This window comes from Pempheris klunzingeri, chromosome 6, assembly GCF_042242105.1.
Source record: "Pempheris klunzingeri isolate RE-2024b chromosome 6, fPemKlu1.hap1, whole genome shotgun sequence".
Taxonomy (NCBI): domain Eukaryota; kingdom Metazoa; phylum Chordata; class Actinopteri; order Acropomatiformes; family Pempheridae; genus Pempheris; species Pempheris klunzingeri.
Genome location: NC_092017.1, coordinates 23,122,853 through 23,194,941, shown reverse-complemented (window position 1 = coordinate 23,194,941; position 72,089 = coordinate 23,122,853). Strand labels below are relative to the sequence as shown.

General features: G+C 42.7%; 2 protein-coding genes across 2 annotated transcripts in view; one reads left to right on the top strand and one right to left on the bottom strand.

Moving 5' to 3' along the window:
• The window catches only part of dnai3 (dynein axonemal intermediate chain 3), an 18,315-nt gene extending 7,464 nt beyond the window's left edge, over positions 1-10,851 (top strand). Inside the window, exons 11-22 of the mRNA XM_070832242.1 lie at positions 3-92; positions 1,676-1,795; positions 3,026-3,099; positions 4,673-4,826; positions 5,034-5,133; positions 7,078-7,202; positions 7,415-7,475; positions 7,832-7,962; positions 8,231-8,438; positions 8,956-9,047; positions 9,404-9,520; positions 10,673-10,851. Of these exons, the coding sequence (XP_070688343.1) occupies positions 3-92; positions 1,676-1,795; positions 3,026-3,099; positions 4,673-4,826; positions 5,034-5,133; positions 7,078-7,202; positions 7,415-7,475; positions 7,832-7,962; positions 8,231-8,438; positions 8,956-9,047; positions 9,404-9,520; positions 10,673-10,813 (1,413 nt within the window). The 3' untranslated portion in view covers positions 10,814-10,851. The remainder of the gene's footprint in view (positions 1-2; positions 93-1,675; positions 1,796-3,025; positions 3,100-4,672; positions 4,827-5,033; positions 5,134-7,077; positions 7,203-7,414; positions 7,476-7,831; positions 7,963-8,230; positions 8,439-8,955; positions 9,048-9,403; positions 9,521-10,672) is intronic.
• A 12,411-nt stretch (positions 10,852-23,262) lies between these two features.
• On the bottom strand, positions 23,263-68,219 carry syde2 (synapse defective 1, Rho GTPase, homolog 2 (C. elegans)). Its single transcript, XM_070832123.1, has 8 exons — positions 65,942-68,219; positions 57,708-58,009; positions 57,023-57,416; positions 46,411-47,552; positions 40,602-40,728; positions 32,003-32,184; positions 30,762-30,993; positions 23,263-27,103 (listed from the first exon to the last, which is right to left on the bottom strand). Exons 1-8 carry the CDS (start codon positions 68,067-68,069, stop codon positions 26,394-26,396), a joined length of 5,217 nt encoding a protein of 1,738 aa, XP_070688224.1. The 5' UTR covers positions 68,070-68,219; the 3' UTR covers positions 23,263-26,393.
• Between the last annotated feature and the right edge of the window lie 3,870 nt (positions 68,220-72,089).

Genomic DNA, 72,089 nt, shown 5'->3' with positions numbered 1-72,089 from the left:
AGGTTGTGTTGTGGGATATTTCTGCTCACGTCACACACCTACAGGGAACACAGCCTAGTGGTAAAAAGGTCTCTGTCAACACTGACATATTCGTAAGTATCCATATCCTGTCTGTGTGCGCATTGTTGATACAATAATACACAGTGTTCTGTATCTGTTTTGGGCTATTACATGTGGTATCAGTTATCTTGAGTCTTTGGCTGGTGATGATGTCAGCTCGGTTTATTCAAATATGGGCCCTCAGTTTATCAAAGCATGCAGCACATTTGCTGTAAAAGACAGGCTGTACTCTTCAGTGGTGCTGTATGACCGAGGCAGATGATGATACGTTGACTCCTGCGTTCTCTCCTCATCCTCACCCTTTCATTAGATGGGAATGCAGTGGCCTAATGGTTCTTTTCAAGCCAGCCACAGCTATCAAAACTAGCTCCACAAACGTACTAATGCCAGGAGTAAAGCTCAAAGCAGGTTTATATCATTACAAGACCCCACTGCTAAACGAAAGAAGCCTATTAGGCCTCATACAAACACCTCACTCAGGTTGAAGTGATCTAACAGAGGAAAAAAAACTCTTGACTAAAGATGGAAACTTCAAAGAGGGTTTGTCTTTTGGCTTAACATCACAGTAAACTAATATTTTCATGGCATATCTGCCTGGTTTAAATGGTCTTATGTTCTGTAGAGCAATAGAGAAGAGGTGGGGGAAGACAGGTAGTGATACGTGATGAAAACCAGGGCTCACATTTAAACCCACAACATAGCAGGTATATGAAATCCACCATAGACGTCCAGACACCAAATATTAAACCAGTTCTGTCCCTTAGAGCCTGACCTCCACTGACATCTTCCACTTGGCTGCTGAATATAAATAGACACATATGCCCCCATCATCCAGCCCCCATTTGCTTTGTGTGTGTTTATTGCCTCTACAGTAAAAGAGCTGTCTCCATCCCTGTCCCAGCTACTTCCGTCTCTTTTGCTTTCCCCTCTCCCACCTTATGTACCTCCCTCTATTCTTTTTGTCCTTGTTTGCTCTTCATTCTCCCGAGTCAACAGCATCAGCTCACACAGCACAGCTGTTACACAAGCCTTCCATCCTCCACCATAGTTTATCCACATAGAAGATAACACACAAGCAAATCAGATCACTGCCCTCCCTTGTGTGTTTGCAGTGTAAACAATGGCAGTTGTATCTACTAAAAGGCTTTAATTCAATGTTGAGTGCTGTGAAAGCTGCTCTGCACCAACACCTGTTGCTAACATATCAGATAAACGCAGAATTAAAATCCTACTGTATACACTGTAAATCTGTGTTCCGTTCACACCATTTAAATCCAACTGCATGTGCACTACAAAACCAAACTAGCAGATGTGTGTCTGCAGTATGAGCGGACGTCTCAAACCGCCAGTGAGTTGAGAAAGATAAAATGGTCGTTGATGTACAAACTTCTGCTAAAATCCACCCCAAGGAAGTTTTGAGTTTAGTACATTTTGAACTGTTACATGCAATTCTATTCATTCTGTGCAATGCACATTTGTTATGCATACTATATTTTAATATCCTGCTATACCATTTTAGGATGGCTGTTCACCACAGTATAAAGTCTTTGTATTTAGATTGAATTGTCAGAGCTCACTGTACATGCTGTGCCTTTTGTGTCTGACCTCCCACCAGGACCTTGATGACAACAAAGAGAATAAGACTCCTGTCGTGCACTACTGTGCATTGTCCGCCCTAGAGAGCAGCCACAAAGCACCAGTTACTGATGTCCAGTGGCTGCCACCAACGTTTGAGGTACACAGAGCTGAAGAGCAGAGGGGCTGGAAAGAGTAACAAGTGCAAATGTGCCATCAAATAGGCAGAACACTGATCACGCAGAGAGTTATTCCCCGACATTTTCACTCAGGAGTGCATTTGGTTGGTGCTGGAACCTTCCAAAGGGTTGATAAGTAATTGATTTGGCCTATCTTGATTAATAAAAGGTGTTTTGTGTGAGTACACAGTAGAGCTTTCAGTAAAACATTCTTTAATGCTTTCTTGATCTCAAGCTTTTTTCATCATATCTGATGCAAACACTGTGGCAAAGTTTCCAACATACCAAATGCAACGTGAGTACATTTTCAAGCCTTCACACCTAAGTCTCAAATTGCTAACAAAACATTAAACAGTCAGGTCTTTTATTGTGCTAATGATTGCTATATCTAGTTTTGGAGTTTTATCTGACTAAGGTTGAAAGCTACTTGAATGTAAACAAGTCTAACAGGAGGTAAGGCAATAGTGAGCACAAGGAAGTTGTCAGAGCAGAGAAACCTTGTGAAGGTTAGAATGCAATGTATTGAGGATATAATGATAGGAATAACAAGATTCAACAGAAAGGTATAAAGGAATGATGCAGTTGGTCATAACTAACTGCAGAACATTAACGCCACAGTGCCACTGCCAAAAAAGACTGCATATTCATCATAGCCTAAAGATGTTTTTTTGCCCTGACAAACATTCCTGTTCTAACACCTGCAGAGAATAATGTCTGTGGTTTCGTGTCATTGAATGTTTTGTAAAGTACCTCTAAAATTTTATTGACCTGAAGTGATACTCAGGTGACACAGTGAGACAGTGTTGAGCTTGGCCTGTAATCCAGCACAAAGTGCAATAACAAATGTGCAAGCTAATGCTATAAAAATATTTATATAGTAATTATGAACTATGGTCTCACGAATATTCAATAAACTCTTACAGTCCACAGAATCTAAGCATGTGGTTTAGTGATTCTAAAATATTTTTCATGAAACAATGAATACATAATAACTAGAGCGACAACATCTGTCTTTCTTATGTCTTTATAGCCAGCTGTAATAAATCATGACAACCACTGGCACTTATCTGGATAAGTAAAATAAGGCAATCATCAAAGTGCCCCTGGGGTCATGTTAACCTCTCATATATCTCCAGTAACCTTGTTCACTTGACTGCTCTTTACAATACTAAGCCTGACAGTTAATTTTGTGACTCTCTCTCTCTGATTAGGTGACCAGAACGGGCTTACCAGTGGAGAACAAGCATAAGATTTCTGTTCAGGTTGTCACCTGCTCTCCTGACTGGTAGGTCCCATACAGAAAAATGCTCAATTTGTAGCCAAGATAACCAGGTCATGTATGACAGATTTTGACTTGACAAGTATGCCTGCTTGTTTATACTTGTGCCTCTCCACTGATCCAAACCATTATGGTTGGCAGCCACTGCCAGTTAAAGAACATCACTGTTCCCCCTGATTGTTCGCATGTTGTCTATCTGTGAAACTGAGTATGATCAGCAACTGCTCTTACTTGTATGGGCTGTTGGCACTATAGATACCAGTATACGTTTTTTTACTGGCATTGCTGGCAGTTATGTAGGTGTGTCACACTGGCCCGTCACTTGTGTTTCTTTGAACAGGCACATTTTATGATCTACCATGCACCTTTATCACTGCCAGCGCTGCTTTTAATTTTTTTTTAATAATTTAATGTTAATAGAAGTAAGTAATGTTTGGAAATTATAATAATAATTTCTGAGGTTATTATGACTGCCCCTCTGTCCTCCATGAGGCCAGTGATGGAAGAAGTACTCAAATGTTTTACTTGACTTTACCACAGTGTCTTAGTCTGACATTCAAAATGAATGGTACAAAAGTATTTGCATAAAAATATACTTAAAGTACCAAAAGAAAACCTGCTAACAATGCGGAATGGCCCATTTCAGAATAATGTATGTTATATTATTGGATTCTAATAACGATTATGAATGTCTACATCACTATAATGTTTTAGCTGGTTAACAGGAGGCTAATTTTAACTGGTTTCCATACAGCTGAGTAGCTTCAATAAAGTCTCATTTTATCCTATTTTAACCTGTAATATTACAAGATAATTCATTTGTTGATTGTGTTCTGTGTTATTAATCTGAATCTGCAAAATAACTAATTGCTAAAGTTATAGATTGAATGCAGTGGAGTAAAAAAGTGCAAGTACCCCCAATGTGTACTTAAGTAAATGTACTTAGTCACTGTGACACTCAACAACCAACATCTACCAGCACACAAAAGGTTCTCCAAGGACTTAAAGCTACAAAAACAATAAAAACACTGGGCTTAAACCCACAGGGCAGTCCAGCTTGTCCTCCCCCCGCTGAACATACTGTACTGTGCTAGTTAGATATTTAAGAGCTGTGCAGTCAATGAGGGTATTGTCTTTTGTAGCCAGATTACAGGTCCCACTACACTCAGTGCTTCTCTCTGGTTTACAAGGAATCATTATTGTTTGTGTTTCTCACACACACACATGTTGGTCTTGTCATCTACTGAGAGCCTGATATGTGTGACTTTGTCCAGCAGGACATGCTTTAATATAAATACAGAATGCTTGTTACACTGAATATTTGGAAGTCTAAGTAGGCTGGCCAAAGTACTGCTCACACTCTGCAGTTAGTGGCAGTCACCACATTTCAACAATATTGTGATCTTTTATCTATAATTTAAAACTGACAAAGCCCACAGGTCTTCCACAGAGTCTGTTTCAGTCACTATTGATGGTGTGTGCAACAACATTAAGTATCAACATAAGGATTCATATTTATGTAAATTATCAAGTTAATGTTACTTTTTGATTTCTCTTTACTTTGTGTCTCCCTCTAAAGCACTGTAATGTTCTGGGACGTGCGACTGCCAAAACTGTTGAGCCATTCAGCGTCAGACAGGAAGCAGAAAGGCGAACAGAAGACCCAGCTGACACCTTACAGTGTCCCTGACACTTTCAAACACCTGGACCGGACATGGAAACCTCTGTTCAGGGTACTGCAGGGTTCAGGGGGGCTATTCAAATTTAATAATTTATATGAAGTTAGATGTTTTGACAAATATGAGTTATAGATTATTTGAAATAAATACTGAGATTTGTTTTCTGCAGTTTCTAAATCTAAAAGTGAAGCTTTTTGCAGATTGTGAAGATGATGTTTTAGATAACGTTTAGCCACTTCTAGTCTACTTTTCATGTGTCAGGTTTCCCTGCCAAAGATCGATACCAGTGGAGAATACGCTCCTTTGAAGTTCAGCCTGGAACAATATACCTGTAACAGTGATGATACGAGTAGGACCACAGGTGAGGGATTTTACCCTTTAAGCTGCCTGGCTTTATTCATTTATTCTGTCTGTTGCACCATCTCTCTTCCTCTTCCTACAATCAGTCACATTAATGAGCAGTACTCAGTTACAGTCATTTGAATAATAAGTCTGTTTTTATTGTTGGATGCAAAGCAACCTGGAAAAATAATGTGATAAAGCAAAGCTCAGTTTGCGAGCTCAAAATATAAAATCACATATTGTCTGGCTTTGCATGAAGATTCATAGTTTTCTTTTTACTCTTCAGAGCAACACAGGGGAGAGGAAGGCTTATTTTGTAAAGGTGAACAATTGCTACATTTCTAGATTCTGAATCAGGATGCGTTAAAAACAAGCGAGGAGACCAAAACAAAGTGTGTGTTTGACTGTGAGTCTATTTTGGGGATCTTAGATCTTGGATTCTTTAATTCAGCTTTGGATGGCTGAGCACAGCGATCAGTGGGGCAGGGTTCACTCTGCCCTCAGGTACTCTCCTTCTCCGTCTGTCTCCCTTTTCTCTCCTCCAGTTTCATAGCACTTTATTAAGTGATACTTCCAAAACAAGGCTCTCATAGTTGCAGAGCATTAGACTCGCTGACTGTCAGCTCTTTGCAATATGCTGCTCAGGCTCCTTGTGTGCCAGAAGATGATCGTGTGTGTCCTGGCTGGTCAAGAAGAGACCTGTCTTTGTCTGGCTGAAGGTCTGCCTCCATAAACACAGCTTTGGTGGCTGGCGGTTATAGAATTAATATGCTCACTAACTGAGGCAATAAATCTGCTGGGGTTTTTTTCAGCAGCCCTCAGGCAGTCTGTTATTAAGGTTTTAATGAATCCCTTTGTTATTAATACTCCGGTGATGCTTAAGATGTCTGAAAATGATTGGGGCAACGCTGTCTGCCTGTGTGCTCTATATTCAGTATTTTCTTCTGCACCTTTTGCCTTTTCTGATCCTGTAGTCACTTACATTTCCAGCAGGCGCCGGCGTAGAAAAGCCCCACTCTGTCCTGCAGCAACACAAATGATTTTCCACACCACAGTTTTTGCGAGCAACCCCTCCTGGGGATTAAGCAACAGTTGAGCAGCGCTGCAGTGTGGTAAAAGTGACACAATGGCTACATATGAAGCCGTGCTGTATCATCTGTCTCATATCTCTACACACATCTTAACTGGGGGAAAGTGGATTTAGAAGATGTGTGATTGGGTAATCTGATCTGATCTTCAAGAGCTAGTCTAACAGAGGGGGCTGAGACTTGATTGGGAGCGGCCCGCTGATAAGGGGGTGTGGACGGATAGTCCAGCACTGTCTCTGACAGACAGTCGGGCTTTTGTGATGGTAAAGGCTTCTACCATCACTACAAGTCCTGCCTATCTCAACCCTCCCACCCTTCTCCCTTACTGTCCCCCTTCTCACCACAATCCTCACTCCCACCTCCACCTCTTTTATTTCCCACTCCCCTCATATCCCCTTTAACCAACCCATTCACCTCAGCTGCACCCCTCCCCACCTCCCTCTCTTTTGTCCTTCTGTCGTCTTGTTCATGGTCAAATTACAGAGCAGGCTGCACCAATGCCGCTGTTCGATCTCTCTTATTCACTTACTACTAAATAGTAGATGTTTGTCTTTCTTTCATGATAAGTCACTGGTGTTTTTCAAATTCTTTCCTGTTGTTCTGTCCTTATTGTTGTGATTTGCTTTGGTCTAAATGCATGTTTGGGATTCTTTTTCTTTGTAAGACCCAAAAAGTGTAAAAACAAAAAACAAGTGCTCTGTGATTTTGTGTAATGTTGTATCACGCCTATAGGTAACTGTTCTAACATGTTGTCTACATCTCTGTTGACTGGCTGAAAAAGGCCCATGAATGTCACACAACAAAAAGTACGAGTTGAAAGTTTCACCTTACCTTCCTCTCTGTCCTACATGCTCCTTTGCTGTTTCCCCTGACAGAAAAAGCTGATGAAAATGATGAGAGTTCAGCAGTCGTGCCAGACTACAGCCAGCTCAGGGTGCCCTCAGCTAAAACACTCATGACTCTGGAAGATGTCAACACCAAGCTCTATATTGGAACCGAGGTAGACTTTTCTGCAAACACACATTAATAATGGAATAAAGACAAAGGCAGATCCTGGTAAATATTGGAAGTAACAAAAATGATCTGTTAATGTTATATGTGACTAGTACATCCCTAACAACTTTATTAATAAAACTGAAAAATACATATGAACTGTGTGCAGGTTTAGTCCATGTTTCCTTGTATCCATAATGTGTATATTTGTATAACCAGGACGGGGAGATTCTTTACACTGACTGGAAACTGGAGAAGGACGACTCTGGACGTCTGTACAGTGAGTATTCTGTTGTTCTTCTCATTATCAAAGTGAGTTTAATTCAACATAAACCCAATAAATCATGTCTTCTTGACTGTAAAGCGTTGTATGTGGTTTATTTTAGCAGGTTGGTCCACAATAGTAATAATATCCTCAAAGTCCAGAGGCAAAACAAGCCATTGACTAATAGATTGAAAATAAAAAATCGTTGTAAGTCAACTCTTTGGTTTGGCAGCCACCCTGAATGTAATCGCCATTATAAATCAACCAATACACTTACAGTTTTGTTGTACAATTTTCCTTGTTCTGCATTGTCCTGTTGCTTCCATAGAGGTGGATGTGCAGCTTCTCTTCCTGTCTCTCCTCTCCCCCAGGTGCCAAGCCGCTCCACTGTTATAGCATCCATCACTGGTTGGTGAACACGATACAGCGGTCGCCCTTCTTCAAAGACATTATTTTGACGACGGGAGGCTACAACTTCGCCATCTGGAAGGAGGGAGTCATGGTAACAACATCTGATGCTTTAAACTACAGAAGCAAAAAATCATTGCAACCACTTAAAATTGTTAGAATTGTACCCATGTACTTGATTGAATTACAATAAAAATGAATACACACAGATTATCAGGGTTATCTTTTAACATTATCAATCCATCAATGCATAACGATGTACACAAGATATAATATAATAATATTTAACTCATGACACACTGGATTTATTGCATTTTGAACCCACTGACTCCGTCTAACCTCTCGTGAACTACTACATCCAGGATGGCCCCCTCATCCTGTCACCAAGCTCTGAGCAGGTGTGCACTGTGGGATGCTGGTCCCTGTCCCGACCAGCCGTTTTCTTTATTGGGAAAGAGGATGGCAACATTGAGGTGTGGAATCTGCTAGAAAAGACCAGTGAACCTGCGCAGGTTCACTCACACATCACCAACGCCAGAGTTACCTGCATCAAACCCTGGACCGCCTCCTGTGAGTTCTTGGCCTCCTTGGTGCACAACACAGCACTAAGCATATGTTTCATTGATAAGGCATTACTTGTCTTAGTATGTTTTGTTTCTCACACCCAAATCACATTTTAATAATATGTTTACCCAAATGACAATAGATGGGTGTAAGCTTGTGATCTAATTTAGGAAGAAAACTTGAGTTGCACTGCTAAAAACAGATAGATCAATATCATTATATCAATTAAGCTTTATTTGTATAGCACCGTTTATACAAGCAAGGGCGATTCAACGCGCTTTACAGATAACTGACAAGCTGATAATGAGCCGATAGAAATGTAAAACAGTAAAACAATTTGAGACTAATGCAGATGAGCGTTACAAATTTCAAAACCAGAATACAATAAAACAGATAATGGCCATAAAACCTGCTGCGGTCCCCTGTTACCTGTGCCTGCCTCTTTTCACAGCCTCAGTTTTAAGTTTCTTGCTGTAATTTTTGAGACATGAAACTCATTTACTGGATTGTTTTGTACGTACAGCCAAGCAGCACTTCCTCATTGTGACCGACGAGCTAGGAGTGGTCCGTGTGTTTGAAATCCCAAAGACTCTCTATGTTCCTTCCAGAAGTGAGGTGAGAGGCCAATCACTCATATCTATTCTCTTTAAATTAGATTAGGAGTTGCCTGTTTACTTTGTATTTTGCAAAAAGGAATAGTAATGTACCCATGTTCAAGGTTGTAAAATAAATACTGCAGCAGAACAACACTAGTTTGATTTTAGGGCTAGTTCTCTTTTTGCTGTATTATTAAGATGATCCACATAGAAGTAATTCTATCAATAGAGATGGTGGTTCAGAGGTCACCAAACCTCCAGCGTTGTCAGAGAAACTGAGATTACAGCTCATTAGTTGCTTTAACGGCTGCCTGCTCTGAACTGTATACATGACAGAACTGCTAACCAGTGCCTTTCTCTGGTGTCTGCATGCAGAGGTTAAGTATGAAGAAATACTTTGAGCTGGAGGAAGAAAGGTTGACGGATCTCTTGAAGAGGAAGGAACTGTGGGCAAAACAGAAGAAGGAGGCTGAAGAACTGAAGAAGAGGACGGTGAGCTGTGATTCTGACTGTAGAAAGAATAAACAGGCTTTGGTTGGACGTTACAGCACGAGTAGAGAAAAGAAAAGAAGTTGTTGCTGTTTTGGATCCTCGTGCAGGCTGTGATAATCTAAACACACTAAACACTAAATAATGATGATCGCTCTCACAACCATCAATATTTGCCTTTTAACGTTTGATAGAATAAGACCTCGTGTCCTCGGCGACACTCTGACCTCACAGGTATCGGTGACACTCAAATGTTTTTTATTGAGCCAGGTAAAAGAGCACACCAGTCCAAAGTTGGCACTTGAAAAGCTTGAGAAGGCCATCCCTCTTTCTCTGTCTCCTCTTTTTCTCTTTCCATCTCTCTCCCCTCATGTTTAATTCATTCAGATCATTATTCGATCCCTAAGCACTGGGGAGAGTAAAGTTATTGATCGCCAGTGCCTGGCAGTCTGTGTGCTAACTATAGAAGCTAAGCTTTCTGAGGCTAAATGTTTCAATCGTAGACTGGACAGCAGGTATGAATGCAGATGGAGGTTGCAGTAATCTTGTTTGTTTATGTGTTTGTGGGTTTTCTCTTCTTGCTCCTCCCATCAGCCTTAGATTTCCACAACATTCACTGACATTCGCCTGCAGCTTTTATCATCACATGAAAGGGACAAGATGCCTCAGGAATTTAACACAAACAAAACTGTGATTACCGCTTTTCTGCACTGTGAGTGGGAATGTGTGCGTAAAAGCTTGTTGATGCTTGTGCTTGGATTGTCTGTGTATTTGACTTATGTGGTCATGATTAGAATGGAATTAAAACAGAGTACAGAGAACCTTGCTCCTCTGTTGAAACTAAATGATGCAGCAGTATCTCTGCAATTTACATGTGATTAATAAAAGTATGAGACGACTACACCACCACAAAGTTTTTTATAAAGCCACAAAAGTGTTCCACTTCAGGAAAAAACTCCAATTTACGACTGCTGGAAGATGTTGTCCTCTTATTTGCATTAATTCATGAAAAATCAAGGCACTAAAATTCAGAGGCAAGAAATATGAACTAATATGTAACATTAACATAACTTTTCCGCTTCAGAGAGGGAAAAATGTCCCATCACATTCTGCATATTGTGTATTGACTTATTCTTCTCTGGTTTGTGTCCCCAGGAGCTTGACAAGCCAGTCAGATCCCTGGAAGTGAAAGAAGACATGAACATGAAGGAGTACAGTGATTACCTGACCATGGAGGAAAGCATCCTGAAGGCCATCGGTCTGTGGCCGGCTGCTGCCGACACACCAGATACCTGATATCACACACATTCACACACACACACACACGCCCAGATTGTTTTTAGATGACACATATAAGGTATGTTTTATCTTCTTTAATAAATGTGTATGTTTTTATAAAAACAGAAGGGTTTGTTTGTTTTCACTGAGATGGGAATGAGATGCTTAGATGGAAAATATGAGAACAGTGATCATGTTTGTAAATTCATCCATAAACATTAAGACTGCTTGTGGGTTGGGGCTTCAGGGTCACAGATGGATTTTTTTTTTCATCCAGCTATCTGGGATCTAATTACTGGGTAATGCCATCCATCAGGGCCCTCGTCACCTCCACTCCCCAAGGATACAATTTGAATACCTCGAGGATCTGACCTTGGCACAATGTAATTTCATGGCTATTTGATTTCATGAGATTTATCTGTTGTTGTTAAAAGCTACTCTAATATATACATCAGTATTGTTTGGCTCATCTTCTGTGCTGCTGATAAAGAAATGTTTTGTTCAGAAGGAATTTAAAAGTCACAGACCGCAGACAGGAGATCCTTTATGCCCAAACCATTAGTCTCCAGATATGTCCCACAAATGATCCTCTTCCATTTTAGTAGGGCAAGGTGAGAAAAATATTGTTGTGTACAACTTTCTACGATCACATTCTGAAAGCGGCACTAATCAATATGCGTGTAACGTGAAAAGACTCATTTGTGGTGACATAACCACAGAAAATTATCGTCTGACTCTACAGCTCCCTTCACATCTTTTAGCATCACTGTTCAGCCTATGAATCAACTGTCTTCGTTCAGCCTTCAGCCACAGTCGGACGCTGTTTTCAGGGAGAAAAAAGCTGTAAAAACCATGTACGTGAGCTGCCCAGCACCAAACGGCTGCCAGGCAAAGTTGGCAACTAGCTGGTGAACAGTGTGGAAAGTATTTAGCAACTAATGAGACGGATATTTTTCTCAGGCACTGATGAAGACCGAAACAGAAATAGAAGATGAGTGAATATTGGCCAGATGGTCAGAATCACGTCACTGACCCTAATTACAACAAATGAACGATCATAAAGATGATGATGCTGTATGTCAATTTACAGCCAAGTAAATGACTTAAAGGGATAGTTTGGATGTTTTAAGTGGGGTTGTATGAGTACATATCCATAGTCAGTGTATTACTTACAGTAGATTGTGGTTGGCACGCCCCCGTTTTGCAGTCCCAGCCCAGATGCTGAGTAATCGACTGCTGTGGACGGGGGCAGCAGAAAAACGCATTTTCACCACCATAAAAAAATCAATATCAGTTTAAACGTAGACTATATTTAGAATATTTTCACCACTTGTATCAGACTGCCCTTTCTGCAGGGGAACTGAAGCTGTTCTCTTGTTCTCTTCGCTTGTTGGAAAGGCTGTCTGACATCAATCTAAGACGGCTAAAATAACCTAAATATAGCAACACTTATAATGTCATAGATTTTTTTAGGTGGCTAAAATATGCTTTTCTGCTGCGCCTGTCCAGCACTACATTGCTTAGCATCTGCAGGAACAAGAACTGATGCGTGCTGACCTTCTGCTGGCCACCATCTACTGTAAGTAATATGCTGATTATGAATAAGTACCTCAAAAAACCCCACTTAAACATCCGAACTATCCCTTTGATGCTGCTGTAACTTCATGATCTAGACAGTGGTCACATATTATGGCTAGATTTAAAGCTACACTGACAGTTTTCTGATGTGAATCCGGTCGTCTTAATGAGGATTTTCAGTTTGTTTTTCAGGAGCATCACCTGCCAAATGCCACATAGTGCTGGCTAGTTGCTGTCCACTCACTTGCGACTGGACAGCTGGCTGTTTTGACATTTCACGAGACTGCACCTGGATGAGTGGCCTTGAAACTTTGCCAACAGGAACAAGTGGGCAGTGGAGTACTGCACACACTGACAAGGAGCTAAAAAGTGTGCTTTCCTCATTAATTTCAGTTAGAGTCTTTAAACACAAAGGGAAAGGTGAAAGTGAGACTTTTACTTTCCTTCCACATTGTTTGCAACATTTACGAGACGGCTGTTTCCCTTGCAGTGTTTTGCAGCGAGCACCTCTCCAGCTCTCTGGACTCCATTAGTTTCGCTCCTTCATGGGGATAAAATAAGGACGCTTCAGAGTGCTGGGTCCACCTCAGGTCAAGAGCAGCCCAGCAAACCTATAGTCGCAACTGACAGCCGGTATCCTGCCAGAAAAGAGGCTGGAGGGACAGAGGGAGGGGGGTGGCTGCATAATACAGGGGCAGCTGTCTATTGCCAGGTTTTCACACTGTGTTTGAGATGCCTCAAAAGGGAAGAGAGAGTAGAGAGAGGATTGAGAGAACAGACGGACAAACAGCAATACAAATGGTTGAATGTTGGGTGAGAGGGGGATGGAGAGAGAGAGAGAGAAAAAAAAAGAGGATGGCAAGAGATGGAAAACAAAGTTGGTTCCCCCTAAACAGACGTGCCCTGGTGTCGACTTCACTCTGGCCATGACTCATTCACGTGGACGGTGCTGTCACGGAGCGGAGGGGGTGGAGGAGGATGAAGAATGGGCTGATGTGAGGGTGCACAGAGGCAGGCGTCCATATGGCCCCTGAGGCACCAACAAGGCCCGGGTGACAAAAGGGGCCTCCGCTCTCCAGTCATCCCCTCCTCAAACCTCTCTGGGAATTCTGTTTTGCAGTCCCTCTCTCTCCTCTCCGGAGCCTCTCACTTTCTCCCAGGCCAGCTCAGGAATGTGCCTTCTGCAAACCAACACACACACACACACACACACACACACACGGGGAATGCCTTCCCCCTCGCTGGTTAGTTATTATTGTAATGGCTGATGCAAAGAATGTTGTGCAATTGCGTATGCTTGCATGCAACATAAACACTTGTGGCATTTGAAGTTCCACAGACATCTGCAGGTTGAACTCCGCTGCTTAGCCCTCACACTTCTTTAATGTTTTGGACAATGGACAACAGCACAGCCATAAACCCAGTGACCCCCCCCACCCCACCACCACCCCCACCTCCAGCATGATGGGTATTCATGATGTCAGATTTTCCTCAGTTGATTTCTTCATCTAAGTCCAAGAGATTTCCCAACATAAATAGAAATCTTTAACTAAGGGGGGTGTCTACATAGGATGGATTGCCTGCAGTCCAGGTTTTATCACCGGTGCTTGGAAGTTTTTAAGCCAAATCCTGGGAAACAATGAGAGCAGGTGCTGGGCAGGAGGGGCTGTAAATCTGGCCTGGCGAATTAAGCCATTCCCTTGGCATTGTTCTGGCTGGCCTCTTAGCTGCTCCTGCTGGGGAGGGTGTTAGGTGGGGTGAGGTGGAGCGAGGGTCTGCTGCCTAAATCTCCCAACATGGGGGCACGCTGCACATTTCACACATAGTCATCTAAGTTGAACCCCTGCTGCAGGCGGAGGGATACACAAACACACTACGTCACAGGACGTACAGAAGAGGGAAAGAACATTAAAAGAGGAAAATAGAGTCAAGCGGTGAGCTATGTGGAAAAAGATTATTCAGACATCTTTCTTGTCCGTCAGAGCATCACATTTGCATGTAGTTAAAAAGAAAAGAACTACAGGAAGTTGTCTGAAAAATTATTTTTTCTCAAGAAAGAATTCAATCAGCATTTTCCTTCTCCCTCGAAGCAGCCACTGAGTTGCTAAAATGATCTCCAGTTAAATCATCAGTCTACGTTTCATCATTGTAAACCGTAAAGCTGTTTCTGTTTAAAACCTCTCAGAGGCTGGTGGTAGGTTTCATTAGTTGACCCTTGACCTCATAAGAGATCAGGTGACCAGGGCACTGCTGAGGAATGTTCCCTCTTGACTCCTTTTCATTTTCTAATTTCAAAGCTCTCAACAGTTTGGATTCTTGTCATTTTACCGGCCCCTCCCAACATACCGTCCATGTGTGTGTGTGTGTGCGGTGGGGGGGGGGCATTCGTATGTCCTGTGTGCAGTCAAGAGCGGAAAACAGGCCACAAAATTAATTTTTCCTTGGGGTTGTGATTGACAGACATTTCTTTTAAAAAGTCCATGAACAAAAGTCTTATTGGGCCCAATGCCGTCACATGATGGACGCCACTTCAAAGTCTGGTGCACTTCCTGGGGGCTTCTGTTACGCAGGTATAATGTTTACCATTTATACCATCTTACTGTAGCTTGTTAGCATGTATTTGGTCAAACTGACATCTAAAGGATACAGATCAACCACAGTTAATATAGATCATCCAGAGGGGGACATGAGTGTTTGTACCAAATGGCATTTCCACCTAATACTTGTCAAGACAATCTTTTTAAAAAAAAACAAAAATGTCAACCTCACGGTGGCCCTAGATGAGAAGTCACCAAAATCAGAGAGATTCATCCACTGGTGACCATGACTGTGTACAAGCCTCTCAGGACAAAGTGGTGGATTGACTGAAAAACTGCACAGTAAAATTTGGCAAAATAAACACGACTCAAGGTCAATTCCATTTACTGATGAAAACCATGACATGTGGTTGAAAGCTCAGAAAAAGTAAACCTTAAATCAAGATTATTTTGTCAAACTACGGTTGTGTAATTTGACAAAACAGCCTCAACTCCAGTGCATGCCGTAATATCATTCTTTTAAATGTTTTCACTTTAAATCATTACTTTATATAAATAAATAAAGTAATATACCATCCATGTTTGCATCCTCTCATGAAGTACTTCTTAAACTCTTCCACAAAAATATCATTTGTTATTATTCTTAGAGTACTTTCCCTCTTGACCCTGCTGTGCCTTCCAGCATAATGCTGCACCGCCTGATCCACATTTAAAAAGGCTCTTCAGAGTGGAAATATTCACAATATTTAAACTAGAGGAACTCAGGTTCAAGTGCTGTAATTTCAGTCCATCAGCAGCAGCTGGGGGATGACTGACGATGAACATCAAGAACATTTTCGTACGAGATCTTGTCATAAACGTAGGCCAGGATTCTGTCCCTTCAGAGTGGGATCTGTCATCTAAACTGTCAGTCTATTAGAGCAGACATATGGAAAACCCTTAAGGCTTTTTTAAGACCACGAAAGTGACGAAAACAACAGACAGATAGTGAAGTGAAGTGAAAATTTGTGGAAACCAAAGCAAAATGTGTATCTAGCATTAACTCCATTAAATAAAGTTAGAGTTTACTCATTCAGCAGTCAGTTAGTGGAGCTTATTACATGGCTCTGTTGAATACTCGATTCTGATTGGTCAATAATCAAAGAAGCCGTGTAATATGCAGGATGATGTACAGCGAGTGACGGCCATTATTGCAAACTGAACCCCCTCAGAATGATTAAAGGTCCTTTCCTTTCTCGTCGGGTCCTGCATCATCCTATCTGGATTTGTTTTGCAACAATGCCCAGCTTGATGTATACTCAGCTCTGACATTTATAGTTATTTCTACACAGCACGCTCTTGCTATGTATAACAGACCCTTACTATGGACGCAGTCCTGATGTCTGAAGCATTAAATCATTTTTGAATAACTAAAACAAATTTTAAATGTGTATTTTATGTCAAATCTTTTGTAGGAGACAATAAGATAAGATAAGAACAAGATAATAAGTGTGATCATCTACAGCAAGCGCTGGTGATTCTTGCAAAACAAACACTTTCAGGATGATTTCCTCCTGCATCACACTGTTGGGACTTGTTTTGCAATAAGGACGAGCTCGCTGTGTGTTATCCCTGACTTAGAAGTCCTACAAGGCGAATTTTGCTCGCTTTGGATACCTGTTTCCAACCTTTGTGCTAAGCTACGCTAAGCAGCTGCCAGCTGTAGCTTCATATTCGACCTACATGCATGAGAGTGGTGTCCATCTTCTCATCTAACTCTCTGCAAGAAAGCCAAAAAACTTATTTCCCAAAATGTGTAAGTATTCCTTTAAGAGAGGGGCTATCATAGCTGTTAGGCAGCATTAAGGAGACTCCTGAAGCACCAGGCGAACTAAGTTTTACTGCTGACAGCTGGAGAGTGCTCTGCTGACAGGAGGCAGGCGATAGCATACACTAAAATACCAACTGTGTCAGTCCACTTCCTCTGTGAAGAACAAAGTTATCACCGCGCCTCATATCAGCATGATGTTACAGGCTGGTTGGAGGATGAATCGCTACAAAAGGTGTGCCACCTGCAAGTTTATCAAACCACGGAGGCCCAAATCTTCTCATTGAGCTCGACCACAGCTGCTGTCAAGGCCTCTTTTCAGTCTCACCTTTCACATTTTTCTCTCCTATCAAGCGGAGCAAACCCTCACCCTCATCCTGTCCTCATGCTGAAAGGAGATTGCTCTCGTCTGGAGGAGCGGGAGGGGGAGAGGTGATGAGCAGCTTACCTCTAGGAGGGATTAGCCTTATTAAAATGAAATAGTCTAGTCCTGAGTGACAGAGCAATGGAGGTGGAGGAGGGAAGAGCCAGGGCGGACAGAGGAGAGGGCCTACGTTGTGTGAGGCCCGGCCCCTGAGGATCTGAGGCACCGCTCCTCTGTGTTCTCCTTCCCTCCATTCTTCACTTTCACCTCTCGCTCTCTCCTCATCTTCTCCCCCCCTTTCCTCCACTCTGCTCTCTCATCATCACCGCGGTCCAGAACAGGCGGATCTGTCAGCGGTGCGTCAAGAGATCTGCCCCGAGGCCTTCAGATGAGCTGCCAAGTACAGGGCCCGGATCGTAAGGGAACAAAAGACCCCCAAAAAACACATCAGAAAGGCCCGGGACCTCGGCAAAATGTGTTTAATAGCCCTCCTATTGAAGGGCACTGCATGTATGGAATGTATGGCCAGGGTCACTGCGTAAAGGTTCCCAGCAATTACCCAGGCTTAGCTCGCCCATGTTTATAGGGAGTGAATGGGTAGAATGCATTGGAGAACATTAACCAACCTGAGCCTCTCAGAACACGTCCAATGAAAGACGTACAAAAGGACTGAACATGCTGAATATGACTTTGTAATTTGTACCTAATGACATGTACACTATGGTAATCCCTCTTATGAGCATAAAGCCATGATTTAGTCAGAAGACCAGACTGCACACCATGTTTCTGACATGTGATGAGCCTGAGCCGACTCTAATGTTGGCCTGAGCACAGGATACATTTCTTGTTGTTCTTCTTCTTCCTCCTCTTGGAGACAACAAACAAAATATTAAAAAGTGTTAAAATAGAAATAAAAAAGCAACATAAAATATCGATGACTGAATAAGTGATTAAAATAAACATTAAGATTAACAATTTGTTTTATTCAGACTGTGTGGGTGTTGTTCTATCACATTTGATTAACTGTGGCCGATCAGCATTAGAAAACAACCAACTGTCATCAAATGTTGATTCAAACGTTGTCAACTTCTGATTGGTGCTCAGAAATATGTGATAATGTCGTTTTTCAACCGAGACTCGCCTTCTTCAAACCAGTGAGGAGAGCACGGACAAAAACTCGAGCGGTAAAAACTCATGAAATAACAAAAGCCTGAATGTAAAAAGTGGACACAGCATCCGCAATCAGCCATCGGTTTGTGGACTGCCATTTTGAAGCCTTTATGGGCGTCGCCATCTTGGTTTTTGGGCCCTCAATGACTGCCTCTGAGAGGTTAGTCGTAAGGTAGCTCATTCTAAAGCATACAGTGCATCCGGAAAGTATTCACACCCCTTTATTTTTTCCACATTTTGTTATGTTACAGCCTTATACCAAAATGGATTAAATTCTTTTTTTTCCTCATTAATCTACACACAATACCCCATAATGACAAAGTGAAAAAAGTTTTTTAGAAATTTTTGCAAATGTATTAAAAATAAAAAACTGAAATATCACATGTACGTAAGTATTCACACCCTTTGCTATGACACTCAAAACTGAGCTCAGGTGCATCCTGTTTCCACTGATCGTCCTTGAGATGTTTCTATAACTTGACTGGAGTCCACCTGTGGTAAATTCAATTGATTGGACTTGATTTGGAAAGGCACACACCTGTCTATATAAGGTCCCACAGCTGACGGTGCATGTCAGAGCAGAAACCAAGCCATGAAGTCAAAGGAATTGTCTGTAGACCTAAAATTTCTGCAGCATTGAAGGTCCTGAAGAGCACAGTGGCCTCCATCATTCGTAAATGGAAGAAGTTCAGAACCACCAGGACTCTTCCTAGAGCTGGCCGCCCGTCCAAACTGAGCAATCGGGGGAGAAGGGCCTTGGTCAGGGAGGTGACCAAGAACCCGATGGTCACTCTGACAGAGCTCCAGCGTTACTCTGAGGAAATGGGAGAACCTTCCAGAAGGACAACCATCTCTGCAGCACTCCACCAATCAGGCCTTTATGGCAGAGTGGCCAGGCGGAAGCCTCTCCTCAGTAAAAGGCATATGACAGCCTGCTTGGAGTTTGCCAAAAGGCACCTAAACGACTCTCAGACCATGAGAAACAAGATTCTCTGGTCTGATGAAACCAAGATAGAACTATTTGGCCTGAATGCCAAGCGTCACGTCTGGAGGAAACCAGGCACCGCTCATCACCTGGCAAATACCATCCCTACGGTGAAGCATGGTGGTGGCAGCATCATGCTGTGGGGATGTTTCAGGAACTGGGAGACTAGTCAGGATAGAGGGAAAGATGAATGCAGCAAAGTACAGAGACATCCTGGATGAAAACCTGCTCCAGAGCGCTCAGGATCTCAGACTGGGGCGACGGTTCACCTTCCAACAAGACAACGACCCGAAGCACACAGCCAAGATAACGAAGGAGTGGCTTCGGCACAAGTCTGTGAATGTCCTTGAGTGGCCCAGCCAGAGCCCAGACTTGAACCCCATTGAACATCTCTGGAAAGGCCTGAAAATAGCTGTGCAGCGACGCTCCCCATCTAACCTGACAGAGCTTGAGAGGATCTGCAGAGAAGAATGGGGAAAAACACCCCAAATGCAGGTGTGCCAAGCTTGTAGCATCATACCCAAGAAGACTTGAGGCTGTAATCGCTGCCAAAGGTGCCTCAACAAAGTACTGAATAAAGGGTGTGAATACTTATGTACATATGATATTTTAGTTTTTTATTTTTAATACATTTGCAAAAATTTCTAAAAACCTTTTTTCACTTTGTCATTATGGGGTGTTGTGTGTAGATTGATGAGGGAAAAAAAGAATTTAATTCATTTTGGAATAAGGCTGTAACATAACAAAATGTGGAAAAAGTGAAGGGGTGTGAATACTTTCCGGATGCACTGTACATGGTCGACTTTAAATGGGACCATAACTTACAAAATGAACATCATGCTGCAGTGAAGATTTGAAACTAGCGATCGAGTCCATAAACTCATTTTGGAGCCAGTAGAGTCGCCCCCTGCTGTTCATGCAGGTTTAAGTTCTACCGTTTTACATTGTTGAGGCTAGTTGAGAAAACATGTTTTCAGGGCCTTTAATGTTTATGGCCCGATCACAAATGTTGACAGGAATCTTTTATCCTCACTGTCAAAATGTCCCTTATGTTGGTCCCATTTTTGAGGGCACTCATTTTTACTGAAATTTCTTTTGTGATCGTCGGTTTGTAATTTGTTGATTTAGTCTTTCTCAGGATACCGAGCTAGAAACACTACTCGCTGTTACAAATGCAAAACTCTAAGTTAACTGTTAATTCACTGATGGACTAACTGTGATAACTCTTTCAGATTTGTTACTGCGTTCCACGTCTTATTTGAACTTTTAAATTCTTACTTAGCTTCTTGCTGATATGAAGAACAATACTAATCTGACAGCCAGAATGTACTTTAGTGAATACAACGTTCTTGTTACTCTCTGCATAAGCCTGCAGGGAGCTACACATCAGGGCAATAGAAGAGGTTAGAGGCTATTTGCCCTGACCAATGTTAGCAATTGGGTATATTAGAAGTCTTATAGGCAGATATCAGATATGAATTTCCCTGTTTGAAGTATCCCCATTGACATACAACCATCAGTAGCACAACTTACACACTGTCTAACTCTGGGGAACTTAAATAGGCTATCAGCAAAAGGCAAAGGCCAATCAGGGCGGAGGTGGTCAGAGGCACAAGGTGTTTTCAATGGACTCATCAACTAATTGCTGTCAGAAGGCCTTCAGGAGTATCTGAATAAATATAGAGACAATACATGTATATCTACATACATTTTTTTTTACCTTTAATTAACTTTAAGATGCGAAATAAATTGATCCTTTATGTGTTTGTCAGTATTTTGGTGTTATTTTGAGACTGCACGCCTCGCTACACACACCTGATACCACTTCTGGGTAAACCTGGAGCTGAGACAGCAAATATTTTTACATCCCTTACTGAAAATCTTCATGTAAGGTTTATATAAAGCCCATTATAAAAAGAACATGCTGTTTGGATTGTCCACAGATGAACCTGCTGTCTTTGCTGCCTCAGGATGTGATTACTGCAGCCGACTCCACGTTTCTTGCCTCAAATGCTGTGATTCAACAAAATAAATCACGATTCATTGGCTGTTTTAGTTTGCTATCATCAACAGCTTCACTTCGACGTCACATGGATGATTTTGAATGTCTGCTATGACGTCTCAACACTCAGCAGGTAAGCTGACCGAAGGTCCACCTGTCTCAGACCTTTTGTCTTTATTGTCGTGGTTAACACTATACTGGAGAAAAAAAAAGTCTGAAACAAAGAGCGTGTGTTTGTGTGGTTGGCTGGTTGACTTGCAGCAATGATACCGACTCAAAGGTCAGCAGAGATTAAGGGAACAGAGGAGAGAAGACGAAGGGAAGAAAAGGTCTGGTTTCACATGCAGGTGGCTGTCAAGGATGTTTACCCAAAGAGACCCATATCTTCTCCATCCCAAATTAGAAACGAACAAAAGTTTAGTTCAGTTCACTCCGGCAGACGGCTTGATATCAAGTGGCGACCCTGGCTGTCCAAACAGGCTCTGTGTTATTATGTCTACCTCCGTCTTCATATGGGATTTCACTCTTGCTTTTATTGGAGCTGAGAGAGCAGCTTTGCAAGTCAAACATGGATGAAGCACTTTTAAAACAGGCACTTACGTTTAGAGTCTAAATATATAACCTTTTTTCCAGATGTACAACAATGGAATTTAAAATGTTAGCAGTGACTATCAGCTGAGAGAAACATTTTCCATCTTGAAATATGAGAGCCGACAGGAACGTTTTTCTCTTTTAAAATTTTATAGATTTTAAAACTGTCAGTGAAATTATTGGCCCAATCTCAACAAAATTCCAGTCTGAATGTTAATGAGGATTTATCGCAGGTGGGTGTTTTTTTTCTTGACTTCAGTGGGGATATATAAAAAAAAAGGGCTGCAGGGTTCAGGCAGGTATGTGTACATTCTGTACCCTAGAGCTCTCTCATACCTGTTCAGGGCAGCCATAAAAAACATGATATGAACCTACAGTAGTGACATCAAACAAGGCTTAAAACCATTTAGTGCTGAAAGGCCTGCGGCTGCTCTGACTTCTCATGCTAACTGCCAGAGATATGTATCACCTCAGCTGGAGCCGCTTTGAGGCCATTTTCACGCTCCTGATTTTAGATCTCATTTTGGAGACATACTTCACGTTAAAATTTCATTTAACTGTTTCAGCACACTGCTTTGGGCTCCACTTGTGGTACACGTTGTTCCAAGTTTGGTTTACATGTACGTAGCTCACAAATGCTCCTGTTAATGTTGTTTTTTTTTGGAGCCACAGTGAGCGTGCAGCCCTCCAGCAGTGGATTTTACTGGACAGCTAAATGCAGCTGCGTCCTGGGAATGTCCCTGAAGCTAGAAGCCATTCTGGGAGATTCCCACAAGCCAACAAGGGCAATTCCCCGACTTATTTATCTGTGCTGAGGGTGGGTGACAATGCTCCCACAGCAAAGAGATGAATCTATAAAAAAAAAGAAAACACAAAAGAGTCCAGTTTCCTGAAGTTAAGGTAATCTTTTCCAGGCCGTTTCAAATAATACAAAGACTGTGTTTAGGATTGGGAACGTGCGGCTGCAGCGTCAGGTCATTTCAACAAGAGTGATACGATTACCGGGCCCACCACACACCACATTTGTTTTTATAAGAGAAATTGTCAGATCATAGTTTTTTATGAATGAATTCCAGGCTTGTCCGTTTGCGTAGGAGTGAGAAGATGTTACATGTGCACTAAAAATGTACTTTTCCAACTGTGGAAACCCAGATGTTTTTACTGTTTTTTTTTAATCACCACCAGTGAAATCCATTTCCAGGGTCAGTGAAGCTTTAACTCAGGTGACTTTTAATGTAGTTCTGGTCGTTCAATTCACTGGAAAACAATTATAGTCAGTGTTAAGGAAAGCTGATTGTGCTGTGGAAAATGTACTATTGTAGTGATGTTATGAAGAAATAAATGCCTCGGCAGATTTTAGCTGATCCAAGAGCCAATGATGGACTTTTATGTCTGTCAAAAAAAGAAAGAAGAAAAGACACAAGGTCCACACGTGTGAATGTAAAATATTATACTTTATTATGACCATACATTTCTCAGGATCAATACAAAGCACTTTTCTGTTTTGCTTAGTGATGCTTTCCATGTGACATTTTCTCTCCAAAGGACAAAGAGAACGAGACAGAAGGATGTAATTCACAAAAACAACACAAGCAAGGGTTTGCTGAAATGTTCTGCCACAAAGAGGTGAGAAGCTGGGAGCTGAGAGGATTCCTGAAGATGTGTAAAACCAGCCAGATTACAGACGTGTGAGCAGGCGGTATCACCGACAATAAAACCACCACAACTCTATTTTGAAATAATCTGAATGAGACCAGACTGCAGGTGATGCTCCACAGTGGTTTCTATACCGTAAACGGGGCCCTGGTTGTTTTTGTGCCGCCCTGGTAGACAGATGGTATGAAGGAGCCCTGCTGAAACTCACCTTCATCAGACTGACAGCTTCGTCGTGAAGCAGCGGGACTGCGGACAGATCTCACGTAGGAGGTTGGGTGAAAAATTAAATACATAAATAAAAAAGCAAACTCTACACCAAATGTGCAGAATATTCATTTTCAGGCCCAACAAGTGTTGAAGTCCCCAACTGGGTTTCACTTATTGTCAGTGCTAATTCGGTACAATGGAAACCATCTTATACCATTGTCTTATTTCTGAAAACAAGACTATAGATGACATTTTAATGTGGGGATTTTAGGTAGTGGAAACACATAGTCATATTCTAGTACAATGGTGAATATGCTGTATATTTATAGCAACAACATAGAGGAGAATACTGAAGTTAGATGCACCAAACCCAATCACTGTCTGCCTAAAAGTCCTCTGGAGAAAAGCTCGACCGATGCAGTCATCCGTCTAGTGGAGGAACGGGGTGACGAACAAACGAGCATACATTGCAAAATGAGTCTTTTTACACATAAATATCAAACACAAAGGCTGATAAGAGAGAGCCTTGTTTATGTCAGTAAAGCTTTTGACCATGCAACGTTCAGTACTTTAAAAAAAAAAAACTCCAAAAATCATGAACACAGCTTAGTCCACCAGAGACACAAAACAACGTCAAATATATACACAATACGATAAAAATAACAATATCACTTTTTCTGCAAGAGCACGATTTTATCATATATTTTACAGCTAAAGTTGTACCATTAGTCCAGCACATTAAGATGTGTACAGGTAGCTTGAAGGGAGGAAAAGCGACTATTGCTACAAGTCAACACTACGAGGTCGTCAGAAGTATTTAAATACGCCATTGAAATAGAAGCTGTAAAAATAATATACTCCGAATACATTTATATAATTATATACATATACATATAGGTTAAATACTGATCATTCTGAATCCCTGGATTGCTGAAAACGTCCTTTGTCGATTTAGGCAGCTAGCTAAGTCGCACTAACCGAAGCCCTCCACTAACAGTTTCCACCGCTGCTCTGAAAATTGTGCTTCACATTTGGGCTGTGTGTATTTCACGTTTTTTTTTTTTTTTTACAAAAAGCCGGGAGAAGCAGAAAGGTGAGCGCTTGGTGGCTCATTCGCTGTTTCGCCAACAGGTTGATCAATTTTCTCATCAATCTCTCAGCAAGAAAGTGAATAAGCAGATTTCCCAAAATGTCGGACTGTTCCGTTAAGCCTAAACTGAACATGATGCCACATGAAACACATTTTCTCTGTTTTTAGCTGTCTGCTTATGATCATCAAATACATCTCTACTCTACAGCTTTCTTTCTCATCTTAAGTCCAATCCTGTCAGGTGTATGCATGCCTGTACATGGGTGTCTAAACATCTGGCACAATGCAGGAAGTAAATATATTTCAAGCCATATTCTCTCATATTTATCTTTAAGAGGAGGTTTCAGTGGAGGCTGTTTCTCCCTCAATTCAGTCCATTTTTTTTTTTTTTTTACTGCATGAACTGTGATGACAATCTACACTACCGCCTGCCTCATAAGTGCATTATTGTTGTACAACATTTAGTGTTTCATACCTCAATAGAAAAGCTCTCTGCTGCCTTAAAAAGGAAATCCACCCTCAAACAGAACGTACACATGTTCCTCCCGTGATCTTGGTGCGTATAGCTATGTTTAGATGCTTGAAAATAGACGTTAAAAGCCTGAAACTCTGGTACTCAGGACCGAATCCCAGAGTTTCCCCATTCAGCAGTAGAGGCGAACGTTGTGGTCAATAACAGTACAATAAAATATCGGGACAGATTTCTTCCAGATGGCCTGCCTTGACTGTGGGATCGATAAGATGGTTTTGTTTCCTTTGCACATTTTGTATTAATTTAATCGCCTAATTACATATTTTGGTTGGAAACCAACTCTTAATCCAAAGGCTTAATGCAGCACAGATTTTTTTCCTACCACTGCGTAGATGTGGACGTGTCCGATGTCCAAACGCGGCTTCTAAAGCCTGCCAAGAAAATCCTTATGGGGGAAACTTTGGCAGCACTGGGATGTTTTTGTAAGAAAATGGTCAGTTTTAAAAAAGTGAATAAATATTGTCCATCAGTTACTCTGATCTAAAATCTTGGCATGAGAATCACCGCTTACAAACATGTGAGAGTAGAGCGCCGTAGTGCCCGTTGAGGATTTATGCCTATTAGTGTCGTATTCGTACCCTGTTGGTTGCTAACACCGGATCAAGATCACACGATGGGATACATTTTATTTCAGGGTGGATTTTCCTCTTGACCTACCACCTTCACACAATTAAGGCACCTTTTAAACCCCTGTGGGGTCAATGGGTTCTTCTAATAAGAAGAGAAGCAACAATAACAACATGGAACACAGAACTGGACTAAAACAAACCAACAACAACATCAAGTACGACAAAATAAAAGGAAAATAAAAACATTACGGAATGTCTATGGGTAAGGTATAAATGCCAGAAGTGCCCCGTTACATTTCTTCTCATCTCATCCTTTAGGTTTTTACAGCAGCGCTGTGCCATAATGCCACGGAGACACAACAGGATCTCCATGGAAACACTGTGGCTGTGTCCTGAAGCACCTTGATCAGTAAAGAAGGTCTTTCCCAAACCTCATCAAGCTTTTTTAGTGTGCGAGTCTGTGTGAGTGTGTGTGTGTGTGTGTGTGTGTGTGTGTCACTGTGGTAGGAGTCAGTATCCGACGTTGAGCTTGTTCTTGTTGAGCTCTCTCTCCAGGTTTCCTATCAGAGTGTCGATGCTCTCCTGCAGGTCTCTCAGGTTGACCCTGTTGCTCAGCACAGGGCTGATGTCCTGGATCTTCATGTAGGCTTGGTAGGTGTGCTCTTTGGGCAGGCGAGGGGGCAGGATGTGGTCGCACACCCTCTCCTCCTCCATGTCCTCTAACGGCTGCTCATTTCCTGAACTATCCCTCTCTACCTGCTTCTCCTCCTCCTCCTCCTCTTCCTCCTTTACCTCCTCCTTCACCACCTCCTCTCTCTGAGGTTGCTCCTGCTCAGCAGGATCAGACACAAGACTTGTGACCTTCTGCCCTCTATCTTCCTCTGCGTCCTCAGGCTTCTCCTGCCCCTCCTCAGCCGCCTCTGTATCCTCAGAGGGCACGTCATCATAGTCTGCCTCCTCTTTGCTCGGAGGCAACATTATTTCAGTAGAGAAGTAGCTCTCACCGCAGCCGCTCCAGTCGCCGGCGTAGCGGTTGCTGGGGCTATCCAGGCGCCCTGGTTTGGGCCGCAGAACGCCTACCATCTCCACCTCAGAGAGGTTCAGGACCTGGGGGCGCTCTTTTCTCCGCCGTAATGGAGGAGCTGACTGCAGGTCAGATGACGCCGGCGCCGCAGGGGCTGCAGGGTGCTGCGAGGAGGACCGGCCATGTGGGTCCACAACTGGTGGAGCAGACAGGAAGAGAGACAACAGACAAAAGGTAGAATCAGTCGGATGCATATTGGCCATATGAACGCATATCCTTGGAGTCATGGTTGGACATTTTGGGAAATACACTCGTTTACCTTCTTCCCAAGAGTTAAATTAGGAAATCAACATCACTCACACGCCTGTAAAATGTAGCTAGAGCTGGTGAGCTTAGCTGAGCACAAAGACTGGAAACAGGGGGAACAGCTAGAGATGCTATTAGATGGAATGTTTTAAATTAGAAGAATATTTCCCAAAATAATAAGATATTTGATTAAAGGGTTAGTTCATCCAAATTACAAATGAAGAACACTTTCTCACACTTTCCTAGTGGTACCTAGTCATGCAGTTTTATTTGTCCATGTTGTCCATGAGATACCTACCAATTTTCACAGGGACTATTTTTTTGATTGAAAGTATTTCCAGTGAAATGATGCTGCGTATTGTTTATGGACAGGCACGGCTGTTTTTTAACATCATTTTTCAATACTTGGCGTGTCACAAACAAAATTCTAGAAAGTGTGCGACAATATATTATTTTTTGCAATTTGTATGAACTGACCCTTTAAAAGTTACAAGTCCCCCTTTAGGTGACTTCATCGTAAAAAACTGACATTTAAAAACATGCCTTGAAAACAACAACAATAACACAACTGTTTTTTACTATTTAAAAAAGACCACAGGTTCATCTGAATGAACCCCGACCAGGGCCACAGAGATATGGGGATAAACCAGCAGTAGGCTCATTAAGTTGTGGCAGCCCTGATAAATGACACGCTCCCTGCCCAAATAATCCAAATATGAGCATGCCATGCCGTGCTCAAAGTCAGACAAACACATGCTGAAGTCACTCCACCACACTCTGTGACTTTGATGCGATCCTTCTGTACTATTTGTTATCATCCGTTGACTAAACCAAACTTAAAAATGAACTAAACTGACACCCTGTTTGGACGCTGTGAAAGAATCATCTGACTGTGCCATGAAAAAGAACAGTGAGCACTGCAACACAACCAGCACAGCCCAGTTACCTGTCTGTCTTTATCTCTGTGTGCCTACACTTGTTGACATCGCTAGCTCTCCCTTACTGGATTGGAAGGGAACAAAAAAAAAAAAAAAGGGTTAAAAGTTTGGGCTATAAGTCACGTGCAGTACAAGATGTACAATATAAAACAATGCTGGATGTTATTTTGTCTGTGGAGCTACGAAAGAAGACCTTGAAAGATTTCCAAATATTATCCTTTCATGCCTTTAAACCGAAAAGATGATGATTTATGAACCATGTCGACTCGGTTTCATTCATCACAAGTGGCAGTTGCTGATATTGTACTCATGTGCAGCGGTTACGTGCCTTGCAACTCTCCTGAGGCTAAAGACTCGAGCAATTATCACCTAAAACAAACAGACATTATCCTTCTATTATGCATTATCCTAAGAGGTAACGTGTTATTTAATTTCAGACATGATTCACTGATGACATGATTAGCTGTCAGCAGAGAAAATGAAGGCAGAAAGCAGACGAAAACACCGCACCTTGTGTTACAATAGGTGGAAAATGTACTTTAAAGTGCCAATTTTCTTACGGTGTTTCGAACAAAGTACAGCTGGTGGATTTTAAAGTGTCGTCCCTGCACACAAGCACGATAACGAGCCTGTTACAAACAAATGCACACACACATTCTCCTCTTCTTGCCGTCACCCTGTCTATCTAACCACCTCCTCGCATCTACTCACACGTTCCGTTGGCAAACCGCATAATTCAAACTGATCACACAACACCTCCTCAGCCTCTGCACCACACATATGCTCATGCTCACTCACACCTCCTGTGAATGGGGTGAATAGTGTCTCATGTCCCTGCACACTGCCCAAAGACATGCACACTTGAGGCCTAAGCAACAATGCCTTAGAGGGTTGGGTATGTGTGAGAGAGGCGCGAAGAGGAGGCTCAAAATATCCCACAATGATTGCGAAATGTTAGGGTGAAGCTTCGGGAGCTTGGGGGTAAGTCAAAGCCTGGAATGCCTTTCATTACGGCCCAGGTGTCCTACGCTCTGAGCTGGGGAAGCGGACGGAATGGAGACGTCACTGAGGGTGTAAACAAAGGCTTGAACGTGGGCTGAGCGCTTTGTCAAGGCTATTACAGGTCGTCATGGGCACTAGCCCGGTGCAGACAGGAGTGCAGAACAAGTGCAGGCTTCTACTAAAGATTAAAAACTATTTTCTTCACACCACTTGACCCCATCTTCCCTCTTCATTGTCTGCTTGTATGCTCTATCCTCTAAAAGAAAAAAAAACACTTGTACTTCACCAGAGTACCTGCAATTATGGGATTCACAAATGCTGACTTAACTGACTTAATCAGTAGCTGCACTTAGTTTCTCTTTCTGTGTGTTTCTTCCCCAGTTGATGTATAGGAGGCTGGAGGGTGCTTGACTTGCGGCCGTTTACGCAGAAGTGGTTCAATGTGGGAGTCTGAGGATGCAGTTAAATTTAGAGGCCGGTTCTTCTTCAGGCATCAGCAGATCTGTTTAAGGCTGCAGGTTACGGGGAAGGGCTCTGAGGATTTGAATCTTACAGGGGTAAATGATGTTAAGGATCAAGACTTTTTCGAAATACAGCATGCGTGTGTACTTTGAAAGCCTGGAGACACACTTAAACAATAAGACAAAGTTAAAAGAAAATCACTGTACTCTGAAAAACCGCTTTCTCTTAATTAAGGCACAGTACGCGGGCTTAGATTTGGGTTGATGACAGTGAATTCTTAAAATTGTGTAAAAACCTTATTGTTTATGAAAATGTTTAAAACCCAGCTGGGGGTAGAACAGGCAAACTGCCAACTAGTTCAGTAATAGGGTCATGTCCTAATGGCAGTAATGGATTTTCACGCTCCTCAATATTTTTACAGTAGCTGAGGCCTACAGTGGCCACTGAGCGGCTCACACATTGATTAGAAACGGAGAGAACACATTATTTATAAAACATTAAACGCCTCTGGTTATAAAATATCAAATCAGTTGCCGTGACCAATACAAATTTTACTCTGCCTGCAGCTCTTTTTCATCACTCTCGACTCCCTCCTGAATCATTTTTTTTTTTCCTTTCATATCTCACACTGAGCAGACAGCTGCAGCTGGAAGGGAGCAGCTGTGCCGGCAGACAGATGACCTGTGCTGAGAGGAGCTGGTACTTGGTATCTGACTGGTATCTGTCCTTGGTTGGTGATTTATCTTGAGACAAGGGGGCCACGCCTCAAAAGTTTGGTTTACATTGAGGCTTACTGGCTTGGCTCTGATTGGCGCACTCAGCCACGATGAAGCACTCTGTGGAGAGTTTCATGTCTGAGGAGCCAACAGATGGTGGCCAGTGGCTCTCAGCTGCACTTGGTGGATAACCTCAAGGATCAAAGCAGCCCAACCCTTTAACAGCCCTTTGTAGAGCTGAACCGCAGAGCTGGCACTGATTTGTAAAAGACCCTCATACAGCCTGGGCTATGGGCTGGTTTATACAGTCTTACTGTACATACATTACAAGACTGTGAAACAGAATGTCTCAAAAAACAAAAACCCTACAGAACTGTGCTTTACATGGCGAAACATTCACGAAAGATAGCATAACAGATAAAACAATCACCTGGCCAAAGTTGCAGCAGGTAGTGCAGGACTTCAATATGTTTTTTGAAGTGCAGCGCGCTGGCTAGCTCCTCAGAGTCGATGAAGACCCGGTTGGTGTGGCAGGACGCCTCCTGGCGCTGGCTGAGCAGCACCGGGCCGAAACACACCGCCAGGTTCTGACACGTCATCTTGTTCACTTCCTGGTAGGATGCTACCAACTTTAGGTGGTCAAGAAGCGTCCGCAGAGTCACCTGTTGCACATGTATACACACACACAAACACACAGGATGAAAACACAGACAAATAAGACATGTTATTATCATGATTAGTGCTTGTAGCAGCACCTCTGACTGCAGCAGAGCTACACTGTAAAAACTACTTCAACAAGGCATTTGTAGCTGTAAAATATTTATTGTAAGAAATTATGGGAAATTAAACTTTTAGCAAATAAAGCAGTATTCTAAGTTAATCTGACACTGCTATTTGTCTATCTGAGTTGTATTATCACATAGTGCGAGTGGGCTATGACTCCTCCTAAGCCTTAAGTCTGTATCATTGCCGCTACACAGACAACTAGTGAACCTCTCACCAGCTGCTGAGGCTGGTTGAGACACACTGCAGCTGTGATTATGACTACAGCCATGGGATGATTCTGTCGATGTGGTTGTGGCTGTAGCGATGGCTGTGTTTGTGTTGTTATGATCACGGCTAGGAGTGATCCTAGTTTATAATGGTGTAACACTGTGAACTGACATGGTTGTGCCGGTTGAGTGTTGTGGCTTAACGATGCATTTTTGCAACATTTAATACACATAGAGTCAAAGATTCAACCTCAAAATGCAGCCTTACACCAAATTATAATCCAAATGATAGGAAGAATTATATCTATGGCAAGAAGTAATGAGCAATGCATTCATTAAGTGTCATATCATCTGTCATGTTCTTCTTATTAACATTAACTGTGCCCCAGGGGGAATATGCAAATGCGGTTATCATTTATCTGAAAATAGTTCAATCACAGTGAAAAGGTGTAGAGAAAATTACTCCTGCACAGGCGTGTGGACTGAACGCCACCACTAATATCACCCGATGTAAAAGCCTGCGTCATAGGAGTTAAACAGTAGTGATCTGTAGCATTATCATCATGACCATCATTACCCACGCCACAATTATCCCTTTCACAACCACTTCTGTGACAGTATTTTAGCACTGGGATGACTGTGGGAGGCAGCAGGGGATGTTACAGTTTGTCTTCCTCACCCTCTCCACCTCGGGCAGGTTCTCCAGCAGGCTGACGGTGTGCTCCGAGTCGGCCGGGTCGTTCTCGCAGCCCGTTGCTCCTATCCGCAGAGGCCTCGTGGCCATGGACTCCAACACTGCCTCATACAGCTGCTTGGTGATGAGAGGGTAGGGCAGCTCTCGCAGGTAGTCCTTCAGTACTCCTGAAAAGTGGGAGAGAGAGAGAGAGAATATAGAATGAGAAACCCTGCTGCACCAAAATTCAGCGATTCAGGGGTCATTCGGTTTTCCCATAACTAAAAATTACTTCTTTTCCTCAACACAGGCAGCTTTCATACCTGACAAATCACTAACAATACATCTGTATGAAGTGTTGTCATTGACAAATAAAAAGCTTTTATTCTCCCTCTCTTTTAAACAACTGAACCTGGCGCACTCTCTTGGCTGCAAATTGAGGTCCCATTGTTTCCACGGGTGATCCTGTGGCGTCTGCTGAGATGCCTGATTGGAGTCGGGCGTGACTCGGCAGCCAAAAGTGTTGGGGGGCCTGGTGTCTGTGACTGCGCGTTCACACCTGTGACTTCAGCCTCCCGCAGTTCAGACAAAAGCTACGGGAAAACATGAAACCCACGCTGTCTGTCTCCACTAAGCCCCTGAAATATCGCTGGCATGTCTTTTCATCAAAGGCAAAGGGGGAGGGGGGGGGGGAAGAATAAATACGGGAATAAGAAAGGCTTTTGGCAGTGTGACAGCTCTTTGTGGTGAGTCTCTGCTCTCTTTTCCCTCTGCATGAAGCTGGATCAGTTTTCAGAGGCAGCTTATGGCTCTGTAATCAGCAGTATTGGTTATGCTCCAAACTAATACACACTGAATGTCTATGAGGGGCATGAAGAACTTTTTATACGACTTAGGGGCTGCTGTCACTGCAATGATCAAATGACCAGCTTGCTGTTTAGAAAAGCAAAGGACACACTTGACTGTTATTTCTCTGTTGTCCAAAAAGCAGCTTTTAGCATTGCTCTGCTGAAACAATGTAAGACTCACAGTGGACAGTTAAAAGAAAACGGCGAAAACTGATAAAGCAGAATCCAACATATCGTCTTTTTTATTCCATGCATTCTTCCTCCGCATCGACATCTACCTACCCACAATGCAACTCGACCGACGGCAATTCAGTCAAGATTCCGCCGTGTTATTCTAATAGCCTGAAGCAGAGATGACGACTATGTGGCAGAAAATGAGCCACAAATGGAGTGACGTCTGTGAGCCTGCTCAAGGCGATCACTTCTGTTGTGCTGCTGCGACTCAACACACATCAATACACTGAATCCATACAGGCCCACTGCACCACACAGCCAACGCACCGCTTGCAATTAAGCGCTTGTGTTCTGCACTGCTCATTGATATTTACAAACTGCTGCAACAGTCCCATCACGTCACTTCAAGATGGATTGTTTTGATCACTTGGCGTACTGCTATGGCTGCTGGCGTTCTACAACTTTGTGTTGGTGACTCTTCCCAAAAGGTTTATTCTGCACTGAGATGCCAGAGATCACAGCTTTTTCTACACCAAGCGCTTGTGCTAACATGCTGATCATATAGTCTTGGCTCTGCTCAGGATTGGCATGTTTGACACTACCAGTGCGTTATGATCCTGCCAAGGCTTGTATTCATATTTTAGTGTATATATTTTACTCAACAGCAGCTGGTATGTGCTTACTTTACATTTCTTCTTGTTACGTCTAAGCAGCTATGTATCTTTTCTGTGGTTTACAGTTCTCCTGCACTCTTCTGATCTCATTGTTATCAAAGCTTATAACCATTTCTAGTATGTTGCTGATGATCTTCTCCTTATCAACACGACATTTCTGCCCAAGCCATGAATATTTGTTATTTCAATTTAGGTAATAAAATACTTATCTGCTGCATAGCTGACATTCATTATCATCAAAAACTTTGCACCACTATGATATGATAATTTTTTCAAATACATTGCATATAGAGAGCACAACAAAAGTATGTTTGGGAATTTAAAACATTTGAAAAGATATGCATCTATGCCAAGCACCATCCTGTTTGTAGGAATTCCCAAAGTAGTGGCACAATCCCTTGAGCTTTTGTAACTGATACTGATTAAGATGCTGTAAATAGGGGCTCCTACTTTATCACTTCGACATCGCTGGATTATCTCCCATTCGCCCGAGGTGTTTTTCTTCTTTTTGCCTTCTATTTACAGCAAACTACAATACAATTCGCCGTAAATCCACTGACATCCCTTCATGCCCAGTAGGGAGAACGGAGGGCACAACTTAACACGCTCACTTTTTAATCCCAGTAAGTCCCTGCTCTGCTTTTTAAAGGAGCCTGGAGCTTAAAGCTTTTCAGTGTATTCTGTGTATATCCATCACCCATTAATATTTGGACAATAAAATGGACAGACAAATGTTTGATAATAAAAAAAACTAATTTCAGTGTGTTTAGGTGATGACACTTTAATTTCCTGTTTTCCGTTCCGACAGCTACCCGGACATAAGAGCTTTTGTGTGTGGGATTAGAGAGTGAATGAAGGATCTAAATTCAGTTCAGTGTTACACTACAAAGTCTCAGATTAGCATTAGGTTCAGTATCTGCACAGCGGCATTCAGCAATGACCAAGTTTACAGTGGGTTTACGGTAATCTTTCTCTAGGTGAGTGCTGACATTTTAAATTTACTGATCAAACCACAATACCACAAAACATTTTACAACAAATCCAACAGGTAGAAATAATTGAAATTATATACATTGTTATCATCACTTCTTTCTTTTCCGATGTCAAAAAGACATTTCCCACTTCTTCAGTATCGTTTAACCTGTTTGTCACCACAGAATTCAAAATTGATCATAACTGGGATCATTATAATGTGATGCACTCAGTCACAGAATATCAGGAGTCTTATTAGGATATTAATATTTATATTTAACTCTGGTGAGCCCAACAGTGCCATCACCTAGTCAAAATAATTTAATAGTTCAATATGCTTAAACTAATGACCTGCAAAATTAACGAAAATTAATTCCCACCAATCTCTTTGGTGCTAATTATCAAAAGCTGGCATACTAACATGCTAAACTAAGATGGCTAACATGGTAATTATACCAGTTTACCTGCAGCATGTTAGCTTTGCAACTATTGTTACTCCTTTCTATGTTTTCTTTGTTGTAGTTTGAATGTAGCTCATTGAAGGTGTTCTCTATAGTTGCATATATATTTCTTGTAATACAATACTTAAATATTCCATACAAACTCAAGTCCCAGACTGTAAATGTGAAGTGAATCTGTCGCTATAAAAATAAGATTCACTTGAAAAACTTGAAAAAGTTCTAAAAAGTGTTATATTGCATTTGAAGCCCCTCCACTACTTTTTCCTCTGAACTTGAGATTCAGCAAGTCCAGAGAGACACACACACATATACAGAAAGAGAGAGAGAGAGAGAGAGAGAGAGAGAGAGAGAGAGAGAGAAAGAGAGAGAGAGAGAGAGAGAGAGAGAGGGAGAGAGGGAGAGAGATTGTGCATTCCTGAGGTGGCTCTGAAGAAAAACAACTCATACCCAAACAAGCACACAGGCGTACTTTGTAAGCCCTCCCATCTCAGGTAGGCCAACACAATGATAGCTCTAAGCCAGCAGGGTCAGACTTTAACACTGCTTCAGGCAAACATGCATTTAAAACCCCATAAAATGTCCCTGCAATTAGACATGTCCCCTGTGCCCTGGGAGCCGGCAGTGCTGATCTGTGGCGGCATGTTTCCATCTTGTTTTCAGTTGTGATTCACATTCCTCTGTAATCATTTATCTTCATCAGGTTTCTTATGAAATCTGGTACGAGCAGAATGCGATAAGGACACATAAACACACGATACATTCGCTCTTCTTAAACGCTCCACGCTTAACATGCTGATTTCCAAAACAGATTACACAGAAATGCTTGGCGAACATCCGGCGTATCCATTGTCAGTCTTTACTGAGACTTTACTGAGATAATAATAATCTGCTTGCTTCATCACAGGAAAACAGACTACCTGGAGGCTTATCCTGTCAAAAGCAAGGCTTTTCTGTTATGCGAGTATGTAAATGAAATTCAGAGAGGTACCATTTGGCCTGCTTTTTTTTTTTTTTTTACCTCAAAATGGAAACTCAAGCATGGTAAACCCTCTGACCTTCCCTGTGCTGTGAGGCAGATCATCTAGACAAAACAGCAGCAGGACTGTTTTTACGTTAGCGCTGCTTTATGATACAAAACATCTTCTTTATACCTTACGTGGAATACGTGGCCAGCTAACACGTTTCGGCTCTTTCCATTTCAGCAATGTTGTCAGTCAAAACCTTGTGTATGCGCATGTGCACGCGGGCTTGTGTTTGTCAGAAGTGAGGAGAATACAGCCATTCAGGTAAATCATTAGCTGGCTATGAGTCAGTGCTAGTGTTTACTTTTGTGTCTTAGCCTCTGTTGGTGCCTGATCCACACACACACACATTCATATATATACATGCTTGGCGAAACATGACCACACACACACACACACACACTCGCACACACACACGTACACACACAAGGTCATGGGCTCAGGGGTGAACAGGTGTGCTTCCTCTGCAGGTGCTTCCCCTTTTTTCACAGCCACGCTGACAACAAGCACAAGCTGGGTGTCTGTTCTCTCACATTTAAACTGTTGGGTTTTGGCTTCATACCAGAGGAGATATGAACCACACATACATTTATCTCCACCCACATGTATTCCTGATTAAGGCCGAGCAGTCCTGCAATCAAAAGCAGCTCAGCAAAACAGAAAACAAACCCCTGAAACTGTGCTTCAAAACATGCAATTCAAGCCACAGATGATAGCAGCTAAAAGCATTTATAGGTAAATGGTGTTTTTTTTCAAATCAATTCAGACTTTCAGTGTTCCAAATGTGCCACCAAACACTACAAGGCACACAATGCACTGGGGCACGGCTCTACCTTTGACCTCTTGTTCAAACAAAGCGGAAGGTCACTCCTCTTGTCAGTGCTGCAGTCAACGCCTCGCCTGGAGAACAAATGGGGGTTTGTTCTCCGTCCTGCCCCCTCCCTGCTGTCCTGCACGCCCCCACAGCACTAGGGGGGGCCAGAGGAGATGTGTGTGCTGCTGCCTTGTCCGGTGGCACGGTAAAGCTTTACACTGTGGTTCTCACCAGCTTTTCCGTAGCCCCCGAAAACCCAAAGTGAGCAAAACCCCACTCCTAAGTCTGGAGACAGTGGCGCTCTCAGGCTACATGTGGATTCAACAGAAATATACCTGCAACTCGTCTTTGATTCCCGACCCGCAGTTTAAGAAATATTCTGACACCCACACAGGCCTGCAGCTCTTTGTAAAGTGGTTGCCTGCTTCCCCGGCCGGCCCAGGGTTCAGCTAATCCCCCATGCGTGAGCCAAATACCATCTGTGTTTGTTCGGCAACAAAGGGGGCACTTGTTAATGACTTTCCATGTCTTCACTGGAGTACTGCCGAGGGTGGGGGGCAAAGTAGAGAAGTAGGCTATGGAAAAGAGGAGTCAGGCAGGGCAAATTAAAGACCACAAACTATGATCAATAACTGTTCTGAGCCTTCAGCCAGGAGGGTTTGGGACACACTGGTTTCATTTTCTGAGGACAGACAATAGATATCTGAACCAGTTTCCCATCATTAGGTCACTTTAGAAGATCTGTTTCCACACAAAGGCCAAAACAGGTTGAGTTGAGGGCTTAATCATTAGTAAAGGTTGTTAAAGTGGTTCACTGTGCGTTTGTTTTATCCACCCTGGATGACCTGTAATTAAACTCATGTTGTAAACATTTTCACATTACGCTGCTCGTGTCACTTGCACGTACGCTGATGTGGCTGAAGTAACTGCTGATGTCACCAATAAAGCTGCCAACCAGCCCTATAAGACGTCACTATCTGACCTCCATCAACACTCGGAAACATTTTAAGTCTCTACACTGAATTTACCAAATATTTCATTGATCTTTCTGATAATGCTTACTAGTCAACATCTACACTGTCTAAAACCTCAAAGTGCTGCTCTAGTGAGACTTCTACAGAACTAATAAGGGGTATATTCAGTATATGTCATTGTGATTAAATAGGTCAACATTTTGGGATCTATGCAAATTAGCTTTCAAAGTGTGTTCAAAGAGCTTCAAAATCTTCTGCTCTGATTCCTCTACCTCACTTATAGAGTTATGAAAAACGTATTGACTCGAGACCCTGATGAGTTGGTAGATGATCGCCAGGCGTTGTTGGGAATGATGAACCCTTGTGGTCCACCTCCACATCACCCACCCAGCAGCTCAGACTCCTCCTGTGACTGAAGAGTCACACATGTTCACTGAACAGTTTAACTACAGATTAGAAAACTACTGAACACAAACTGCATAAGTCTCACAGCGTCTCACTCACATTGATGACACTTTTCTGGTTCTTTTGGGTGAATTGTGATTTGAAACAGAGTTGTGACTTGAAACAATGGGGGGGCCGCACACTGAGCATGTTTTGCAAGCTTTGGATTGAACTCTGATCCCTGGATAATCCCTTTCACTACCTCCTCTTTTAAATTAGCCATTTGACACGCCAGCCCTCTTAGCTCATCCGTTTGCTGTTTGCTTATTAGCCTCTAGTCAGATTCCACAGTACAGAGACTCCATTTTTTAAATTTTAAATTTTAAAGAAGTAGAATATAACAAGAGAGGACACTTCACTTCAATTATTAATTCAGATTAGAAGGCATTTCTTGAGACATGAGGTAGTTATATTTCAAAATACTGGCAAGAAAAAGTAAATGCAGACCAAATGTTTCAAAAACGTATGTTTTAAGACTAAACCCATGATTATATCCCAGATGGACATTTTTGCACACACCATAAACCCCTCAACTGCCTCCCTTCCCCCTCTCTGTCCTCTTCCACTCACTCAGGCCCATCTGCAACAGCAACTCCGCTTGGTGGAGCAAATTTAGGCAGCGAGCAAAAACCAACAATCCACGCTGGTGCTGGCCCTTTTTTTCTAACCCGCTCAACTGTTAACTGTGTTCTTTGCCCTGCCATGCAAATGCATGTGGATCAAAGCAGGCATGATAGGACGACGCCTATACGGGGCCTCTTCCCAAAACCAACAGCAGCTCCTACAATGCCCAGGGGTTTCCATGGTCTTCCTCTTTTTGTGGGAGAAACAAAAATCATGACCAAGTCATTTTCTACAACTTTGCCTCCCCCCTCATCTGTCGCACTGCTGGTGTCATTACTCAATCCAGTGACACGGCTGTTTTTGTAAGCTGAAGACTGTGAGATGTGCTGCAACTCACTGTTTCCATTTCTAATTTAACAGCAGCAGAGCGGAAAGAAGCTGCAACTCACAGGAATCTGGACATTCAAATAATCAGACATTAAAGTTGCAGTGCTGCTTGTGGGACAATCAAACGACTTTTACACTCGATTCTATACATTCGACAAAACAAAGTCTTGACTAGAATGTGACCTAGAAGGGACGGTATAGAGCATGTCTCAACCACAAACCTGCAGGAGAAAGAATGACCTGAATGTACAGCATGGTCTGATCTGCATGTGTGCGTGTGTGTGTGTGTGTGTGTGTGGGCCCTTCCCTCAGGCAATGGCCTATACTGTTAGTTGACTGCTGGAATGCTTTTACTACAAACAGCAGACTCACACACACACTAGTGTGTAGACGTGCATATGTGCTGACCTATCTGCAATGGACACACCAGTTCAGACACGTTCACTGGGCCAAACACTGGATCAATACTTAATCCAGACTCCATTTGAGTAATGTTCTGTTTGTTTAGTTATTAATGTAGATGTGCTACAAAGCCTTGGACTCTTAATTACATGATCAGTGTCCTTCCTCCTATCCTGTTTAATCTTTTAATTTGTTTGTTTTAAAATGTTTTAATTCTGTATTTGTGACTTTTGCCTAAAAAGTGCTGCATAAAGTTCACTATCATAATACATGACAAACACCTAACATAAAGTTCCTAATATTATTCTGACAGAATGTATGATTTTAAGGATTGAAAATGATTGAAATAATTCAATAAAATAAATAGTCCTGACCCATAATTCATAAATACCTTTCTACAGAGCATCTCAAAAATGTATTACAAAATCTTTCAGTTCACTCAAAACTCAATAACAGAGCTGACAGAGCTGAATTTGACAGGTCAAATCAACTACAACAAGAGCTAAAACGAACGTTCATGGGGGATCTGGGAAATTGTAATGGGCATTTCAATAGTTTCTGACATTTTATGGATCAAATGATTAATCTACGGAGTAAATGGTGAATAATTGCTAGTGGAAATAAAATGTTAGTTGCAGCCCTGATCAATCAGTTTTATCTGGAAACTTCAACAAACCTAATGTATGTATGTATGTATGTAATATCCTAATCAAATACGAGTAAGATTTTTGCAGGCAAACAGAGGATCCTGAGAGCAGAGGGACACCAATGCTCTTTGGAAAAGCCATCTCGTTAATTATACTGAGTGTGTGTGGTGACCCAGTGCTTTATTGGTGTCTTATGTTCTCTGTTACCAGGGATCAGTTTACCTGTGATGACGTTAACGTCAGGATACATGTTTTCACACAGATCCACGCCGTGGCTGTCCCTCTCAAACGCCTCACGTAGCTCCTTCTTTACAGCTGCAGATCCACACAGGCGATAGAGACCCACCACCTGGACACACAGACACACAAGTAGGTCAAGTAAATACAACATTTGACAGAGAGGCAGACATGTTTACAACCCTATCGATCAAGGTCTATGTCTGCACTCAAACAATGTGCTGGACAGAAGCCAAAACTACTTTCACAGAAAACCCACGTGTCTCAAAATTGACTCGACTTGACTGACCAGCAGCTGCCTCCCTTCAGTGGAGACAGACTGAAGACCGCCTGTTATAGCACGTTCGTTTTAAGCATTTAAAATGACACATAGCTTCGTAGATTTTAAAAACCTCTGATATATGATCTAAAAATATAAGTATAAATCTGACATGCTGGAATGCAGTGCAACAGAAAGAATCAAAAGTCAGCATAATGATTCTGACTCTGTAATGTCACAGAAATGTATTGCCAGAATAAGATAATGGAAATACCAGACCATCTGCACATACTTGTACTGAATAAAGCAAAAGTGCATTTTATTGCTTTTAAATTTAACATTTGTAAGAAGAATATTGTGCTATTTATTCACTTATGCATACACTTTAAAGCAAGACTAGCATTTGCTGAACAATGGCCACTTATAAATATAGTCACAGTAACACATGTATTGAAAAGTGTCATCAGCAAACAGAATGAGTGGGCCTAATGTCAGTTACACAGCAAAGTCTGGCTAAAGTTTGTCATTGTTAGACATCAGTGACAAGTCAATTTTACTGTAGGAGTAAAATTCCTGAGTAGACTGAAACAGTACATTTTACTGCGTACAAACTGTAATTTTCAATTTTAAGAGGAAGATTTGTATTTTTCTTTAATAAAACATATATTGTCTGACTTTAAAATAATACGGTGCATTAAAGACTTGTAGCATGTAGCATCGCTTAATTTATCTGAAAGTAAACAAAGGAAAATGTGCTCTCAAACTAAACTCAGAGGTGTGATAAAAGTGTCACATCCTTATGACTGAATGGATAAACACTGAGCTCTTCTAAAAACCCAGCTGACAGCTGAGCATTAATAATGGAAGTACTGCGCAATAAACCTTTAATGTTTCTTTGCCTAAGCCTTCAGAGTGTGACCTAAAGGAACTCTTAGCAATTTCCCCAAGAAGTTGACATTTGATAGGTGAAACTTGGCACCAATGGTCTCCTTGTTATGTTGGGATTAGGCCTTGCTACAGACATACCATAATTTCTCCTACATGTGTCTGTCTGGTATGTGGCGTAGCAGACCAACTGGTGTGGTTGCCCTGGTAACGTGTTAAGTCAGTGGGCTGTGAATGGCGGGTCGGGTCCGGTTCCACACAAACACAAATACTCACACACGCACATATACACACACACTGCTGGCCTTTCCGGGCTCCAGCGTAGGAGCACTATAATGTCTCCCCACCAGACCAACTATTTGTGAGCTCTCCTCGTCGAGTTGAGCAGTGTTTTCTAAACCTCACACGAGAGGGAGAGAGGAGGACAGATTAGGCAGGGATTTGGCTTTGTGTGAGAGTAAACAGAAGTCACTGGGCACAATGAACAACAAGTCCATTCAGAAAAAAAAAAAGAGTCTCTCTTTGGGGGTGAGCCGAGCGCAGGCGGGGAACAGCTGTTAGCAAAAAGAGGGCTTGCACTTATGCACTGTGGCTGCCGGGCAACACAAAATGCAGCACCAGCCAAGAACTATATGCAGAATAAAGTAGACACAATGACCACAAAACCCAATGAGTTCCCTCGACAGGAATGAGGAATGTGGATGCTCAATGACTGTAGAACCAGTGATGGGATCAGTTTTTTTTTTTTTCTTGGCTCGGATTAGCTTAAAGACTTTATAGAAACATCAAAGGAGAAGAAAGAAAAGTGCATTTGACCGTACTAATGCTCTTGAGTGTTTGACCAAAGTCAGGACTCCAAGTTGTTGACTTCCTTCCTTTAAAAATGACCCACCTTTCTGATAGACACTAGCAGAGACATCATGATCTGTTCTCACCTTCATGACAAAATGACAGAGCACCTTCCTGACATGACTCAGTGATTCCACACATAGATATGTCTCAGAGCAGACATGCATGTATGCAAGTGCATGACTACAAAAAAAAACAATATATGTAACCAAGTACAATGATTACTTTCATTATCAGTTGATCTGCTGATTATTTCCTTCATTTTTGTTCTATGAAATGTAGAAAATTCAAGGCATAAATGTAAAAAACTCAAGGCGACATTTTCAAATATCTATTTTTGTCTGACCAGCAGTCCAAAACCCAAAGATACTCAGTTTACAAGTCCTATCAAATGACAGACTTTAACTGGGTGATTTTTGTCTTTTTTGCTTCAGAAATCACTCAAATGATTGGTTATCAAAATAGACCATCAGTTTAACTTTATACGGTTTGACTCATGCCAAGTGCGTATAATGTTAATATCCAGGAGAAGTCTCTACATACAGCCTGTAAATCAGAGGGAAATTAAAAGGAGTCACAACTTAACATCTTGTAATTTTTAATGATGGTTTAGAGCTGTTAAGTCGTGCTATATAGATATTTATAGATTTTATTTAAAATTCAACAGCCGATGAGATTAATGAGAAAAGTTATTAAGGGATCCACCACTGACAGGCACAGTCAAGCGTCTCTCGAGCTTATGGTCATTAAGTCTTCAACTGCAGAGTAATTTATTATCCATTGCTGATGTAGGCTGTGAGAAAAGAAAAATCTTCAACTTACAGCTGTTGTGCAGCAGTGCTACCAGTCTCTCTTGTGTGCCAGATGCCACATATGGCTCAGGTAATGTTGCAACTTTATATTTAACAATCATGTCATGTTATGCAAATATTCCATAATGGCATATTGACATGACAGATATTTGAGCTTGAAAGCCCAAAACATGAAGCCAGCAATGCTACTGATTCAATGTCTCAAAAGGGTTTTAGTCTGGAGGTCACATCTACGTCATGTCAAAACTTAAATCTTTACCAATTCAATGCTAAGAAGTCTGTTCTGCCTAAAATACTGCCTCTGTATTGCCATGCACAACATGCCACACCATCCTTTACCGTCATGTGTGGTTGCATGTGGGTTACTGGGATATATCCTTTTAAAAAAGATGTCTTTTTAATGGATATAGAGTGCTCACATACATAACTCCAGTCTCTGACACAGGCATTGTCTGCAGTCTTTTCATAACACCCACAATCATCCAGTGTCTTAAAAGCTTGGAGAAGCCCTTAGGACACTCATTTCTAAGAGACTCTGAAAAAGGGTCTCCATCAAACCTCCACATAATCATTTGTAAAGCCACACCGCTACACGTCTGGCCTTGCGTGCTTCAGTGACACAACCTGCAAATTCCTCTGGGATCTGGTGTCAACCCTGTTCTAACCCTTGTCCGCCTGCAGCCTGGGGGAGCCCTTACACTTGATCTTAGACTGATACCTTGTGCAAAGTCTACTCTGCATCTATGTAATGAAAGAAGGCAGCAAAACGGGGGAGGGGAGTTAGATGAAACACTGTGAGGGACAGGAGACAAAACCGTGTCAAAAACAAAGACAGATGGAGAAACAGGTAGACAAGGAGACAGAAACAGATAGGGATCACGATGTGGCAAGACAAAGCAGAGTGAATTACATAAACAGAAGAAATCTGAGCTAACAGAGTGAAAACTATTGGTTAAGTAAGGCTATAGTTGGCCCATTAAGAGGGCAGTCAGGTGAGTTTGGCCTCAGTGCAGTCTAGACAGCTTCTCCAGAGTGACAGTCAGAGATTAGTGACCTGAGAGGCCACCAGCTGTCAAACATCTGGGAAGTGCGAGGTACAACACAAATGTGTGACTTGCAGAAGTAAGCGTAACACAACCAAGTGTGTCAAGCATTCCCCTAAAATGTACTTCCACACTTTCATTAAATGTATGTGATGTCAAGTTGATCAAGAAGACTGAAAGTTCCCTCTACTCACTGAGGGGCTCCAAGTGAGAACACTGCGATTAAGAATCTCATTTAGTGTGGAAATGATTAGCCCATTTATTGATTTATTACTCACCAGCAAATTAATTAACACTATCGACCAAAAAGAATGAAATTTCTCTTTGGTTCCAGCTTCTCAGAGGTGAGAATTTGCTGCCTTCTTTGATATCTTTTAGATTTGAATGTCTTTTTAGAATAAAGCAATCTTAAAGGTAATATCTTGGGGTTTTAAACTCTTGCTTGGAAAAATAAATAAATGACCAAATAAATAAACTGCATATTAATGGCTGATGAAAACAATCACTAGTTGATATATCCTAATCTTAGGCACAATCAAAACTAAATTCACAGCCGATGAGAAGAAAAAACATGCAATGAAACCTGACCTCTTAATTTGACATCAGCGAATAAAATAATTCAAACTAATAACTATCAGATTCGATGTTACTATTCCTGCTTGAAGCCCAACATGCCGCACAAGTGGCCAAGGGCGGGGTTTGATTTGACAGACGGGGTCCTCGGAGAGGCCTAATGTTTGCCTGTCGGCCCCAGGCACCCGCTGGCCCTGGCATGCCCCCCTAGAGTGATCAGTCAGGAACAGTGGCCAGACACTTTTACTGCCGCTGTCTCAGCTCTAATTAGGAGAAACTCCGCCGCCTCTCTCTCTTCTCTCTGGGCTTCAAAGGGCAAATGAAATGTAGAGGGGGGGACAAAACAGGAGATGATCACATGATCCGGGCGAGCACTCCACTCCACCATCATCACCACCTTGTCAGTCTCTTTACTCTGAGTCTTTTTGCCTCCCTGGATAAAAGAGCCAGTTGCCCCAGGAGGGCTCAGAGACATCATGAAGCGCGGTGCATCTCTTCTATCCATTCAGCTCATGCCAGTCATCCAGTATTATAACTGGCTGCAGGGCGAGCGCTCGTCTCACGGCATACTGAACTAAAAGGATACCATGAATGATTATTCTCTCTCTCTATTCTTCTGTGTCAAAGAGAAATGCATTATATAATTGTATCCAACCGGCCTTCTTTTCAAATAAATCCCCATTTGCTCTGCTTCCATCCACATGTACTGTGATTACATACACGTGTCCTCAAAAATGTGTATCATATAGGTCGGCAGCAGGTCACTTTCATATTATTTGGCAACAATTCTTTTTAATCAACCTCCTGTTTCAATGTTTTTTCAAGCAAAAATGCCAAAACATTCTTTGTTTCTAGCTTTGAAAAAATGTGACACTTTGCACCTTTTCTCTACTTATTTCATTGTGAATTTAATAACTTTGGATTTGGGACTGTTAATAGGATACAATAAGACATTTGATGATGTCGCTTTGCACTCTTGGGAATTAATTTAATGAATGAATTTCAGAAAACAAATTAATGGATCATAGAAATAATTATAAGACCTGAAATCATTGGTCAATTAATTGGTTTAAGATCATGTTAGGGTTTATTGTTTTGCCTTTTCATATCATTGTAAATTGAATATAGTGTGATTTGAACTGTTAGTCAGAAAAAGTGATCTGAAGACCTAACCTTGGGCTCTGGAAATTGTGGATGTCATTATTTTCATCAACATTTGTCACTATTTCGTGACATTTTATGGTCTAAACAGTAAATTGGGGAAATAAAAGCTACAGCTTTAACCATGCATCATCTGGTTAATCTGTTGTGTGCAGGTGAAATGGAACCTTGTTTTCTCCAAGCAAAACTCTTTCAGCCACACAGAGACTCACCTGGCAGCCTCTCTTTTCGATCTCGTTGATGCACTTGCTTATAAGCAGCGGCACCATCAGTCCTGTGTTTTCCCTCTCCACCACCCGCCACGCTTCCACGGTGAACACCTGGGGCTCCCTCTCTCCGTCTGGCCCACCGTCCAACGAGTTCTGCCACTGCTCCATCAGACTCAGCTTGACGTAGATCAGCCCCCGCGGCTCCAGCTTCACCGCTAGCTGGTGACAACGCGTCACCCGGAAGAGAGCAGGCAGAACCACTGTGCCGTGGCAGCAGACACGGTTACGTTTCGGCGTGGGTTCCCAGCTGAACACCACCAGCTTCAGGTGCTGGGCATTCTCCAGCTCAATGTTGAAGGTGTGGTCCATATCTAGGAAGGTAGTTCGACATGTGAGGAGAGCAGTTCGGGCTTTGTTAACTGAGTCCACTTGGATGGCGCAATAGACATCTCGAGAGTCAATTCGGGGAGGTTTGAGGTCCTCGGCGCCGTAAAAGTGCAGGCTCATCAGTCCGGAGATGTACTGGCTGCACTTGGGCTGCTCTGTGAAGCTGTAATGGCGGAAAGCATCAATATCCAGCTCTGTGCCATTGAGTTTGGAGCTTCCGCCTCCCCCTTCTGCCTCCTTGCCTTTCCCTCCCTTCCCCTCGGCAGAGCCGTGCTTCCCAGATTTGGCCACCAACTCAGGCGAGTCTCCATCACTGAGGTAGCCACCTTTACTGGCGGACTTTGAGCTGCCATTACTTTTCTTCTTGCTGAAGCTGTGCTGTGGGGACACGCTGCTGTCCAAGTGGTAGCGTGAGATCACATTACGGCTGGCCTGCCCGCCCCCAGATGCAGCTAACCTGGGAGGACCCGAGGAATGGGGGGCGGCCTCCGATCCACTCCCATTGTTTCGGGGAGAATGGGCTCTGGGCTCTAAATGATTGCTTCCGTTGCCGTTGTTGCTGTTACTGCTACTCGGAGTCCCCTTGACGCTGAGTTTCCGGCTAAGCTCTGGAAGCTTCTTCATTTTCATGGAGATCTTCCTTACGGTTCGCGGGGACTTTATCTTGTCTGGGAAGGACCAGTTGATGGAGCTGCTCTTCTTGGCTGGGTTTGGGCTGGAGGGAGGGGAGCCTACTGCATTGGGCAGGTCAGGGCCATCTACAGAGGAAATAACAAGGCGAGAGAATAACTGATTAAAAGCAAAGCCAACACATTTTCAATTTAGATTTTTCTTTGGTTGACACTTTTTGCATTTTTACTACCACACTTTTGGCAGGAGAAATATTTAGAAAGCAACTTGTGGATTACTCTCAGAAACAAATGGGTACCACCAGTCACATGTTCTTAAAGTCACTGTAATCCCTGGTTTCACAAGACAAACCATCTCACTTTCATGATTACAAGTAACTGTTCAGATGTCCAGTGAAGACAGACAGTAAAGAGACGACTAAAACCAAAGGCAGAGTGTGCATGAGCCATAATTTACAGTCTCTCAGAAAAGCACTACACCTTCATGGCACATCATCAAGTGATTAGGTTTGCATGCAAACCAGTAATCCACTGACAGAGATACATTCAGCAGGCGGTGCTTTGTAAACACTTGAACACTATATAGTACAGTTATCATCTATATATGTAAACCTAGACAGCAATTTAGAAAATGAACAGTTTCAAAGAACAAGGTTGCTGAAATGGCGCCAATATCAAAAATGTAACTGTTCACGAAGAGTTTCCATGAGGCCCCTTTACTTAATGTGGGCTTCACTCAATCAAACACGAGGGAAATTGAGGTGGAATGTCTTTAGCTGCAGCTCCAGGAAAAACAGTTCTCTATAAGCACGGAAATGTCTGTCCAGAGACATCAACTGCTTCAGGGCTGAGCTAGAGTTACTCAGTCATTATTCAAGTTGAAAAGCATCCGTTTGGATTGGACCTTGTAGGTAGTTCTCCTCTAAATAGATGTACACAACATGAAATTTCATAGTCTAGAGTTCTATGCAGGAGTGGCAGGTATTGTTTAGTCTATAGGATGGAGATGTGTGTTTAATCCACATCAGTTTTTACAGGTCACTTTCCCAAAAACAGTTTTCCTGCGGTTGGGCTATTAATCTTGTAACATTTATAATCAATATCCTTATATTTACAATGAATCAAATGAGTACGTGTAACATGATGAAAATTATCAGCAGACTACAGTTCCCCTCGGCTCCACACAGCTTCTTAGTATCTTTCACCTTATTGTTTTGCAGTATTTCAGTTCGCTTTGACTGCTCTCGTCACTTCAGTTGCAAGTCGCTGTTTGCTATCAACCCAGCACCAAAGAACAGACAGACACGGTTAGCAAACTGGTGAACATATAGTGGAGCTTTGAGCAGCTAAAGAGCCAGAAATTTCCCTCAGGAGTTGGTGGAGACCAAAAAAAGAGTTAAAAGAAGAGTGAGTGTTGGACTTCATCAGGTGGACAGAAACGCAACTCAAAATCAGTGCTAATGTTGCTCTTTTTTAGCTGGAAGTGTAAATACGCAACTCTTTTCTGTCAAATTCACTATATCCACTTAAAAGGTTGTTAGTGTTTTCACCAAATCAGTTAATGCAGATTCAAGAGCCAATCAACAATTGCTGTCAGTTACTAATACCACTGTTAATATGGCTGGTTATTCATTTGCACACTGTACATGCAACCTCCATCCATTTGTATGGGCTGATCGTAACTGCCACAATGACGACAAACATTGTACCAATGTTGTTACTGCCCTGTGCATATGGTAAAAGCTCCATCACTGATGTAGATACTACTCCTTTTCCTCATAATCCTCCCATTATCTATGTGCCAAGGGACGAGTGAGAGAAACATTTGGCATAGAGCCAGCTCCGATGTGTGTGATTAAAGCAGAATTTGTCAAATTTTGGGCATCCTGCTCTTTGCCCCACAGAAAGCTTGAGTCTGTCTCAAATAGAAAAAATAAAAGCTATTTTCTACATTAAGTCTTTTAACAAGATTTCCTCCGTAGCTAGTCTGCCTTTTTTACACTTTAGAGGGAATACCTCGCTGCATGGATCCATGGGAGATTAAGGCTGGGCCACATGACTCAGCGGGACAAATTTTCTTTCTTCAAGCTTTCTGAAGAGTGCTTTCAGACCTGTCCTAAATAGTAAATAAGGTCTAGGGGCTGATGAGCTACTTAGACATTGAATACATTCATATAAACTGCTATTGATTTTGTATTTCTCCTTTCAAATATAAAAGTTTTTTTTGTTTTTATCAGCTAATTACTTTCTCTGAATAAATCTCGCAAACAAAAGAGTGATTCTGTAAAAGAGAGAAAAACAGAGAGCGAGAGAGATACAAAGTGGAAAGAAGAGAGAGAGCTTGACCCTGCCAACATCACCAGCTCTATTTTCAGAGGGGACCTGCTGTGCTATTCTGGGGCGAGGGCCCGCAAGTGAAAAGAGGGAAGCAGAGGAGGTGCAACAGGATGGAGAGAAGGGTAAGATGGGGGGCAGGAGCAGGGCAGGGTGTAGCCGGCAGATGGGGGACAAAGGCGCCCCTTGTCTAGGCACTCAGAGGTCTGGATGGTCGACTGGAAGGCTGGCAAGCTGGCTGGTGAATGTACAAATGAACATGGCTGTTCTCTCACATTCCTCACCAAACCATGTTTAGCCTCCTTTTCCCGCTGGCTGAGTAGCCTTCCCTGTCACGGCTTCCTGCCAATAATAGACACAGAGGCGCTCTGAGAGGGGAAAACATGGGTGGAGGGCACTGGAGGTGCTAACTCACCAAACAACATCTGGGGAGGGGTCGGCTACACAGAGACCCTGGTCAGGTCTGAAACAAGGTTTTCAGGAGTGAAATTCTTTGTGCGTGACACACAGTTTAACTCATTTTTGAGTTCTCTCACCATAATCTCTCTACATATTGTACTGAGTATTACATTATAGTACTAATTCAACTAATTACAGCTTGGGAGGTTTTGGGTTCACACAAACGAAGAGTTTGCATAACTTGTTATGCAATATGACTGTGATTACGATTGGATTTTTTTAATATCTTAGTTCATGGAATATAACCATAGTTTAACTTGGTTTCATTTAATAAAATATGCCAAATGCATTGGAGTTAAATGAAACATAATTGGATAAGTATGTGTTAAATATGATGTATTCTACAATATCAAAAGTACCCAGATTTTGAGAAGAATACACTCATTACAGTACAAGTGTTTACTTATTTGAGTGGGGTAAAATAGCTTTCTGAGTCTTATGACCAACATCATGCCCTCATCTCACATGTAAGAGCCTTCAAGAATGGGAATCAAAACAACTTCCATCAGTGTCCTGCTGTTGTCCCAGTTATTTGATAATCAACATGAATTGGAGCAACATCCACTAGCCCTGCAAGGCAAGTCTGCCCCTGACAAAGTTAATGACTGTGGCTTCACACACCACACACACACACACACACACATGCAGCTGTGTCCTCTGTAGCCTTTGGCCTTGTGGCAGCAGCCAGGAGAGTAACATGACACCTCACTAGCTGAGGTTCAGGGGCGATGGTTTGACACCCAACCCTCCAGGGCCATGTTCCTGGGTCAAAGGGCAAAAGGTCTGCATTTCTCTAGATGACACCTGAGCTGGGTAACTGTGCCCACCCCCAACACTTTACCATGCACTCACCATATTACTGTGACACAAAGAGAGAGTGCATGTAAATATGCATGCATAAACACAAACACACACACACGCCCTCCCTGACCCTGCAGCCCTCCTCAGGCACCAGGCCACTGACACCTCTGAACAAAGCCCAGGAATTTATGACGAGGGCTTTTCACAACACTGCCACCAGACAGGTGCAGGGTGTGTGTGTGTGTGTGTGTGTGTGTGTGTGAGAGAGGGGTGACCTGACCATTATCAGATATGCCTGACACATAGAGCCATTAGCATGAGCCACATTGTCACTCTAGCCCATAGTCAGATAATATGAAATGTCCTCCATTGAAACAATATTAGGCGTGAGGGCTACAACAATGCGAGAGTGTGTGTTTATGTGTGTGTGAGAAAGAGAGAGACACTGAGCGATCTGATAAGCCTTGAAGCGAGACAATAATCTGATGTCCCTGATTACCCCTGTAAAATCACTTGTATTCACTTGCGTGTGTGTGTCTGTATATGCAAGTCTCTGAAATGTGTGTGCTCAATGCAAGAACATGCAGGGTGTGCTGACAAACAAGGGGAGTGTAAATAAACCGGTGAATGGCATACTTGTCCTGTAGTTTCTTCACTCTGTGACCAAGGCCAGGCCCTGCTCTGCTTCCTCTCCTTTTGGCTCAAAACCATTCAGCGCTGGAAGGCCTTTAAGGGGCTGCGGGAGCCCGGCCGTTTCATTACAATGGTTACAAAACCCCTGCTAATATATCCAAGCATGCAGGCCTTCTCACTAGCACAACATGGCCCCCTGCCAAAGTAGCCCTCATGTAGCCTAGCTGGCCTACCACTGCAGGCATTCCTGCTCTGCTGTAACTCAACCAACAGAGTGGCTGCTAATTCTAGACAGCCTGCAGCCACACCGGCCTCGCTGCACTGCCACGTTCCAAACAAGGCACTAACAGTTATGTGATGAGTGTTGACGAATGACTTACTTCTATCTGAAAACAAGTTTATCAGTACTAAGAATTTCATAGAGATTACATTAAATTACTTCCTAATTATCAATATCAATAATAAAATAAACTTCATCACTCAGAAACTGATGAAATAATAATGATGCTGAAAAAACAATTATAAAAAAAAACATTCAAGAGTTCATTTTGCAGCTTTTAATAGTAGAGGCATCCACCTATATGAGGTAAAGAGGTTTTTATGAAATATAACATGAAGCTTATTAGGCTTCAGGGAAAATATGCAGTGGCGCTACATGACGCAGCAAAGGCATAAGCATATGTTGTGATACTCCACATCTGTAAACAGACTTTGCTGTGTAAAATTGGTGGAGTTTAAGGCTTATACAAACCAGCTGTACTGGTATCATCTACAACTGTGGCCGTTTACCACCAACTACACCAACCATCTCTGCTCTCCTAGTGGAAACTCTGCACTCGCTGGTTGCAGCTCCCTCAACTGTGAGTATTTGCTGCTTCTTATTACTGAACATTGAATATCTTTTGGTTTTGGACTCTTGGTCAAACAAAACAGGCGACATGAAGACATCATCTTGGAGTCTGGGAAGTTGTTGTGAGCATTTTTTTGCTATTTAATTGACTTGTGAAAATAGGTGTTGGTTGCAGACCTAACTAATAGTGCTTGAGTCTTGGAAAACCTCTCATCAAACACATGGTCAGCATAAGATTCCCTGTTGTGACCTCCATTGCATGCATGGCCAGTTAAGGAAGGATTATACATTAGTGTACATAGATCAAATTCTTTGCACATAAAAACAGAGACCAGAGCCGTTTTCTTCAGTTGCTCTGGTGATGACATGAATAACAGACCAGAATAAAGGAGCCATGAGAAAACCATGTGATCTGAACTTTACATCCAGTGCAGCGCTACAGAATCTGCTCTGGTTTTGAAGTGCTGCTCTCGCAATATCGCTTCTCTGAGCTGTCGACTTCCTCCAGACCCAACCATGTAATCGTCAAGTGAGATTAGATTCCAGGTTTCAACTCAGAGGTTTGAACTCTCATGTAACTTTAGCAGCTGGGGCCAATTCTCAAACGCAGCAGCCAGCGTGACCAAAACAACCCCCAGAAATAGCTCTGATCCCATTCTGAGCGCTGGCCAAGTCAGATTCCCCAAACAGGCGCTAAAGGGAACAAGAGATTGGGAACACAACATACTCACCACCCCCAAAGTCCATCAATCATTATTCTCCATACAAATAGAGCATTCAGATGGACAAAAAGTCAGTCAATAGGCAGCACACGAGGAGTCTGGAGTGTATCCGGTGAGGGAAAAAGAACCAGCCAGCCGAACAGAGGACAGCTATAGTCGCAGAGAGTCATCTACATCTGCATTGCTTCATTAATTCAGCAGACACTCTTATTCGTGCTCAATCAATGAAAGGCCTGTCAAACGTTTAGCCCTTCAGATAAAGTGGAATCTGTATGGGCTGATATTTTTGAAGAATTTAAAGTAGGAGACACAAGGGATGGGACTAAAATAGTAGAGTCAAGCACTTGGGCTGCACTCCTCGTTTTTTGTAGTTATAGACTTTATCAAATCTTACTTCGTGGGTACATTTACAAATAATGTGGCAACTTTGTGGTGGAACAAAAAGCACATCTACAAAGCCACAGTAAAGATATGACTTTACTACCAACAAACACACAATTCATGAGGTTCGGTTTGGTACAGCATTTCCAATTCTGCTAGTTTGGCTAGTTTGCTTTCACAAAGTATTAAAATACTGTACAGATATTCTATTCTATTTCTATTCTATATTATCTATTCTAGCTTTTTAACCATATTTCATGTATATTTTACAGCTTTGCTGACTTTGCATGCTGAATGCATCTTGTACATTTGATTAATTTGGGATTCATTTATTTCTTGCTGTTCCAGGCAGCTATAGTTTTCTTGAGTTATGTAATCCATCCTGGTGAAGATGAAGATGCATTATCATTACATGGAAAAGTAGTCTTCCAAATCAAATCAAAAGGTCTGTACTGCATTACAATAATGTTAACATTTCTTTCAATCAAAACAAAATATGCAGACTTGATGTTAACTGTAATGTATCAGAGAAATCAACTCCAGGAGTTTGTTAATTGGTTTTCATGGTCTTCAGGGAAAAGACATTCAGAAACCTAAAACTGCACTGCATGGTTTTCATGGTTAGCTTGTGATATTTGCGAGTTGCTGTAAATAAGCTAAAACATGCAAAACAACTGGTGTGACCCTTAATGTCATCAATGACTTAACACAGTGCCAAATACTATAATACTGTTCTCATGAGATTTTCTTTGGCCTAAAAAATTATTTGTGTTTCCTATAGCCAGTATCTGCAAGCCAGAATCTGTAAAATCATCATTCTGATCAATATTCTTACAATCACTGCAAAGATTTTTGTTAAATGTTAAAATGCACTTGTTTCCAAACAGACATCTCATGGATTGTGTGGTATTTCAGTGTATACAAGTCCATAAAGGTCTGACTTATAAGATAAGATAAGATAAGATATTCCTTTATAGTCCCATGACGGGGAAATGTACGTTACAGCAGCAGTGGGTAGCAAATCTGACAAATCAGTGTAGAGGACAGAAGTTTGATAGAAATGTTGTTTTGGTAATTATCCACGTCCCCAAACAGGCCCAGCGTGACCCTGTGGTGACGAGATGGGACACTGACTGCAGGGTGGAGTGAGCACCCACAGCAGGCTCTTGTCCTTTTCACTCCTGCCCCTCCATCCTCCAGTATTTTGGACCAGTGTGAGGGCAGGAGGAGCAAAGTGTCAGTTTGCAGCCAATACAAACTGGATTAGCAGCAACCACAATATGCACACAAATACACACACAAACACAGATAGGAGGTTTCTAACTAAAGATGAAGAAAGGTGGTGAGGAAATGTTCTACTTTCCTAACACTCAGTTTGACTTTAAACTAACACACACAAAATCAACTAATGACTGTTTCCCCTTTGATGACACGTAGCTGGCTGCTCTTTTTTTTTGCGGTGAGGTGTGGGATGGCGTCGCCAAACCTACAGGAATCAATCGCAAAGTCAACAGGCAGCAGAGAGGGAGGCAGTTCCGGAGCGGGAGGGAAAAGAAAAAAAAACAACACTTCTGCTCCAGCTTCTCATTTTCACAGCAACCGGTCAGGACACCAGTAAACTCACACTCTCACAGACCTGCTACTAAGTACTCCCATTAAACAGAATCTTATTACAGGACGTAAATGACACACAGGTCTCTGAATGGTAGTAGGTTGATGGAAAATTAATCACTTTTGAAAAAAAGAAGACAGCTTTGGGAAAATTTAAAAAGCTCCTCTGCTCACAGCGGTTCAGAACAAGATTGTTCACCATTAAAACTGCTGAAGCAGCAACTCCTGCCTCCAATTATGTTCACTCATCTGCTTACGCAGCATGAAAGGCCCTAATGACACCAGCAAATTTCATCTGGTGCAAAATAGGTCTGAAACCTATGAAAAGGTGCAGGCTGAAATAGCCTAAATTTAATTAGCTCTTGAGCTATGATTAGTGCCTTTCCTGGGCCGGTACATTGAGACTTATTTGGGACTGGTTTAATCCTAATCCTACAGGGTTTTGCTGAGCCACACGTGATGTCAGAGAGAGCCAGGAGTTTGACGCCAGTCAATGAGGATCAAGGAGTTTATCAGCCGCCAATCAAACCTGTGTCACCGGCAGATTTGTTTTGGGAGATAATGCACCTCAAGTAGTTAAGACTTTCCACTCCGCTAGACAAACACTTTCTTTCTATGTGCTGATTTTTGTTTTGAAACATGAAAAAACTGCAGCCTAAAGTATGTTCTTTCATGTCTAGGAAAGGGTCTCATGTGGTTTGAACTTTTAAAAATGTAGTATTTTATTGTGAAAAAAAAAAAAAGTTATTTGTGAGCTTATTCCTGCAGTAAAACTGTGGCTGTGAACAGTAGATTCTAAGTATTAGATTTCACTCGGCGTACGCACCCAAACTATTCAGCCTCGCTTTGTGCTCTTACAACTAGAAAAGGCTGTTGCGTGCCACAGAAAATGTTGTCAAAAGTTGTAATTATAGGCTCAGCTCAAAATGTGCAAATTGGTTGAAACTACCATGTTGCCACATCAGATGGAACAAAAAGTCGGAAGTTAGAAAAAACAGATCAAGCTTATTAAGAGACAGGGAGCCGTGTGCTGGCTGTCATCATTATGCCATTACTGCAGACCAGAGTTGTCAACAATTTCCAAGCAAACAAGTGAATAAAAAAGTGCAGAGAGAGCAATCAAATACATAATAGTGATTCTGCTTAAACTTTACAGGTTACGAGTCATTTTCTTCTCTCTCTGTATGAGACAAGTTTTAATGATCAAGCTATCAAGGCGAGAGTTTCTTCAAATAAGGCCTACAAAACTTCGAGAACCACCAAAAGTCTCCAGCCCCCTCTGTGTGAGCTGCAGTCACAAGTAAATGGATATTCTTTCCTCTGAGGAATGCTGATTCTGAATTCCTCCTGGCTAATGTCTATCTGAGTTTAACTAATGAGAGACACTGATATGGAGTGATGTGATTAGACAGCTACAGCTCCTGTCTGCTCCTATTAAACAGAACAGAACAAGAAAAAACTGAGCATTTATTACATTTGTTAGACTTCAAAAGGAGGAATTTTGGATCTTAAATCCAGCGAAACTCTTGTTTTTGCTGCTTCATCATCTTAAACCTCACACACACTTTCTTTTCTGAGTAAAGCTATAGTAAGCCTGCAATGTGTTCATCCTCTGGTTAAAGGTGTGAAGGTGTGAGGTACCACAAAAATCTGCCGAGGGTGACTGGTGACAAAACGACAATAATTGGCCCTCCAGCATCAACCCAAAGATTTCTAAGATAAAAATTGAATGGAGAAGTTGAAAAAAGAAGACAGGCAAGCAAAGTAAGAATGAGAGAAGGTGTGTATGTGTCTTTTTTTTGACTCACCTGTGGCTCTGCTGGTGGAAGGCCCCCCCTCCTCCTGAGGTTTGCACGCGAGCATCTGTCTGTGCAGATGTAGTGTCTCTGTGGAATGTACAGCAGTCCCAAGACTCCCATCTCCTGAACCGCCGAGGCATTCCCCGTGCGCTTCCGGCCCGGCGCCGCTGCTGCACCCCAGGTTCCTACCACCGTGACCCACGTCTCCTCCCCTGCTGGGCCTCCTCTGGAGCTCTGCTCGAGGGGGAACCAGCAGCCGAACGGCGGGTCGGCTCGACATCTCATGCTCATCGTCCTCGGGGATTGGGTTGTACCAGATCTCTCCTTCATCATCTGCGTCATTCTCCTCGGCTGGGTCCACGCTCCGAGGGTGAGGAGACACCTTGGCCTGACCGACGCTAACCTAATTCAAGACAGGCCAAAGTTTTCTGTTTAACTTTGATGGAAAGACTGAATCATACAGCAACTACTGTGTTGGATCCTAACAGTCAAACACTTTGAGATAATCCCTTTCATGCTCATTTCTAATTACTGTATGCTAAATTCAAGATGGCTAGCACCTGGTTAGCTTAGCTTAGCTTAGCTTAATTTAATTTATCTTAGCTTAGCTTAGCTTAGCGTAGCCTGGCTCTGCTTCACTCTTGAACTATTTCTTAAAACTCGTTCTTGCTCACAGAGAGACCCCAGTGCTAACCTGAGGCAGGTGCAGGCGGACCGGCCGTGATGGGGCTCCCCCTGAGGGTCTCAGGTGGTCTGGGGAGGGACTTGGAGGAGGTGGTGGCTGATGGGAGCCCTGGACGCCCTCCTCCTCAGCTCCCAGCATTCCCTGCGGTTCGTCTTTGGCACAGTGATTCTTCCCAAGGGAGCTCTGCTGCAGCCAGTTGCGCTTCTTGGAGACAGTGATGGTGGTGAGCGGTGGCCGCCATGACGGAGGCTCACTGGCCCTGCCCACCTCCCGGCCATTAGCACAGGGTGTTTGGACATTCTCAATGAAAGCTGGGGGAGTGATGGAAAAAAAAAAAAGAGAGAATTACAACTTAATGCAGGGAGACATAAGAACCTCATTTGGTTGGCATAAAAACACAACTAATCATCATCATCATTTAAGCAATTATTGAACTGAGTTGAAAGATTAAATCTGATGTTTAATCTCAGACTATTCATGTCCTGTCAAGTTGAGGGAAGCATCTGTATCAAGAAACCACAGCGGTGGAAACACTGAATAATGCCATGAGTCTTTATAGTGTTTTCCTCTCTAATCCCTTCTCTTATTCTTGTCTCTGCTTTTTAAAGTCACTAAAATCAGCAGCCACGTCTTTGCTTTTGTCTCTTTCAATGAGACATGTTTCATAATTTGTGGATGAACAGTTGCAGTTTTGTTTTCATGACTACAGTCGAACTTTCAATCACACCACCACAGTCCCCTGGAGCACCCACCCCCCCACCCCCTTTCTCCTCAATGACGCTCAGGGAATATGTGGGCTTTGAATTCAAAAGAGATCACAGGGAGATGGAAGGAATTGAGCTCAGAGATCTTCCATCACAGCAACTTGGAAAAAAAAAAAAAGAGCAAAAAACCGCCAGCATTACAGCTGTGAAAATAGAGTAGAGAGGGGAGGGTGTGCGTGTAAGGGAGCAACGATAAGTACAGCCGATGGCGATATGTGCAGCGAGATGGTGACGTGGTCCCTTAATGTCCCAAAGAGAGCATTAAACTAGTTCCTGCATAGCTTCGAGTGTGTTTTTCCAATCAGATAGTAAGAATTTGTTTTCCTAGAAATCAAAAAAAGCGCCTTTGCAAATCATCTGCTGTGCTTTTATTTTCACAGGGGTTGATGCAGCCAGGGAAAAACAACCTCTGAGAATGTGTGTGTGAGCGTGTGTGTATGACAGGGAGAGTGAGGTGCTAAGGGCAGGGTCTTGCTCTAACATGTACGGCAGGCTCGTGTAAAAGACTGTTTTGATCCTCAGCAGCTCCCAGACGAGCCCCTCCACATGCTGTAATGACAACTTCTCTTTTCCTCAAGGAAATGCATTTTCATGCACGCCAGGCTACATCCAGCAAATTATAGACTTGGAAATATTTTCACTTAACGAAATCGAAATCTAACACAAGGGCATCCAGTATGTGCTTGTTTGACTGTACTATTAAAAAGTGTGAATGAGTCAGAATAAACCACAGCAGGGCTTTTTTATATCATTAATCCAGAGCAGTCCAAGAGGAGAATTGAAGGGCATTGAAAAAAAAAAAAAAAAACATGGTTTCAAATTACCATGTATTACCCAGCTGATTGAGACTAAGATTTTTTTTTTTTGCTTAGTTGCTCTTATTGACAAAGCTCTGCAAGCAGCACCGACAGAGAGTGGTGGGGGGGGGGGCTCCGCTGGGATTTACTTCTCCCTGGAAGTCAAGCAGCCTCTCTGAACAGCCTCTCTCTGCTTTCCTGTGATCTACAAGGCAACTTTATAAAGCCCCCGTTGACTCTCAATAACTGCTGCCGTCTCCAGTGCCTCGAAATCCCATAAACAACAACTCTGGAGTTCCTCTCACCACAACAAAACAAGTCTTGGAACTATATTTCTTCACTTTGCTGCACGTCTGTTTTCCCACTTGAGAAATATGGCAAGTATGATGTAAAGTGGGATGAAATTGATTCGGTTAGGGATGCCATTCCTCTGCGCTCCGGCTGATTATATAAGGCACTGCTGTCAATATAAAGGGCTTTCAGTTGCAAGAACAGAGGCCACTTTTAAGGCACTCCTAATCTCCAAAAAAACAAACAGCTAGAAGCTAGAAAAAAGAGCAACCGATCACAGCGCCTCTGTCATCCATTTCATTTTAAATCAAACAGACCACCACGCCGCTAGGACACAAAGAAAATCTTTAAGTATTTCTTTCTTTCTGCTCTGTTTAATTTAAGGAAGGTTTCCAGACATAAAACGTGTTTGTATGACCTGAGCCAGCAGTGTGTTTGCATTAGCCTGGATTAGGGCTGATGCTGTGTTTGAGGGCCTGGAGCTCAGTAGCTTTAGCATGTGCCAACCACTGAGTGATGGGGAAACATACAGTATGTTACAGTATGAGTCTCGTGAGTTAATGTGTAGGCCTATAATAATCTGCTAAAGCTTGTTTTCAGCCGTTCTGACCTGAAATTCCTTGTGAGCATTTAAACTCCATCTACAAGCAGAGTTTTTAATTCGAATCTAGATGAGGGGAAGCCAATCGTTAGATTTAGATAGTTTGTAGACTAGTTATGGATAGTTAGAAAGGGGAACTCTCTTTTCATCAGATTAATTACATTAAATGAGGGTTAACTGAAGTTAAAAAGATACTGGATTTGAAGGATAGACATAAATATACAAATTAAGCTAAAAAGGAACATTTAAGAGGTAAAAACTTTGCTTTGCGCCCTTCAATATCACACTCTTGTGGACGGGGAAGAATGAAAGAAGTTGGAGGGAGAGAAGGATTGTTTGAGTAGGATACTGGTTAGGGAGGAATTTCTCTGGGAGAAAGGGGAGAGATTTTTAAGACAAAGACGGATCCTAAAACTGCAGACTCCAACTCCGCCAACGCTGGATCCAGTGACTAACGTGAGACTAAGGGGAGGTGAGGTGGTTGTGCGTGGAGCTGTTGTCAGCGTGCCATCTTTTTTAAGGGGTCTTTCATAACTGGAAGAGGAAGCGTGTTCTGACATGAGCGGCATTCCAGACCACAGCTCCAGATTTACAGCCTCGCTCACTGTCACACTCCTTCACAGGAGCAACACAGAGCAGCAGCAGGACAATGGTTTGGCGTAAAAAGTCAGATTTTAGGCAGTTTTCTCCAGTCAAATATTAGACCATCACAGCACTTTTCCAGCCACTCTCATCTTCTCAGAATCAGCACTTCAGTACTGCCCTCTTATCTGCTTTTGATGTGAAGCTACTTATGATTCTAGCAGACGGTCATTGTGCTGCAGAACATTCAGCCTGATGAAAAACAGATATTGGAATCTCTGAGTCTGCGTTTCCTGAAAATAATCTTTAAACTACAATATATAGCTAGTTTTTACAAGATATCCATGTCGGAAGGTATTAACTTTGAACTAAAAATGACTTTTAGAGGCAAAGATACAAAGAACACAAAAGCTGGAAGTGAAAGAAGAACGTTTCACACTTAACATGTGGATCTATGAATCTATTTGTTGATCATCAGAAAATTAATTGGCAACTATTCTGATAACCGAGTTTCAATAATTCAAGTAATTTTTCAAGCAAAAGTGTAAAACAGTATCTACTTTGAGCTTTTTCCAAGATGAGGATTTGCTGCTTTTGCAGCGTTTTGGACAAAAGCAATCTGAAGACATCATCACAGGCTTTAGAAAATTGTGATCTGCATTTTCCCCCAATAGCCTGACATTTTAAAACTCATATTAATTGATGCCAACAACAAAGCTTTCCAGAAAATAAAATAAGACAAAAATCTCCTTTCCTCTTTGCTGTCATTTGGCATGAGAGGTCAATGACCATCACCTACTAACGTCCTACAAACACAGAGCAAAGCAACAGAGAACCTGTCGATTAAAATTTCCACCACACAGCCGGGCTCCCTGTGCCGCGATGGCATGAAGGCATGATGTGTTCAGGGCACGGAAAACTCACACCCCTGACCTGGAGGTAACAGATGGCCTGAGCACATAATACAAGGGTGCACGTCTGTGTGAGAAAATAAAGAGAAAGGAGGAGAGATATGGGTTTGTCTGAGGTGCTGAAAGGAATGCAAACTAGTAAAGAAAAAAAAGCTTATTTCCTGGATGCGCTGGTGTGAACCTGTGCCACGTGAGCCTGACAGTAAACCCAATTACACTGATGTCTAAATCTTGTCTGAATGCCAGAATCTTTTTCTCCTCTAAGACAAAACACTCGATCCACTTTCCCATAGGATTTTCTTTTATTTCCTGAATCCCCTTTGCTTCATAGAGGCTTCTCTTTTAATAAGCGCAAAACACACACCAGCTAGTTTACTCCTCCATACAGACATCACTTTGTTGTGTGTACAGAGTTTCGTCCTCCCCCTTCAGAGGGAATCTCTTGCCATACATTCCTGTTGACGCTCATTCATATGGTAATGACCATTCTCAGAGAAGATTTTTTTTCGTTTTAATGCAGAGCTGAGTTGCATCGCATGTCAACACTTGCATCCCGCTGAGGCGTCCTGGCTAATGCTACTTCCTCCTCAATGCGTTGGCTTGAAACCCAAATTCTTTTCAATGTTGCAGCTCCTTCGGTGACTCTTCTGTCCTGTCTCATGATGTGTGTTTAAAAAGCTGATAATAAGGCTTCAGGGGACCATATAATCTAAAAAAGGAACAAGGACTCACAGTATGACCTAATTAGGTCCAAAACACTACTAAAAGTAAGACAAGTCCCTTCAAAGGCCCTTCAATAAAACTTTATTCAGTAGCTCCTGATAAAATGCTGCCATCTGATAATTCAATCCAGCTGGTTTTACTGATATTCGTTTAAATTGGCTCCTTTTGGCCCCACACTCTTTGCAGACATGTGACTCATACATCTTGTAAACCATCCTGGTTTGAACCCTGATGCCTCAAGTTTCTCCATCACCTGATCCGTCTTTAGAGCAACCATCCTCCATAAATCTGTCCAAGTACAGACACCCCAGACAAGACAAATTATTGTACCTCCACCATCAACCGTGCGTGTTTATGAGAAGAAAAAAAAAACAACTCAGCAGCTCAGTAACAAGGTTTCTGGCACACTGCGGAAACCAAACGCCACATCGTTCTGACATGACTTGACAGCAGCCGAGGAGGATTATATTACACCTGCACTCTCATCTCATTCTGTAGCCACTTTGCATCTACAGTGAAAGCAGGAATTCATGTAATCAAAATGTTGAGCAATACTGCCATGTGTGCATTTGCTTTATATGTGATGTGTTCATTTTAAAGGAACAGTTCAACATTTTGGGAACTATTCCTGTTTGCTTGCCACGATTTAGATGATTTGATCGATACCTCTCTCACGCCTGCCCAAGGAAATAAGAAGTGATAACCGGCAGCAGGTTAGCTAAGCTTGCCGTTAAGAGAGGAAATGGGAAACAGCTCGCATGGGTCTGTTTGAAGGTAACAAAAACTACCAGCACCTCTAAAGCTCACTGAATTAGAAGTTACATCTCATTTCTTTAATCTGTGCAAAAGACAAAGTGTAAAAATAACACATTGTAGTGTAGAGACTGAAGGGCTGCACCATGCCAAGAAATAGTCTGGCACATGGCTTCTTTTAAATCCGCAACTTGTGAATTTTACACTATGAATTCAACAAACAAGATCTAACACGTTAAATGACAAGCTTTAGACGTATTTTGAAGGGCTGCTAGCAGTAACATTATATTTAACAGACAGATAAATCCATCATCTCATCCAACTCTATGGCATTTTGGGAAATAAGCATATTTCCTTTGTGTTAAACAATTATTTTCAAAGTTTTAAGGGAGATGCAAGTGTTTCTAGACACGGTATGATTTTCCTCTTAGTTTGAACTACAATAAAAAGAAGAAGAAGAAGAATATCTGCCTCGTATACGTAGGTCTCACGCTTCTCTGTTTGTGGTGTCTCTGGCTCGGTCTCAACATCAGCTTTGACTGACAAACCACTCCTGAGTTCAGTTCTGGCCAAAACATGATGCCTGGATACTGTCTGCCTGCCGGCGAGCCAATCCTCTACCGCAGCACAGCGCAACAAAACTATAAATCCTCCAACTGCAAATGCAAACATGCATGTACACACCGGAGATGTGCATATACATGCTCATGTGCACAATGTCTCTCACCCACACATATACATAAGGAGTGACTCTGTGGGTGTGTGTGGGGGGGGGGGGGTTATACAGTAATTAAAAGACAAGTCAGAACAGAAATAAATTAGCTGCAGTCTATTAATTAAGCCAACATTTTATCCTATGACTTCATAGTGAGATTTAATGTCCAAGTAGGCCTAAAATTCAGGGGGAGGAACGGGACTATTTTTAGAAAGTCCGAAATATATAAATATTTGCATTAATTAAGAGCAGAGCCATAAACTCAATGAAGAGTCTCAAGCCAAGACAAGCAATTCACTGGAGCTTTTGAATGCTTTGGCATTTCTTTTTTTTAAATGGCTCTTTGTGAGGCGCTGAGAGGCCCACAGGGGCAAGATAAGTCCAGGGCTGACCTTAATAAATACTTAATCGCCCTTCATTTTGTTCATTCACGGCGAGGAATTAAGTGACACAACGCAAACAAGTTAAACAACAGGAATGGCATCCTAAATATTCAATTCAAAGTCTCTTTAAAATGCAAGTTACCATGGAGCTGTCCAGAGTAAACGACTGGGGAGGAAGATAACATGACAGCCCAACTCTCCCTCCACCCCCTTCTACTCTCAAACAAACACACACACACACACACACACACACACACACACACACACACACACACCACATAAGAGTAAATGCAGTGGCTTCTCTCCTGCTTTGGATTCCTCTGGCTACAGCTGTGGAAATGTTCAGTGGGGACAGAGAGGGGAAAGCTGAGAGTAAAAGGGGGAAAAAATGAGAATCAAGGGGGTAGAGAGACCTTGGAAACTAATATCATGAAGATTCCTGTCTTTATTTTACTAAAAAAAAAGATGGCAGAGGGAAGAGCTTGAGATGCAAAAGTCGGAGCAATGTTCAGCCAGCAGCATTTGGAAACCAAACACAGAGGCCTTCCGCTCAGCAGCCTGAGAGATCACACGCTATTTCTAGCAGCAGAGCACACTGACAGTCAACAACAGCCTGCGCACATGGCAGGTCATCTATTTACTCTGGAAGACACCGTCAGAACAACACACACGCTGGCACTCGCAAACGCACACCTGAACACATACAAAAATCTATGAGTGGCAGGAGAAAAAGATTGTGTTTAGCTCCACGTAAATGGAGCCCAAGTCCACATGCTGTGCAACAAATGTCACTACAAAGTTTTCCACACAGACAGTTTCCGAATCCTATGATTAGACTGGCTAGCTGCCTTGTTTGCAGTCAATTCAGGTCAGCATGGATGAAATGTGTGATTCGTTTTGTAAAACCATGCACACAGTGAAATGTTTACTAAACCTAAAGGCAAAATTTGTACCCGATGAAATGTAGAGCAGGCTACCGTCGCTGCAAGGTGGTGCAAAGCATCAGTTAATGTAGTTTCAGTCTCAACTTTCCAGCCAACAAGGAAGAGTAGAACTTGGATAGATGAGGAGGACTGGGTGATATGATTGAAAGCTCCAGAGCAGCTACTAAATGGACATTGTAGTGAGATTGTTTCACCAGCTGGGTAAAGTTTAGACCCAATGAATCCCTTCCTATCTCACATGCAAGTTACATCTCAACAAATAAAGCATGTGTCACCGGTTACTGTCAATGGTTTCCTTGATGCAGATGTTTTCCTATCTTTGCACTTCATCACAAACAGAACATCAAAGAACAATCAGAGAATCATTTGGCATTTTTGGCATAATCAACAGTCATTCACACACACACACACAAACCCCACCACCAACACCACAAAAACCACCACTGCAGCTAGCACAGGAGAGTGAGTTAGTTGTTACTGAACTACACTGTGAGTGATCCGAACTACAACCTCATGTGCTAGTAATTCAGTGTTAAAATGCACCTAAATTAGTGTGAAGGACAGAACCCGCCACCGGTTAGAGAATCTTAAAAGGAAAGCAAAGAGGTCTGAGGTGTCTCGTCCCTTTGCTTTGCATCCAGAAGAGGAGGAGTGCAGGGTGGACCGCCACCAGACGGAGTTTACTATGAGTGGAGGAGGATGACGGGAGGAAGGAAGATGAGAGCTCTCTGATTTAGAGGATCCACGGGGGTTGAGGCCACTCCGTGTAGCCTTCCTACCTGGCTGCTGCTGGTGTGGTGACTTCATTGTAGGTGACTTGGCCTTGACAGATGTGACCCCTCGGCTGGAGGTCTGGGCTCCTGGTTTACACCCACCGAGGTTAGCCTGAGGACAGGGCCGCTCCTGGCTTTGGCCTCCACCGCGGGGCAACGACGAGCCCTCAATGCGCTGCTTCATCTCGGAAGACAGCAACCGGCCCTTGTGCATCCACTCTTGCATCTTGTTGACGGTGACGCCGTGCCCCTTGTTGACACAGTTGCCCACCTGCGCTCGGACTTCAGCCGGCTCCGGCTTGTTGTCGTGACCCTGATTTGCTGATGCGTCGGCGTTGCTGTCTGAAGAACCTGTGAGGCTGTTGACGGAGCCGCTGCTCTCATTGAGCCGCTCGCCACGGTCTTCATCACCGGCAGCATCTTGTAGCAGCTCATCACTGCTGATGGCGTTATAAAGCACCTGAGGGCCTGAAGGCTCGCCCACTCCTGTGACTTCTGCCATTTCAGCCTCTTTTGTCTCTGTGGCCTCTTTATCACCACATATTTCTGGACTCTGTGTTCCGGGGGCCTGAATACAGAGTGGGGGTCCACCTGGATACCTGATAGCTCCGTCACTAGCAGAGCGCATTAATGTGGGTCTCATCTTGGTCATGGACAGGTTTGCCACACTCTTACTAATCAGCCTGACTTTGAGGCCCGACTCAGGGTTCCCACTGAGGCAAAGCAAGAGTGAGTCAGTGTCAGACACCTGTTGAGGGCTGTGGTCGCCTCCTGACGACCAGGAGTCACTGTCCATGTTTTTGGCAGACAACCTTGAGCACAAACTATCCCTGGAGTGGCTACTACAGGAGGAGGCGGCCTGCTGCTCAGTTAAACCACCGCTAATCTGTTGGACATCCAGGTTGATATCATTCATAGCATTGATAAGCAGGTAATAAGCTTCTTTCAGCTGGTTCCTAAGCCTGTCTGTTTCCTGGGCACTGTTACTGTCATCAAGCGGCCCTTTATCATGACCCGGCTGTGGCAGCTCTGCAACCTCTGCTTTATCGCCGTCACTTTTGGCTCTGAGAGTTTCATAAAAAGGCAGAATTTCATTATCATAATAATCCTCATCCTCACTATCTAAAGTGTATCTCAGTGAGCCCTCCGTGGCGCACAGGGATGCCATGTTAATGTCGCATATTTCTAACTCTGTGGGGAAAAAGGTCGGGCTCTGCAGAGTGGCTGCAGTCCCCCTGTTGTCCCCTGCATACTCGGGCCCGTAGCTCTCTACATCTCTGATTAAAATGGTTTCTTCTGTGTTCCTTGACGCACAGTTTGGATACACGAGTGCCGCGCAAACTGGCGAGTTCGTCTCCAAAGTTTGGCTGCTGTCATAACTCCAGTTGGCGTTGTGCTCATTCACGGCCACTACGGTCCCTGCCATGTGCCGGGGGTGTCCTCTGACTGTGGGCTCTGTCCCATCACTATCAGCAGTGATAACCCGGCCCTCTGCTGGTTTATCCACCCCGGGATGCGGTTCTACCCGTGCTCGGTACAAAACGTGATTCGAATTATCCCCAAACCCGATTGAGTCCCCGACGCTGCACTGCCGCGGGACCGAGACGAAGTGTTGTCTTTGGACATGCGGTGCTCCAGGCGTGACCCCCGAGGATAAAGTGATTTTGCCCCCGGATCTGGACCCCCGGTGGCTTCTATCTCCCTCCCTTCCCGCATGCCCCCAAAACTGCGCGTCCCTTTGAAGTGAGACCCCCAAGAGCTCCTCATTAACCCGAACCCTGCCCCCGCTGCTGCGCTCCTGAGGACGTGCGCCGGCCAACTCTGCTGCGCGTCTCTCCCGGACCACCACAACCCCCCCGGGCTGCACCATCGCCCCGTCAACACAATTCTCGTACGTACTCATTCTCTCAGGCGTGCAATCCAGCCCCGTGAGCAAGACTACCGGGCGAGCCTCGTCGGAGTCTCGCTGCGTCTGCAAAACTTTTTCTTTACCTTCTCGGCCCCCATTCGCCGCCGCCGCAGCAGCAGCAGCAGCAGCAGCAGCAGAGCCGTATCCACCGCCGGCCGTCGCTCCTTTCTTGGATTTCTTTCCCCGGAGTTTCGCTAGTAAAGTCCTCCGCAGAGGATCAGCCATTCCTTTCCTTTGCCCCCTTTTAATTCCTCCCGGTTTCTTTCAGCACGCTGGCTCCAGAGGGAAAGGGCCGAGTGGGTTGTCCTCGTTCGCCGCGGTCAAAGCTCGCCGGGCGGACGGGCTCCTCTCCATTCTCCGCTGTCACCTCCGCTCTGTCGCCTCACTCACTCCTGCCTCACTCTGCTTAACTGCACCACCTCTCTCCCTCCCTCCCTCCCTCTCTCTCTCTCTCTGCCCCATGCACGCACACTCACACAAACACACACACACACACACACACACTTTGCCCTCCTCCCTCCCTCCTTCCTCTCCTCTCTCTTCCTTTCTCTCTAGCGCCTCACCTCACCTTCTCCTCATGTTTGCAGCTCAGATGTTTGGAATATTTTCTTGGCGCAAAGTTCAGGGACACTGCGCGTAATTTATTCGGGGGAAACTGCATGAAAGCTTTTATAAAACGAACGAAATCTAAATGTATCTTATGTAAATTTTGATTTTGGAATTCAGAGGCATTTTCATGACTAATATTTCCTCAGTAACTTTATTGAGAAGCAAACCTGTTAGAAGCAGGCCTGCCTGTGCATGCAGGGGCCCACTCAAATAGGTGTTAACCTGCGTTGGTGCTTAATAAATCGTTGATTTTCATCACTGATTAAGCTTTTGGTTATCTTCTCAATGAATCTACTGATCATTTGGCCTGTTAAATGACAGAAAACAGTGGAAAAAACCCATCACATTAACTTAAAACCACGTGATTTCATATAAATTGTCAAGTAAGTCATTAATACAAAGTAACCACAGTTTCTGAAAACATTATTAATGTAATTGTGAGTGTTCACATCAGTCCAGTAGGTCTGCAGCTGAAGGCCAGTACACATATATCTGAAGGACAGCCTTTTGGCTAACTGGTGCATGTACAGCAGTGTTTATTAATGCACGCTGTCCCTGCTAAATGAAGAAATACATTTCAGAAGACAACAATCAACTACAAACAAGTATTGGGGGAGCTTCACAATGTGTTAAAAAAATGACAATGCAGGTGTCCTGTTGGAGAAGGATGAGCACCGCTCACAACCTGGCAACCGAAAAGTTGATCTTATTAACGGCTTATAACAGATAAGCTTTTGTAAAATGAAATAAAGCCAGTAAACCCATTATGAAGTGGCTCAATAGAAAGGCGTACTATGTTACAGTGGAATGAGGAACAACCAACATAGAATAAAAAAAGTGTCATTTATTGAGTCTAAATACCTAAAATGATGAACATATGGGTGTCACAGTCACTACAGTGAGGGCGTTTGTATGAGCAGTATGACTGGACAGCAAACAATTAGTCAATTAAGCGATGAGTCAATCAGCAGAAAATGAGTTAGTAGCTATTTTGATAAGCAGTTAATCGCGTTTGGCCTTTTTAAACAAAAAAACAAAACACTCTGTGGTTCCAGCGACTCCAATGTGAGGAGTTTCTGGTTTTTTTTTCTGTTTGATATCATTGTTAACTGTTTCCAGTTTGTTGGTTGGACAAAACGAGACATTTGAAGACGTCACTTTGGATTCTGGGAAATCATAATGGGAGTTTTTAATATAATAATACATGTAATAATACATCAATTAATTGAGAAAATCATTGGTGTCATTGGTGCAAGAAGTACTGAGATCTCTTACTTAAGTAAAATGAAGATACCATGATATAAAATACTACACTACAAAAATACTCCATTTTGAATAAATGACTTGTACTAGTAAAAGTACAAAATATCAAGAAAATATAGGCTTCCTCTAATAGAATATTATGGAAATACTGTTACTGATGCATTAAGGTGTAGGCAGCATTTTAATGTCATCAAGATGGGAGTTTTTTTGACCACTTTACAGTTTGTACTTTATGCGTTTTATCTTTAGCGATGAATCACATTTTAGGGGCTCATTGTATGTTTTGGATGAAGCTTTTAATCTGAAAAATAACTTACGACGTTGACGTTAATGAAGTGTGGTGGAGTAGAAGAAGAATTAGCATCACATGGAAATACTTTCAAGTATCTCAAAAATACTTAAGAACGGCACTGGAGTAAATGTACTTATCAATGTCCATGCATCTCATTCAACATTTTAAAAAGTAATAATGTGTATTAAGGCTTCAAACATCATCAGAGCGTTTCCTTTTCAGTAAATCAGGTGTATGTAATAAGTCTCATTCCCAGGAGCAGACTGCAGCTTTACCTTTGAGTGATGGTATGTGAAATGCAGCTCCAGCCTCTCATTGAAATTCAACACATATTTGTCCCCGAAATGTGAATTGAATTCAGTTGGAGAGCTGCAGGACTTCAAATTACCGCCTTCACTGGAAGCTGTGAAGGCAGTTCAGCAAACAGCCGGGAAAAGCAGCTCTCATCTCAGGGGAGAAATGTGCTTGACCCTCTGCAGAGACGGATGGGGAGAAAAATGTTGCTCTCAGCAAGAAACAATAAGGAGGATGGTGATAACCTAGCAGCTCTGAATCATCTTTTAGCCTTTACAAATGGTCGTGGTTGTGTATGTCACGAGGAATTTGTCTTTTCATAGTTTCATCTTCATTATTGCCCACACACACAAAGGCTATTTTTTATCCTCCAACGGCAACACCACCCTAAAAGCACGGCCTGCCGCGTGATGGATCGCCACAGATTATCGGACTGACACTTTTATCTGAAGTGTATCTTGAGTAATCCTCTCCTCTTTGACCTTGCATCTAACCCCTGTCCCTGCTCGCAGCACAACCAGAGACTTTAAGAGCGAGGGAGACAGCGGAGAAAGGAATGAAACATACTTCACTTGAACCTTAAGCCATTTGTTTGCTGTTGCCTCTACTTGGAATGTGCAAGAGGATGAGCTGCTGAAAAGCCGCAGTGGGTGTACGGGTGCACATGCGCTCTCTGCCTCTCTTTAAAACACACACTCACACATACACTCAAATACCTACACACACACACACACACACACACACACACACACACACACACACACACACACACACACACACACACACACACACACACACACACACACACACACACACACACACACACACACACACACACACACACACACACACACACACACACTCTGACTGAATTCGACTCTCCTGGCATAACTGTGCCTCTCTTTTCTAAAGTATAATGTCAACCAATGATTGAGGGCATTTATTGTCAGAGCCATTCATCGACAGGGCCCCAGTGTCCCACACTCACCCTCCCTCTCCCCCACCACCACAACCACCCTCAGTAAAACATGATAAGCATCTGTTATTGCTCTCCAGGAGCCGTGTAGGCACTGACGCCTCGGCCTGCCTCCCCATATGACTGACTAGACCCTGTCTGGGCAGTTATTTACAGGTCAAAACCTGCAGGCTGCATAGTGTGTCTTTGTGTGTGAAAAAGGGAGAGCGAGGGGGACAGGAGAGGAGTGGGCGTCATGGAAAAGAGGCTAGATGCATCAGAAAGGACGTAAACGTTTGGACCAGACAGGAGTGTTGAGATTGTTCTCCACCTTCACTGGAGGGCATGAGCAGCGTCTTTTTTTTTGACAAATTACTTCTATTATTGTAATTTTCATGCTGAAAATATCTTGCATTCCTGAAAATGTGATCTTGTCTGGTGATACCTCTCAGTACCTGGGGGTTATACAGCACTTCATGCAGTAATGGCCTGACACATGCATGGCAGTAGAAAAGAGGCTGTATCCAAGTGCTGCACTTGAGTAAAATGTTGAGGTTGCTTGTGTTTAACGTGAGCATTTAGTCCATAAAGTGTCAAAAACTAATGAAAAACGTCCATCACAATTTCCCAATTGAAATATTCTAATTGCTTGTTTTGTTCGACCAACGATTCAAAACCCAAACATCATATTACAGAAGACTGGTAAAACAACCTTTGCATTTTTGCTTGAAAATGTATTTCTTATCAGTTATTGAAGTAGATGCTAATTATTTTTCTCTAAATTGTCTAATTGATGAATTGTTTCAGCTGTGGTTAATAGTTATAGTGCAAA

What these genes read in the sequence shown, in the direction of transcription:
- syde2 (XM_070832123.1), bottom strand. Translation starts at nt 68,069, where the DNA reads ATGGCTGATCCTCTGCGGAGGACTTTACTAGCGAAACTCCGGGGAAAG. An exon ending in TCGAAAAGAGAGGCTGCCAG is followed by an intron (nt 40,729 to 46,410) that starts GTGAGTCTCTGT and finishes CTGTGTGTCCAG; the next exon opens with GTGGTGGGTCTCTATCGCCT. An exon ending in TGACGTTAACGTCATCACAG is followed by an intron (nt 32,185 to 40,601) that starts GTAAACTGATCC and finishes CCCACTTTTCAG; the next exon opens with GAGTACTGAAGGACTACCTG.